Source organism: Acanthaster planci, linkage group LG21 (genome assembly GCF_054643075.1).
Source record: "Acanthaster planci isolate LZ-2023a linkage group LG21, COTS_SCS, whole genome shotgun sequence".
Classification (NCBI taxonomy): Eukaryota; Metazoa; Echinodermata; class Asteroidea; order Valvatida; family Acanthasteridae; genus Acanthaster; species Acanthaster planci.
In genome coordinates, this window is record NC_141797.1 from 5,111,734 (window position 1) to 5,165,796 (window position 54,063).

Genomic DNA, 54,063 nt, shown 5'->3' on the forward strand with positions numbered 1-54,063 from the left:
GACTGGTTATGGGATGTGACGTGCATGTACAGGTGCAGTCACTGGGTTCTTGATTTTGCCGCTTGTCAATAGGCGTTGAAATTAGGGACCTGGCCACTGTGCCATCATGCAAATGAAGTACATTTGTAGATTTAGGACTAATGTTAGCAATTGGGTCTAAAAAAAAGCAAAGGAAAAATTGTGGAAATGGTTGGGGAATGTAATTTAGTTTTAGCATATTGTTCATAGCATGTTCATAGCCATGATTGCCACCCAAACATGCCCAACGTTTCTTGTTGCCACTTTTACGCAAACTCATTAATTGCTAGGCAATCATGACAATTGATTGACATGGTTTAGCTGTACTGTCGCTTTGCTTTTGTCCCCAACCATTTTTGTTTACCACTTGGCTTGCTGTATTTGACAATGAGATAGGCACTGCTGCAATTTCAGCACAATCCACTGTTGTTTCTAGCTACTTGTATCTTCACGACTAGGTCCTACAGTGTACGTGTTTGTAGTCTTTCATTTGTCAGTTTAATACTCATTTGTCAGTTTAATACGTTAATACTCATTTACTCCAAGAATAAACAACTGTCACTAAATTGCATTTTTTCTCCGAAGTCACTCTCAAAATAAACACTTTCTTGCTGCTATGTTTTTTGGCAAGCCAGACATTAGACTTGGCTTTCTGTGTCTGTTATGCAACAGAACATCTATAGCTTTACTACTTTTTTGGTAAAAATGATGTGGTCAAACTCTGGTCAAATAAGGTAATTTCTTTTTAGTTGTTGACCCTTTGAAATTCGGCCAGCTTGACTTGAAAAAGCCTAAAGGCACCCATGCATGCTCAGAGGAGCTGTTGTGGCCTAGCGGACAAGAACTCGGACTTCCATGCAGAGTTTGAATCCCAGCCCCAGTAGTAGCGCCCTTGGGCAAGGCGTTTATCCTCATTTGCTTAGTCTTTCGGAAGAGACTTTTAAGCCATCGGTCTCATGTGTGGGAGAGCCATTTGCCATGCATGTAAAAGAACCCACTTCACTTCTCGTAACGAGCAGGGAGAAATCCTGGTAAAGTAGTTATGCAGCCAAACCAATGAGGGGACCCCACTGGAAATAAGTCAAAAGACTTTCGTGGGCATTCCCGGCAAAAATGCCGAATAATAAAATAAATCAATCAGTCAACTGCCAACAAAATCAATATTTATGTATGTGTTGCCCTAAGCCTTAATCTTCCATTCCATGTATTTTCATTGCACGATTCCTCTGAAGTTTTAATCAAATACCTTTCTTTGCAATTCAGATCTTTGACCACCAACATGCTGATGATGATGGGGATGATGATAAGCTTGGAGAAGACGACATGAACAATGCAAGTCAACCCATACTCCCAGGATCTGAATTGTCAGTTGGCCAAGTCGTTACAATGATTTTTGCATATGCATTAAAGCATTCTTTGACAAAGCTGGCAATACAAGACCTGTTGAAATTAATTGATACTATTGTAGGCCCAAGTAATATTCCCGGAACACTGTTCATGTTGAACAAATACATACAAAGTGCACAAGAGAAAATCAAGGTCCATTTTTACTGTCCTGCTTGTCTGATTTACATTGGAGAATTTGCAAATGAAGGATTGATAACTTGCACTAATTGTAATGCACAACACTCGCGTTGTGATCTTGTCAAGGAAGGCACCTTTTTCCTTGTGAGCTCCTTAAAGTCACAGTTGACAGAAATTTTTGATGACAGTGTAATTTCCCAACACTTGTCATACAAGCAGACAAGACAAAAATTGAGCCCCAACAACATTGAGGACATTTTTGATGGAAGGGTCTATAAATCTGTGCCAAAACTTAGGAGCGTCAACAATATATCGATGATGTGGAATACCAATGGTGTTCCTGTATTCAAATCTTCAAAAGTGTCAATGTGGCCGATCCAGTGTATTATTAATGAGTTGCCCCCTACGTTAAGGAAAGAAAACTTACTGCTGTGCGGTCTGTGGTTTGGAGAAGGCAAGCCAGACCCGACCGCATTCCTCAAACCATTCACCGATGAGTGTAATGATTTGGCAGAAAATGGTTTCTCATGGAAAGACCAAGAATCTGGCGCTCAGAAGACATCTAAAGTGTTTACGCTTATTTGTACATGTGATTCTGTAGCAAGGTGTGCATTGCAAAACCTGAAACAGTTCAATGGAAAATTTGGTTGTTCGTGGTGCTTACAAGAAGGTGAACGTGTGGAAAAGGGTAGAGGTTTTGTTCAGGTGTATCCGTACTTAAGAGACCCTGCACAGGAGAGAAATGTAGTGAATACTGTGCAAAGTGCTGAAGATGCTGTCCGTGTCAAGGTGCCGGTAAATGGGGTAAAAGGACCATCAATTCTGATGTTGTTAACAGCATTTGATATAATCAATGGATTTCCCGTGGATTACCTCCACAATAGTCTTCTGGGGGTAACAAGGTATTTTGGAAGTTTGTGGCTTGATTCCAAAAATCATGATGCAGAATACTATGTAGGTAATGAAACATCTAAAATAGATGAGAAATTGACAAGCATCAAGCGGCCAAATAATTTGAGCCGAGCACCAAGATCCATAACCAGCCGACGCTTCTGGAAAGGATCAGAATGGAGATCCTGGTTGCTGTTTTACTCCATTCCATGTTTACTTGGGGTGATGAAAACCCCTTATCTTGAGCACTGGCTTTTATTAGTGCATGGTCTGTCCCTGCTTCTATCTGAATCAATATCACCTTCAGACTTGTATAATGCAGACATTATGTTGCACAAGTTTGTTTTGATGACAGAAGTGTTGTACGGGAAGAGTCACAATACATACAATGTTCACCAGCTCCTGCACCTTGTTCCAACTGTACGTAACATTGGACCTTTATGGGCATGCTCAACTTTTTTGTTTGAATCCTATAATGGGACCTTGCTGAAGTTGTTCCATGGTACGCAAGGAATTTCACAGCAGATTATTAACAATTTCACTTTGTGGCAACACATGCCAAAACTGATGTCTAAATATGTAAATAACAAATCACCACCAGTGCAAAGATATTGCAACTTGTTATTGAATGGATTACTGTCAACAAGGCATGCTATTAGTTTTGGCCATGAGGTAACATTACTTGGTTGCCCAAAATTGCGTGATGTTACTCTTGAAGAACGATTGATTTTGGAGACAATTCTGGATGGGCCAGTACCAAATTTGCTGCAATTTTACAGCCGTATGATTGTTGGAAAGAAATTGATCCATTCTAAGGGATATGATAGAGTTTCACGCAGAAATTCCTCCACGGTCTTACTGTGTAATGGGTCATTTGGTGTTGTTTATGATATATGTGTTGCAGAGAATAATTGCTATATATTATATTATCCCATCAATGTGAACAGGCAGAAGAAAATCTTGTATGATCGACAGACTGCTGCCTGTGCCCCTCACATTAGGGTTGTAACAAACATCAGCAATATAATTAACGTGTGCCAACCTGAGTTTGTGAGGAACAAATGTATTTTGATTGAGAAAAGGCATTTATTCCCTCATTCCATTATTATTACCTTTCCAAATACAATAGAAAGTGACTGAGTCAAGCTGTGTGCAAGTAAAGGTCAAGTTTTGTGCAAGTGAAAGTTGAAACTCATCTTGGAAAGTATATTCAAATTCCATGCCAGGAAAGGTGTCAAGTTGGAGGTTAATAATTCCGTCGGAGTGCAATAAGGAGAACTATTTGAATACATGGGTTCCTGCAATAAATTCAGTGTATTATTTTGTTATGATCTTATTTGGAAGATTATTAAACTTGTATATCTATATCCATGTCAATTTAGCATCAGCAACAGCGGCAGAATTTTTAGGGTTGAATAAAATTGATGTAACATACATGTAAGGTTTTCCCTGGATTGCTTTATTTCATGTAGGTGTACTGTACTTAACTTCAAACCTCACTCTTTAACTCCCTTAATGTTTTTCAATGGGAGACTTTTAGGCGCGTGGTGGCGGCAAAAACACCATTCTGTTTTGCTAGTTCAAGGATGCGCACGTAATTTTGAGTTTGCTGCCACCAGCGTCTCAAAGTTTTACATTGCTGCCTTCAAAACATAAGCTGGCTGACGGCCTAGCTATAGGCCTATACATGTACAACGGAAGGCTTTCAGTCAACATTTCTCATGCCGCAAAAATGGATGCATGCCGCCATGTTGGACTCACAGACCAATGTTTCGATAGCATAAATTTTAAAACTTCCACATTGAAATATCATCTTGGATGGCAGTCACGAAATTCTTCATAGGATTCCCATTGGGGTGCAGTGGTGTATCTTAAAACACCATGGTGAAAAAAGTTGCCACCATGGTGTTTGCAAATATTCCCATGGTATCCCCATGGTATTTTTATGGAGTGCGAATGTCACCATGGTGGTTGCAAAGATTTCCATGGTGTCCTCATGGTGTTTTTATGGTGCTTAAATGTCACCATGGTGCTTGAAAAGATTTCCATGGTGTCCCCATGGTGTTTTTATAGTGTTCAGAATGTCACCATGGTGGTTGGAACAATCCACATGGTACTCCCATGGTGTTTCCTCATAAATCATGGTGATCCCATGGTGGCAGAACAGTGACCCATGAAGGCACCATGACTGGTCATGGTGTTTTCAGATTTTTCCCATGGTGATACCATGGGGCATCATGGTGTGTATATAAACCACCATGACAGCCCCATTGTTTCCCATGAGAGCCCATGGGAGCCCCATGGGGATGCCATGGGATCGCCATGGGAGATTTTTGTAAGGGAAAGAACGAGGATACTGGGCTGCGGAGCGTTCTATTGTGTTGTTCAAACCTCTTTTATTTTCCATCAACTAACAAATAGCACCCTGAAGTAGTGCAGAAGTAAAAAATTCCAACCTTATTACATTGACCGAAAACGCACACGTTCGTCTGAAGTTGTTTTTTTCAAACTCCCTGCACAATTTTACAATTGATTAAACAACCTTACCATTTGAAATACGAAATTACACATTCTTGGACCAATTTCATCAAGTAAATCCCCCTCCAGTCAATTTCTTTGCACATCTTTGTAATCATTTATAAGCACCTAATGAGTTTTTCTGTATAATTTGTTTTACAACTAGAAAGCAAAACCCAAAAGTACGGTGCAGGGTCTTAATAAAACATTTATTCATATATGCAAATTTATGCTGATGTCACAGAACATTTTAATAAATGAATACGAATTTCAGTCTTGTGGAACTTACTGGGAATTGCTATTAAATCTTTGAGTACAGTTAGAAACTGAAGTTCAGCCTGGTTTGTATACTGGACACATGTATCATGTAAATGGGCCTACTTGTAAACATTTCATACACGTGAATTTTGCTGTGCTTGGAATTCCTTTTTCTTTACTTTGTTGACCAGGACTAATGTTTTCCAGCATTTTGTAAATATGGTAACACAGAGTTAATTTCAGTCCAAAAATATGTGATATTATAGATTTGTCTCAGTGAGAGAGTTTGAAGAAATCAGCCTCTAATTGAGAGCCATAAGTGCCAGTGTGGGAAAGCTGTGTCATTTCAAGAGAAAAAGGATGAGTGAATTTTTTCATGGATTCTTGTTGGGCTGAACTGTTGATTTGTTTACATGTGAGTTGCCATTACAAAGTATGTCACTTTGAATAAGTAAAAGCTAAACTCGTGTTTTCTGGTGTCTTCATGAGCTTTATACTGCTATTTCATTATTACTGTAGACAAACTTTCGATATACTTCGTTCGGGGAACACAAAGTAACTTGTCTTCCTTTACTTAGATAACATTTTAATTAAATTGATTCATGATTAGTTTTTTGGTATCGATCCAGGTTTACTTCTGAGTAATGTTTCCTGAAAAAATCCTTGCCACTCTGTGAGTCTTTTACCTACAAGTTAACTTGGGGGACTTCTTCCATCCCTGTGCCTTGAGAAATTGCATATTGTTTAAACAACAGTAGTACAAATGAAATCTCCTGAAACGTTATATCTTTTATTGTTTATACATCTTTTTAGGGTAACAGCTGGTCCAAGTATAAAATAGGTATTTTTTTTTAAAAATTTTGTCTCTATTTGCAATAAAGTTGCTAATAAAGTTGTTAAAAGTTTTTCTGATGTGTTAACCCTTCAATATATGTTTCTTTAGTATCCAGCGGTGCATTTTCGTTTGAAGAGTACATGAGTTACAAAATAAGGGGAGTGGCCATTTTCAAAATGGGGAAATTAAATCACATTAAAACAGAAAAAGCCAGTGCCACATAAGTAGAAATGATAAAATCGCACGTCCTGTACCCTGATCATGTTTGATATAAAGGTTAAAGTGAAAGGAACATTTACCCCCATCGAGAAAAAAATAAATAAAAGAAGAGATATTGTAGTGACACAAACCTTGGTAGGTTACTTGGAGAAACTGACATCTGAAAACCTGGGAAGATTGTTCAGTTATGCCGGTTAGCTTTTTATTAGCCTCGCCCACAAATAACATGTTTTAAACATTCCGAAAGGTGCATTCCACCAGATGGTATTTCTGCGCGTCAGCTCATTAAATTTTGTGATCCCACAGGGTTTTTACAATAAAACATGGCATAATGGGGAGGGATCGTAGAAATGTTTCTGTAAATCCCGAATTTGCGACTGTTAGTGTTTTAGTTCGGGGTATTTCTTTTACGAAAGTCCCAAATTGCGGGCCTTTCTTGGATAGAGGCGGATGGCTTCATTCAGAACTGAGCGCATAGTTTTACTACTTTTACTACTATTTTGGGGGCATGTCCAGAGAAAGCCGATTGAAAAAAACACGTGGCTAACCGCCATAAAATAGAAACGAAAAGGGATCCTTTGCCCATTATGTTGAAATTCCAGTGAAAAAAAAGGAGGCCAACCTCTTTCCGAACGTCGACAGGCGGCGCTATTTCAATCTGATTTTGCACTGTTTCCTATATGGGCGCGTGTTTGGTGTAGTGCAGCGGAATCAACGCAAAACAGCGCCATTTGGAGGCTCTCGTTGTTTTACTAATAGAGCCTGAAAGTCGACCCCTGGTGGCGCGCTTCCGCAACCCTTGGGTGGGAATAATAACGTGTAAAGATTTAAGAATTTGTAATATTTTTTTCGTTCAGTCACATCTTACAAAAACCATCTCGGAAAAGGGGCTTTGGAAAACATTTGCTAAGTACATCTATTTAAAGAAACTGAAAAATCATCTGACCTAAAAGAGTATATTCCTCCAAAAAATCACCTTCACTTCTGAAAGTCTAAAATATAAATACAGGATAAACAGTGCAATGCGACTGTCCCGTTCGCAGATGAATATTTACGGTTCGTATTTTTATGGTAGTCTGTGGGTAAAAGCCAAAATAAAAACAGATCAAAATGTCTTATTTTTTTATTTATAAGGTAATAAATACAAAGATGCAATATTCTACCTCAATTACGAAATATTCTATTTTATCTAACCTTTGCTGACAACAACTGCATGCGCGATGTTAACCCAACGGAATCCTGAACCCATTGACTGTAAGTAAGAAAATCTTTCCAACGTTGTAAAATCTCGTTTTCACGTTAGCACTGGCAGTGGAAACAAACGGTCCTTGAACAGGGAGACCTAGGTACGATATCGCCAGACGTGAAAGGTCTTTAAGAAAATTCGGGTTTTTTTACCCATCTCCATGTGACATTTGATAGATACTACTTGAGGAAGACGATGGTAACATTCCAGCATGAGTGTTTCATGGGGTCGTTTCAGTTAGGATGTATTCTACCAAAACTATCAAACGTGATACTGGACGGCCCAATGTAAAATCCCCACAGGAGGACCAGGTGAGGGTTCCGGAAGCTCACTGCGTGACCTTTTACTCTGAGGCTGTATTAGTAAATCGTTATTTCGGATTAGTAAATCGTTAAAATGAATAATTGTTTAATAATTGTTTTCCCCCAAATGGCGAGATTGTGTAAAATAGGGTCTCAATCAACTCTCTGATGTTGAGGGATAGCCATCTGAGGACAGTGAATAATTACAAAACTATTATTGGCTAATCCACCAAAGAAATTATAAAGAAATGGAAATATTATATGGAAACCCCAGCGACGTCGGCTTGCATGTTATAGCGGCTTATACTTTGTTACGGGCATACTGGCTTGAATTAGTGCTCTGCACTCAGTGACGTATCCAGTGGGCGGGGGAAAGGGGGCGATTGCCCCCCCCCCGAACGCTTCACAGGTGAGTAGAAAAGAGAAGTGATTGGTATGTTTATTTATCAAATATGAGCACCAAACCCTAAGAAACCAACACTTGGAAATAACAGCAAGGATTTTGGGACCGTGAGTAGGGTGTCCTTTTTTTTTTTTTTTACTCCCTACCATGTTTTGACTGAGCCCGAAGCCGCATTCGCTTTTGAATCCTCCCAACACACACGCACACCCACCCACACACCGCTGGCTGCACCGGGCCCGGTCTTGGCACACGGAAATCCCGAATTTAGGACTGACAGTTTCCAGTTCGGGGTATTTCTTTCACAAAAAGCCCCAAATTGCTGACCTATTTTGGATAGAGGCGGGCAGCTATATTCAGAAATGAGCGCTTAGTTTTACTGCTATTTGGGGGGTATCTTCGCTCAATGGCGTATAAAAAATTTTTCGGGGCTAACCCCCGTGAGATTGAAACGAAAAGTGATCTTCTGGCCATAATCTTGAATTTCTAGTGAGAAAAACGGAGGCCATCCTTTCCATGAGAGTCAACAGGCGGCGCTATTTCGGTCCGATTTTGCACTGTTTTTCTATGGGCATGTATTTAGTGTAGTGCAACCCATAAAGACAAGATGGCAGCGCCTATGGCAACAGACCAACTTAAAAGGGGCGCCCAGTTCTCTTTTTAGTGCTTTTTTATTTACCGGAGGAGAAGATGAGCAGTTTTGTCCTTGGAGGTTTTCAAAACAGTAACGATTATAGCTAAAGATCAGAGTAGTGTGTTTCTTTGGAGGGGCTTATTGACTAATCTGTCCTATAATAACTGGAAGAGGGCCGCAAATCCCCCCATTTTTTCTTCCAAAAAAGCTCCCCCTGGACGCTGGGGAAATGAAAATTAAGAAAGGCCCAATCAACAATTCCGTCTGCTCGTCCTCTTTCTTTTAGTTCTTCTCTGTGTCCCGCAGTTTTGCAGAAGATGTTTGATTTCTCCGTTTGTTTACTGAATAAGATTGTCATTGCGCACAAAACACTGCCGCGTCCAGTGGCAACGGACAAACTGTATTATCCTTCCTCAGAAAATCAAGACAGTTTATTCGATTTTTTGGAATTGGTTTTCCTATTTTGGATAGATTTTCTTCGCTTTGATCCATTTTTACTGCGAAACCGGCCCTCGAGGTGATATTAAAAAGACAAGATGGCGGCGCCTATAGCAACAGACCAAAAGGGGCACCCTGTTCTCTTTTTAGTGTTTTTGTATTAATTGGAGGAGAAAATGAACAGTTTTGTCTCTGGAAGTTGTCAAAACAATAACGATTATAGCCAAAGATCAGAGGAATGTACACCTCCATGGTACACCGTGTCTCTCGGAGGGGCTTTTTGACTATACTGTCCTTTAATAACTGGAAGAGGGCCTGAAATTCCCCCATTTTTTTTCATCCAAAAAAAATGACCCCAGACGCCGGGGAAACAGAAATTGGAAAGGTTCAATCAACAATCCCGTCTGCTCGTCCTCTTTCTGGTGGTTAGTTTTTCTTTTCTGTGTCCCGCAACCTTTTTCAGCAGATGTTTGATTTCTCCGTGGGCCTACCGTAAGTCATTGCGCAAAAAACACCGCCGCAGTCAGTGACAACAGGCTATCCTTCTTCAGAAAAAAAGAAAGCATATTAAATTTTTCGAATTGGTTTCTATATTTCGGATATATTTTCTTTGCTTTGATCCATCATTTAAACCGGCCTCCGAGGTGATATTAGAATTAAATAGTGTACATACTGTACATGTACATGTACGTACATACAGTATGCATATGCGTCTGTGACGTGCGGGTGTGCGACATGATCGATCCCATAGTGCATTTCGAATGCTTCCTTTCACTGGTACCCGTGTATACTCTAAATAGTGGACGGGCTGTTCGAAAAAGCAAAAGGAACCTGCGAAATTGATGAAGAAAGACCGCCAGCGCTCTGAGTACGCCCGTTGAAGTTTGGAGTTTTGCTTCAAAATTCTGCATAATAATAACCATTTTGGCAAACAGGCGTGCAGTTTCGCACCATCGTTGTGGCTAGATGTGAAAAGGTGGGATATACCGAACTAACTTTTTATGTTATCAGTTTCATATGAGAATAAGTGGATAAAACAGCGTTAAAAATGCCCAATTCACGGACAGCGGCAAACTTACCATGGCCCATGCAGTGCATTGCAACGCTAGTCATGCTAGTGTAAAGTATAAGTACATCCTACATGTATGCTAGGCATCGCATGCTAATTATGCTACTTCTTGCTACATGTAGGTTAGGCATATAAGGGTTCAAAGAAATTCTTTTGTTTTATTTTTGAAGTGACCTTCGAGAGCATGTCATAGAAATATTTTTATATGGGGGGGGGCCTAAGCTAAGTGTGGATCCCATTGGACTGTGCAAAGCAAACTGATTTGAAGCGTGGATGTTTTGGGTTTTTTGCAGCCTAATATTAGGCCTATTTCAGTAGTTGTACACGTGTAGTGCTGATAATGGCTGAGCCACCATGGCTGAGCAAACTGAATATTTTGTACCCGAAAATGAGCGTGGATTTTGACTGAAAACCTCAATTCATATTTATGTAAAATCTTTCTTCTTATTTGCGCTTTATTTCAAATAATTTAATGCTGGCTTCACTTGAAATTAAAAAAAAACCGAAATTGGAAATTAAAGAGAGGAACTACAGCATGCAGAAAAAAACATTTTTATCACGAATTCCTATTAAGAAAATTAGTTTCCAAATGAAGAGCACCTCACTCATGATTTTTTTTTATGCATGTCTCTATCTATGCTTAATTGGGCCTATGGTCGTGCTTATAAAAAATACAAGGGAAGGGGTCTTTCTCTTAATACCATGAAAACTAATCACTGTCAGGCTGTTAACATGGTCAAAACATGAAAGTAACGTCAACACACTGTCAGCACAACCAAAATACATTTCAAATCAGTTAAAGACTAATGTTAAAGAGGAATAGGAATAAGGACTGTAATATTTGAGCTAAACAAGAATTTCCATTGGTTTGAGTCTTGCACGCATGTACATAGCTATAAGATGGCAGGGCCGACTTCCTATTTACATGTACTTCTCCCTAATTCTTCTGAGTTGGAGGGACTTTTTCCATCTTCCCAAGATTCATGTAGACGTACAGTACGAAACAAATGGGGAACACCTTGTGTTAATGAAAGAAGAACAAAATTCAACTACATTTTACTGTTGGCAGTCATTGTTAGTAACAATGTTACCAGTCTTTTAACCCTTCTTGTTCACATAAATGTGAAATGGAATAAGGACCCAATTTCATAGTGTTGCTAAGCACACAACTTCACACTAGAGGCTCTGTGTACTTTGTGGAGACCTCAAGCAGTAAACACAGCAAAATGCATGCTAACCTTGGAGGAAACATTTGCTGAACTTAGTGATGTAACAGTAGAAATTTCTGTGTGCTTGAGCGCTCATGCATGTTTGTGCCAAGCACTGCAACCTTGAAATATTTGACTTGAAATGCACTTACACGTACTATTGAGCAAATTTTGCTATGGTTGGCAAAGAAATTTGGTTAATGGTAAGCAGCAGCACAAAATTGGACCCAGGTCCGCACTGAACACAGCTGTCCAAGTCCAACATGTACGCATAGTACATTATGGCTGTAAATTTTGTTTGTTAGCAGTTTAACCTTTTATTCCAAAATGTTTTTGTTACAGAGTTTTTGATACTGGGCCAAGTGGAAACATGGAGGAAGGAACAAGTCAGACAATTGTTGTCAGTGCCCAAGACTGTACGAACAATACGCACTCTGGGGCAGACACAGGGATTGAGATCTCCATTGTCAAGCATGGAAATGTGACAAACATTGTGGATAGTAGCGGGAACACCCTGACCAGCCGCGAGGATGACGTCATCGCTGTCCTGGGCCAATTGTTTGAGAGCGCTGAGGACACTATACAGCACATGGCAGAGCAGATTGCTACCAAGCCACAGGTGCCTGAACCGGCTGTGATCAGCACTGACCGTCTGAGGCCCTTTGTCTGTGAGTGTGGCAAGACCTACACCTGCATGAGCCACCTCAAGTATCATCAGAAGGTGCACAGCAACATCCGGCCGTACACCTGTGAGATCTGCAATCAGAGCTTCCTGCAACTGGGCCACCTCAAGCGACATGTGCGGATCCACACGCAGGACAAGCCCTTTGCCTGTGACATGTGCAACAAGAGCTTCCGGCAGAGCAGCCACCTGACCTGTCACAAGCGCATTCATACAAATGAAAAGCCCTATTGCTGTGAGGTCTGTGGCATGGGCTTCCGGCAGAAGAGTGCCGTCTTCCGACATATAAGTCGGAAGCATGTCAAGGAACGTCACTATGTGTGTACCATCTGCAACCGGGGCTACAGTGGGGAGGCTGACCTGCGTCGGCATGAGAAGACTCATGTCAACATCACTTACTTTGCTGTTCTGAACCTTCAGACAAATACATCCAAAATCTGTGGTCACATCCAGGAGGACGAAAACTTTGCTACCAGTGATGCACCGTTGACATCACTGGAGAACAAGGAAAATAAAGAGGTGGACAAGGCCATTGTGCACACTGATACAAACAGAAGCCTTCCTGTTGAATTCAACAAACCCAAACCAGCCTCGACAGAGCCCAGACCTTTTAGCTGTAGCACCTGTGGCAAAACATACAAGAATAAAGGCCACCTGATGTTTCACTCTAAGGTCCATCTTGCTGACCGACCCTTCAAGTGTCCATACTGCAACAAGGGCTTTATCCAGAAGGGCCACCTGCAGCGGCATGTCATGGTCCACACTGAAGAAAAGCCTTACGTCTGTACAGTTTGCAACAAAGTCTTCCGGCAGGTCAGCCACCTGAATGACCACAAGAAGATCCATGATGACCTTCGACCCAATGTTTGTGATGTCTGCAACAAGGGCTTCCGGCAGACGAGTGCGCTCAAAAGGCACATGATTCGAATGCATGCGACTCACAAGGCCTATGCTTGCCCAAACTGTCCTAAGAACTATCGACTGGAGTCAGATTTGAAGAGGCATCAGATGACCTCGTGTAACAGAGACAATTCCAAAACCAAGAAAAAGCCAAGCAGAAGTAACTCGGGAGAAACGGGTGCTGAAGGAGGAAACAGTAAAAGTACCGGGTAAGAGTAAGTTTTTGAGATTGAGCAGTGATAGCCTCCAAGCTGTGGTGACAAGAAATCAAGATTGCCAAAAATCCTTGGAAAGTAAATAATCACCGCCAAATGTCAAGAAGTAAAAACCAAACATGGTTTCTTCTTGTGTGTGGTGTGGTTTCATTTTTATTTTTTTGACACCCCTTTTTTAATGATTACTATTAGGTACTTACCACTAAAAATGGTCTTCAGATCAATTCAGGAGAACAAACAGCAGTTTTTTTCTTTAATCTGGCTTGATGGTTGCACTATTTGGTGGTTTATTCACATGTACATGTACCTACATTGTATTTCTACACGTAGAGCTAGAATAATACATTCAGATACATGCACTTGTTGTAATCTTTTTTGAGTAACAAATTTAGATGAAACTCTAAAATGAAACTTCTATTATTGTAATAGTCCTAATTTTACTGTCATAAAATTTGAAGTTTAACCATGTGTTCATGTTATCCATCTTGTTATCCATGTTGTCCATCTATTGGTGTGTGAGTTTGACTCCAGAGGTTTGAAAACAGAGAAATAGTTGCAGTTTCATTTTAAAAAGTTCTTAAGTGGAGAGTTATTTCAATTTGGATAAATCCAATTGCAACAGTCATTCATTCATGTAGCATCAATTCACGGTTTAATTTTCTTACTGGTATCTGCAGAACCAAAAAGCGGCGTCCCTGCAAGTACAAGTGTGACATCTGTAGCAAGCCTTTCCGCAGCCGCAGCGAGATCAAAGTTCACATGCGCACCCACACCAACGAACGGCCATTCCAGTGTGGCATCTGCCACAAAGTCTTCAAACTCCTCACCCACCTCAAGGACCACATGCTCATCCACACTGGTGAGCGACCCTTCACCTGTAATGTCTGCAATAGTGCTTTCCGTCGGGACAGTGCCCTGCGCCGCCACCTCCTCCGCATGCACTCTAAGGACAAGAGGCATGTCTGCAAGGTCTGCTCCAAGGCTTATGCCTCGCCAGTGGACATGCGACGACACCAGAAGTCACACCTGAAAGACCATTCAGGTCTACAGAAGAAACAAGGAGGCAGGAAAAAGCTGAAGAAACTGAAGAAGCAGAAAAAGGACAAGAAATTGGAAAGTCACCCACAGGAGGATGGGAGCAAGGAAAAGGGAATGGTGCAAAAGTCAAATGAAGAAGGTATGGAGCAGGAGGACACTTCAGTTGAAGTTGGGGGACTACAGGAGTTGGGTAATTTCTCACAGTTGGAAGACCACATCACAAATTCAGCAGATGGAGAGATTCAGCAGACCTATGTTGGTAGTGAAGGGTTGGCTGACTTGGAGGAAGAGAAGTTGACAGCTGCTCTTGACATCAACCCAAACGAGGACCAAACTGCCGTTGATGATGTGTCAGCAAATACATGCATAGCAGAATCTGACATTATGCTAACATAACACTCTGCCAATCAGTAGGCATGTACATGTATAACGTAGCCTATTAGAGTGCAGAAAGTGCCATAGCCTTACCATGCTTTAGGAATATCTGAGCAGCATTTTAGATACTGATGCTCAGATGTGCCTAGTTGAGGACGTTACAGGTTTTGTGCACATTCAGTTACAAATTGATCACACCCCACACCATTTATGCACACAGATAAGTAAATGTACATGTACTTCAGCGTCCTTCTTCAGCTGCCTCACAGCATGCCAACATGATTTCAGGACATGCTGCTCTACATTGTAAATTAACACTTGATGAAGAATGCACAGTGGGGATACCATAACTGAACTTTAAAATTCCAATTGCACATTTTTGAATGAAAACAGGCCGAAAATAACACGCATGTACATAAAAGGCTTTTAGAGGATGAGGCAGTAAAAAGAATTTTTCCATAAAAAAGCTCTTTTTATTGTAACCAACAAAAAAGATGTAAAGCACCAAGTTAGGCTCCAAGGCTGAAACATTCACGGTAGTTTCAGTCTAATTTGTTTTCAGGTGTGGCACCCAAGAATAGCATATTGCGTATACCTTGCTTAATGAATATAATAATAGACTTGTACCCATGGGTGCTGTTACATTAAAAATTTGTCAATTATGTAAATTGTACAATTTTATTTTTAGGGTTGATGTACATAATTCAACTGTGTAATTAATGTTAAATCATTAGGTTGATGTTTTATTTTCTACTCGGTTGTGGATTTTGCTTTTTTTCTGCGGCTCTGCTTTTGAGGAGCAGCAAAAAAATTTGCTTTCCAAGTATTTTTAGGGAGAAATTTAAAAAAAAATTTTTTTATTAATGAAACCTGCCCACATAGGTTGACAGGTAGGAAAAGAGGGGTTTGATTACAGGTACATGTATGGACGTGTGTGGACTTTTGTCAATACCCACAAATTCAGGTCAGTGATAAACAATAATCACAGATGGAACAAATAATTATGCAGCATTCTGCAAATTTGCTCACAAGTCTAGGGAAATTCACAGAATATTGGTTGAGTACTCCTTATTTACATGTAGTTAAAAGAAATGAAAATAATTTAAAGCCTTGAAAGCATTAATGTACAATGTACTAAATGTACATGTAATTTACTTGCAGTTGTCTGAATTTTGCTTAATTCCGGTGACAGACAAGTACCTACATGTATTAATTTGTTTTTGCATTTTTCCTGTCTTTTTAATTAAGTTTATCCTGATTCAGCCTGCGTGCTCATTTGACCATGGCTTTCTGTTTCAATAGTTTTTACAACCATTTAACATTTGTTTTATTCGTTTTGCACATTTTCATTTTGTTAAAGCTACATTGAAAAATGTACCGTTACGTGTGACTTTCAAAGAATCATTTTGTATTTTCACCAGCAGTGTGAGATCATCAAGAACCTGTACTTTAAGAATTCTTAAGTGCACTTTACATGTATATAAACTGTCCTTGTTTAACAGCCTTTCCTGCGGGAAGGTTTGGTTGTATATGAACATGGGTCACGAGTGTGCCTTCTGACTGCACAATTAGACAATGCCCTGCAGTGCATAACAGCTGAAAATCGGTTTATAAGAAGTGCAAACTTGTAATTGTTGAATATTCCCAGAGTTTTAAGTCTGAAGCAGAAAAATATTGTCACTATAACAGTGTTTCCAGGTTGTCCATCCGTCAAACTCTTGCTGTCTTCATGAGGACAAAGAACTTACCATTGAACTTGGTCATTACTAAATCTAACTATACACGGCACCGTTTTCATCACAAACTGATTAAGTCATGTCAGTCTTCTTCCGAATTTGTTTTTCATGATTTAGGATAATTTGTGTGCTTTGAGGGATAGAATTTGCGAAATGTGAATACCAGTTGTACAAAGCTGTGTATAATTTAATGGAATTTTAACAGACCGGAAATTGTCTCTGAGTTTAAACTGGTACAGATGTAAGGTTTATAATGAATTACATGGTAGAGCTACTCAATTTGATGTTGTGATTTAATTTCTGGCCTTTTGTTTCAAAACCCTTTCATTAACTAGCATCATTACAGAAACAAAGGGTTTGACTTTTCTAAGAAGTCTCTTGTTTGAATAAATCAAATTGATCTATTGATTTAAAGCTAAATTGAACAGAGTATGTCACAACTTGCGTTCACATTGCTTTGTCACATTTCAGTCATATTTTCAAAACTGGAAAAAGGCACAAAATCTCTATTCTGCTGTCAATGAAGAGGGCCCAATGGTCAATAAATCCTTGAACATTGAATTATTACGTGCAGTGATATGAATTAAAGAAAGCCAATGATTTGTCAAAATATTTACATCTCCCTAGTAAAATACATGTAGCTGGCACTAGGTCGGGACATGCATGTACATGGACATATGTACAATGTATGTAGCAGAGATAGTGTAGCGCTGCGTAGTTTGCCTTAGGCCACTGTTAGTAATGACATTGTCGTTGAGAGAGTCTTGTTTTTTTTATATCCATCCGTGAATCTACACATGGTGTTCATTGAATTAAACCATGCAATTATGTGGCGGATCTATATCCACAGTAATATCGAGGAATTGTCTGACCATGACGTTAAAGCCTCACGGGGCTGAGTTTGAGCTTGGAAATTATGCAAATTCCCCCTGCACAAAGAAAAGCGCGATTGGCGGCTAGTCGATGTCGCGCAAATATGGAAGCCGGGTAGTACGGAAGCCGGATAGTGCCAGGGTTAATATTTTTTGCGTAGGGGGTGTATTATTTTTTTTGACAAATTATCTGGCGGCCGCCACGTAATTTGTCAAAAAAGTATTAAACTCCCTACGCAAAAATATTAACCTTGGCACTATCCGGCTTCCATAGGCAAACGGCCTTGAACTAACTTGTATCATGTGCATGCTGTTTTTTACACGTATTGGTATGTGTATGCGCGCTCGTACATGTGGGCGCCATATCATTGCCTGATTGCGCTTCGTCAGCTGAGCGCTGATACTATGTGCATATACATGTAATAACAGTTATTGTCTGGCTTTGCGCTCATATATTGACCATATATTGAACGTGAAAACCATGTCATTTATTGTCTATGGCATAAAGTCGTTGACTTCCTGTTAATATCACCGTATACTGTACATAGGGCCGATCACAATGTATTGATACACGTGTACACTACCCCGCCGGACCACGTCCATCATCTTGGATCTGATCGTACACATAATTTGCATGATTTGTCTCTGGTTTTAGGCCTATATCGTTTTTAGCCATCACATCACCAATGGTGTTGAAGGTGAGTAGATTTCATGTTTCTGTTGGGTTTACAGTCATGATGATTGTTCGTGTTAGTGGGCCAGGATTCCGTCGTGTCATGTCTGTTGCTCAGGGTCTTGTTCGTGCATGTCATGTGTAGGCATATGGGGTTTGAGTCAACTCGGACCCAAACCAACTCGGTCCCATGCCAACTTGGACCCACAACCAACTCGGACCTGTGCCAACTCGGACCCAAAACTAACTCGGACCTACGACCAACTCAGACCCACCCTGAGCCAACTCGGCCCCAACCCCAGGAGCGTGATTAACTTGTTGAAAAATTGATTTTGTCCACTTTTACATTTTAGCATTTGGTAAATGACACTTTTGCGCTGCATGCTGCCGAGATGTGACGTCCTCTTGAATAAACGTAATGCGGGGAAACAGCGGCACAGGCTTTCCAGAATTTCTCAGTTTTAAAGTTTGAACAGGCATGGTGGCTGAAAAACTGTACAGGACTAGATTTGATATCAGTGATGTCTTGAAACGAGTGAAAAAGTAACCGACAAGCGGCGTATTTTTATGGAGGCACATTTCCTTTTTCATTTATTTGCCGTTTGTAATCTGGAATCTTAATCGGCTAGTAGCTTCCGAGGTAACGGCGTGATTGACCACAAAGACTGATTTTGTCACCTTCCATTCTTGAAACCCTATGATCGGGGAGTGGGAGCTTGGGACAACCAATGGGAGCAGCTTTTGGAGTGTGATTGACAGAACCAAATCATTGACGCCCTTTCTCCGAAGTTTTTTTGGCACTCCAGATCAATAGAAGAAATCGAATGAACCTTTACCAAACAGCCCCCAAAGTCTTTGTTGCAATAAAAAGCTACAGATAGGCCTTTTGATGTACATAAGAGATGCTGCATGCGTACAACACATACTGCAGATATACATCAATATCACGAACACTGACCTTTTATAGTGTCTCATGGTGTTATCCCCCACCTCACTTTTCAAATTTTTTTGGCCTGGCAAGTCTTACACCTCCACCTTGCCCCATTTCCCCCCCCCCCCCGAATACCTGCAAAATTTAGGCAGATAGAGGAATTCATCCATACAGGCCTAAACTGACTGTCCAAATAACGCAAATAGGTTGGTAATTTTGAACAACACAAATCAAATCATTTTAAAGTAAAAATGTGGAATATTTCCTATTGTCTTAAACTTGGAGACGGTTTTGAAGTGTCGTTTGTCTGCTTGCGAGCTCATTATTGATATTTTGTGATCCCACTTTTTTTTTACAATAAGACGTGCCATAATCACGAGGGATCATAAAATTGTTAATATAAAACCCGAATTTGGGATTGATAGTTTCCAGTTCAGAGTATTTCTTTCACAAAAAGCCCCACATTACGGGCCTATTTCGGATAGAGGTGGGCGGCTACATTCATATGAGCGCATAGTTTTACTACTATTAGGGGGGTATCTTCGGGAAAAGGCAAATTAAAAAGTTCATAAAATTTAAACAAAAAGTGATCAATTTGGCCATAATTTGAATTTCCAGCGAAAAAAAATAATCTTGAATTTCCAGTGAAAAAAAGAAGGCCAACCTCTTGGCGAGGTTCAAGAGTCGGCACTATTTTGGTTTACGGGCGCGTATTTGATGTAGTGCAACCATATGACTCAATGGGTCCGAGTTGGCGTGGGTCCGAGTTGGTCCTGGGTCCGAGTTGGCATGGGTCCGACTTGGAATGGATCCGAGTTGGTTTGGGTCCCAGTTGACCTGATCCCATATTATGTACGTTGTATACATGTAGGCCTATAACATACATGAAGGCCTGAGTGTGAGGCAGTGGTCACGTCTGCCTGGTTAGGTAATGTTCCTCAGTCCTTGCCATGGTTTAAATCTTTTCACCAAACCTTTTCACCATGTGATAAGGTTTTATATTAGTTTAGAACAGCAGGAACCTTGCCGAAGATGTTCCTTGCTTTTAATAGATACCGGTACACTGTACATGTTCACATTACGTGAAGCAGTTTTTTTGTGTGCATGTTGGTAAATTTCCAGTTCGTCATTGATGTTGTTACACCTTAATTATTGCCCCGTCTGTCATGTGCCTGACCGTATCCGTTCCGAGCAGGAACAAAAAAGGGCATTTTTTTAAAATGAAATTGACAGTCCTTTGGTACCGGTACAAACTTACCACATAGGTGCACAAGTTGTGTGCTCATTTGACTCAGGGTATGCTGAGTATGCACCGTAAATTTTTTCTGGAATGTGTGGTCTTCGCGTGCATGCGGGACGTATGCAGGAACCCAGTTGGAAAACTTCGTACTAGTCTGACTTTCTTTTGCTTTTAAGGGTGCACTTCAAAGGGCGGATAGTCACCAGGTCCCAGATTTCGCTACCTATTGTCAAGTCTAATTGGTTTTCACACTCACAGTAAGTGGCAAAATAAGGGGCCTGGCGACTATATGATCACTCACGTTAGTTTGTGGCTGGACTGGCCAAAAATTGGCTTAATATGCAATTACATGGCAAAACTGATCAAACATTTGCCTTTGGTCAGTGGCATAGCCACGGAGGCGGGTCTTGGGAGCATGTACCCCCACAAATTCCTGATGCCGCTCCCCCAGGTGCTTCCCCCCTCCACTGAAAAAAAACCAGATGAATGGATATGGAACAAGGCTAACAAAAACTTGCCCTAAAGACCACACCACTGAAAGCTGATGCCTCCCCCATAAGATGCTGCAGGGTGCCCCCTTTGTGCCCTCCCATTAGTAAAATCCTAGCTACGCCACTGCCTATGGTATACAGTAGTGTGTCAGTGTACATGAACATACATTACATACATGTACATGTATGTTTATTGGCATTTATACTATCGGTACATGTAATCGGCTATGATGCATCATCAACATTGACCATGGCGAAATGTTTTATTCAACCATGATATAGCACACATACCAGGGCTATCTACATGTAGTTTTTCTTTATATGATGGATGAAATGCCCGTTTGGCATATTTATGCTGTCTATCAGGTTTGAAAAAGCCAAAAACCTGGTAAAATTTGAGGAATTTTCTGAAGTAATTTGTAAACCAAGTAGGGCCAGCCAAACTACAACATTGTTAGAATTATACTTGAGACTGAAGCCGTAATTGGGACAAAGCATCATCAACAATAAAATGATTAATCTTTTTTTAAGCTGGTCATACATTGAAGTTTTGAAATGTTTGGATTTTGTATTAGAATATGGGATTATTAAAAGTTAGTTAACAGTTAGTAAGTTAGTGTGAGTTAACACAAGACTACATGTACATTTAAGTTAACCCAAGACTTTGTGATTAATTAAATGTAGGCACTCAGTAACCAGCTGACCTACATTAGCCAGTGTGAGACGTGGCAGACAGGTGCGCTATTTGAAGTGGGTAAATTCGGAGTAAATACGACAGATTTTTATCCAAGCCAAATACAAATGTCGTACCTCATGCTATTGTCTCTGCCACATCTCAAATATCCAAATGTACAATGTATCAAATACCCTTGCCCATCCCCAGCATTCATGTACCGGTATGTGGTCACTAGCTGTCTTCCATCTCTTGTGCCTGTGGGAATTATTGTCTGTAATGTTCGCTGACCCTATGAGCCTACGATATATTCTCCTCCTACTCGTACCCAGACCTAGCTATACATGGCTACTCATTGTCTAAATACATGTATTTGTTGTAACCTTGGTTGATTGTATTTCAGATAATTTCAGGATTAGTATCAAAGATTACTTGTGGGAATGCCCACTGTCTATCAAGATGAACAATTTATGTACATGTACATGTATGTACATGTCTGTGAAACTTAACATTGAATGGGAATAGTGTGTTCGTCATGTAAATTGTTCCCACAGCATCATTATCATAAATCATGAGTGTGGTATTTAGAAAAAAAATTCTTCTACTGAAGACTTGTGTCCTTTTTTGTGTCATGTTATCCAGGTTTCTGGCATTTTGTCTGCATTGATGAAAGCCATATGTGATGGGAATGATGACAGTTGAGAAGCTTGGCCATGTGATAACACTGCTTGCAGCCTGTGCGTGTAAGTCATCAGTAATTCAAATAATGTGTCACAACTATAGAGGTGTATTTGTAATAACATTTTGTCTACAGCTGTGTGTGGGTGTGCCTTTCCTGCTAAAAGTTTTAAGTCCACTGAAGCTCTATTTTGTGCATGTTGGCTAAGTTAGTTAAATCAACAACTTCCACTGCATAGGCCATCATATGCTATAATTAAAGATATCTCAGATATTGTTTGATTCCTCATGGTTAAGATTTGAAAGGCTTGAAAATCCTTGTCAAGAATGAACATATTGTAAAGAGCATGAATCCAGACATGTGTACGTGTATTGACATGTACAAAAATCGTCTTTTCTTTACTATCTGTAACTTTTTTTTCCTTCCTCAAACCCCTTACTTCCATCTCGTTACTCCTCAGACTAGAGCATTTAATGTACCTGTATTATTCCCTAAATCACCATTATTTTCCCATACATGTACAGGTATGTGTGCCGCATTGTCCAAAATGTACATTGTACCCGGTAGACTTGCATCAAAAATGCCAGGCTACACAACACCAGGGTACATCTATGTATGTCCAGTGGGTGTCTGGCTGACCATGCAAAAGTGGAAAGTTGGTCATGCTTTTACCCACCACATTAACAATTGTATTTCACAAACTGGAGCTTATCTGTCTATTTGTTTACAGAACAGAAGCCTTTTTTGCATTCTTTTGTAAATGTGAACAACTAATTCACTAAATAAACCTGATGGCGTAATTATTTCATCATGACCATTGGGGTCAAAGGTTTCAACCCAATCAGACATCTACACGTACATGTACTTGAAGAAATAAAGTGCTTTAAAGAGTGCACTCTGTACTAGACTTCTCACCTTATGAAATTCCTGACGTGAGGTCAATTTTAGTCTGCAACACTTCCCTTTCTACTCACATGTACATGTACAATGTACATGTATCTGCAAAGTTTCAACCCAATGGGATATATATACCGGTACTTCAGGAGATATTGGGATTTAAAGAGTGCACCTTTAATGTCATGTGACTTGTCACATGATGACATCATCATCACCCACCACAATCATAATTTATAAACAACCTGTAAAATGATTGCTGAATTAAAGGTACATCCTGTAAAGGTGCCTCAGGGATTGTAATACTTCTAATAGTGGTCTGAGTATCTCCGGGTGCTTAAATCCAGGAAAGTAGGGAATAAACTTGCTAAAACATGACCGTCTTCATGATATTATTGCTATTAAAACAAACTTTAACTTGCTGCAGGCGCATATCAAAATCAACCTGCTGGTTTTTTTTGCTCCCTCGGCAAAATTGGATGACAACCAGTCTGAGGGGGATGCAGCTGCGGGAGCGATGGGAGCCATGAACTCACCCTCTGACAAACAGAGCAGAACAGTTTTTCTTTTGGAAGACAATGAGGAAAGGGCAATTTGTTTGGGGGGAGCTACATGTATTTTGTTTCTAAAAATGTGTTTGAAAAGCCCGAAAATTGTGCCTAACCCGTACAAAGGTTATAAAAATTCACATGAAATAATTTCCTATCCCCCCCCTTAAAAAGTTTGGCCTCTCTCCAAAAAACCCTCCCTTGACCCACCCCCAAACAACTCAAAAGCTACGGTAGCTACATGTACATAAATGTGTGTGGTTCTTTATACATGTACATGTGTTACATACTGGTACATGTACATGTAGCACATGTGGTGAGTTGTAAAGATAAATGATTTTTTAAAGAATACATTTGATACCAATGGCAGCCCAACAAAACTAGACAGAGATTAAACTTATTTCTGCAGAATCTATGCTTACAACGCTCAATTGGAACAGGGCTACCATTTAACCCTGATAACTTCATTCAGATCAAACAGGAATTTTGGGATTATTGATAGGTCAATGAAAGGTCTTAATCTTCTCTGGTAAACCAAGTCATGTAACAAAGCTGTCACAGTTGTGTGGCAGTTTCCAGTTGTCTGACATGGCAGCTGCACTGCCCAATTACTCCCTATACTGTACATATACAGTACACCTGTAGGTAGACAGTGGAGTGCAGTCGCATGTCTGTGGGGCAGTGGTATTCTTGGCTCATACATGTACATGTACATCATAAGTCTGTTCCACATTTAGATCACTGACCTGTTAGAGTTACATATCTGAGATGGATGACTGAATTTGCTCCTTGATGAGTTGACCTTTAATCATTTGGTGTTACTTTATTCACTGGATTCTGACATTATGTACACTGTAGATACACGTACATGTCCATTCCTGCTCTATATTTGTGAGGACATACATATGATATTTCAGCTACATGTATTTTTGGGAACCGAAAACATTATGGGGACAGAGCAATGTCCCAACAACTCAGTCCTAATTTGCCTAATAAAAGAAATTGCCCCCTTAACCCAGTGAAGGCCTACCCTATACTTTTGAAAGATGTTGCTCAGAAGCTTTGGGGTTGTTGTGCACTCGTGAAGTTTCGGGGTCGTTGCGTGTACTCACTGACTCATGAAGTTTCGGGGTTTTTGCGTGCACTCATGAAGCTTTGGGGGTTGTTGCCCACTCATGAAGCTTTGGGGGTTGTTGAGTGCACTCATGAAGCTTTTGGGGTTGTTGCGTGCACTCATGAAGCTTTGGGGGTTGTTGCGTGCACTCATGAAGCTTTTGGGGTTGTTGCGCACTCATGAAGCTTTTGGGGTTGTTGCGTGCACTCATGAAGCTTTGGGGGTTGTTGTGTGCACTCATGAAGTTTCGGGGTTGTTGCACACTCATGAAGCTTTGGGGGGTTGTTGTGTGCACTCATGAAGCTTTTGGAGTTGTTGCGCACTCATGAAGCTTGGGGGGTTGTTGCATACACTCATGAAGCTTGGGGGGTTGTTGCGTGCACTCATGAAGCTTGGGGGGTTGTTTGCATGCACTCATGAAGCTTGGGGGGTTGTTGCATACACTCATGAAGCTTGGGGGGTTGTTGCGCACTCATGAAGCTTTTGGGGTTGTTGCGTGCACTCATGAAGCTTGGGGAGTTGTTTGCGTGCACTCATGAAGCTTGGGGGGTTGTTGCATACACTCATGAAGCTTGGGGGGTTGTTGCATACACTCATGAAGCTTGGGGGTTGTTGCATGCACTCATGAAGCTTGGGGGGTTGTTTGCGTGCACTCATGAAGCTTGGGGGGTTGTTGCATGCACTCATGAAGCTTTGGGGGTTGTTGCATACACTCATGAAGCTTGGGGGGTTGTTGCATACACTCATGAAGCTTGGGGGGTTGTTGCATACACTCATGAAGCTTGGGGGGTTGTTGCATACACTCATGAAGCTTGGGGGGTTGTTGCGCACTCATGAAGCTTGGGGGGTTGTCGCATACACTCATGAAGCTTGGGGGGTTGTTGCGCACTCATGAAGCTTTAGGGGTTGTTGCGTGCACTCATGAAGCTTGGGGGGTTGTTGCATACACTCATTAAGCTTGGGGGCTTGTTGCATACACTCATGAAGCTTTTGGGGTTGTTGCGCACTCCTGAAGCTTTTGGGGTTGTTGCGTGCACTCATGAAGCTTGGGGGGTTGTTGTGTGCACTCATGAAGCTTTTGGGGTTGTTGCGCACTCCTGAAGCTTTTGGGGTTGTTGCGTGCACTCATGAAGCTTGGGGGGTTGTTGCGTGCACTCATGAAGCTTGGGCATGTTGGGGGGTTGTTTGCGTGCACTCATGAAGTTTCGGGGTTGTTGCGTGCACTCATGAAGCTTTGGGGGTTGTTGCGTGCACTCATGAAGCTTTGGGGGTTGTTGCGTGCACTCATGAAGCTTTTGGGGTTGTTGCGCACTCATGAAGCTTTTGGGGTTGTTGCGTGCACTCATGAAGCTTGGGGAGTTGTTTGCGTGCACTCATGAAGCTTGGGGGGTTGTTGCATACACTCATGAAGCTTGGGGGGTTGTTGCATACACTCATGAAGCTTGGGGGGTTGTTGCATACACTCATGAAGCTTGGGGTGTTGTTGCACACACTCATGAAGCTTTGGGGGTTGTTTGCGTGCACTCATGAAGCTTGGGGGGTTGTTGCATACACTCATGAAGCTTGGGGGGTTGTTGCGTGCACTCATGAAGCTTTAGGGGTTGTTGCATGCACTCATGAAGCTTGGGGGGTTGATGCATACACTCATGAAGCTTAGGGGGTTGTTGCATACACTCATGAAGCTTGGGGGGTTGTTGCATACACTCATGAAGCTTGGGGGGTTGTTGCGCACTCATGAAGCTTGGGGGGTTGTTTGCGTGCACTCATGAAGCTTGGGGGGTTGTTGCGCACTCATGAAGCTTGGGGGGTTGATGCATACACTCATGAAGCTTGGGGGGTTGTTGCGCACTCATGAAGCTTCAGGGGTTGTTGCGTACATGTACATGTAATCACTGAGTTTTGATGTTACTGTTTCAGGGAGTAGAAACATACATGCACCAATCTGAAACTTTCAAACACATTAATGTACAATGTACAAGCTGGGGCCAAAGCAGAGGCTGGAGCTTGCTGAGGTTTGAGAGATAAACAGTACAGATTTCAGATGATGAATTGTTCATGATTTTAATTTTCTCAAACTCGGCTGGCATCTCAAGAGAGATTAAATTGAGCCTGGCTGTGCCATTGAGGAAAGCAAGGAGCGTTGGATCCATTGAAATTAGTTTTAACAAAACAAGAAAGTACATGTAGCATGCGATTCTGATTTTTAACCCTGAGACAAAATGAATAATTCTAATTTTGAATTGTTTCCATCAATGGTGACATACCGGTACATGTAGGGTCAATACGTAGCCATTCAAACACCCAAAGGGTCAAAGAGTGGCCTGAATTCTGGGTCATTTTTGAGTTATTATTGCCCCACTACTATGTTAAGGCCCCCCCTACCCCTACTTGAGGGAAAATAGTTTGATGCGTACATGTACATGTAATCGAGTTTCTAGATATTTAGGGAAACATCTTTAGTACCACTTCGCAGTCTTTTTGTCAATTTTACAAGTTTTCCAAAATCTGAAGAAGAAAAATTCAACAGGTTTAGAATTTCGGGCCAAGGGTCCGTAACTTCTAGGGTGCATAATTTAAAAAATACAGGCAAAAGTAACCACCACACCTATTTTCCACTTTCATCTAGAAAAGAGTTTGTGGGCCTTTGAAAATGCCACCAAAAAGATGAACTATTGATGTTGCAAACTTTTTAGCTTGGTCTCCTGCTGGTCAAACTTTTTTAGAGGCTATAACAAGCAGGATATCAAGCTGGAACATCATTTGTGATGTTGTGGTATTTTAAGGTTTTCTTCAGGCAAATATGGGTCGTCGCATTGGAAGTACCCTAGTTTGGTATAATTTGGCATGGCTTGACCCCACTGGCTTTCCACCTTGTGTATGATGCTTAATCCTTTTATGTTTGTTGCAGGTTTGGTGGGCGCTGATACCGGTATAACTTGTTACAACTCAACCATCCAGGCCACTTTCAAATCTCATGACATCACTGTTTTTCAGGGTGCAGAAACAATCGGCTGTGAAGACGGTTTTGGCTGTTCGGTACGTTTATTAAGCTGACCCTTTTGGCCCAGATGATACTGCCTGTTGCAGTATGTCAAGGCTTGGGCTGGTATAGGTGTGGTAACTGTGGAATACACATGTACATGTACCATGTGTATGCACACTGTATGCACAGGGCCAAACAATGTTTCTTGCATGACCATGTGACCTTACCAATAACATTCACATCAGCAACTACAGTCGACTCTCGTTATTACAAAATCGGTTTTAACAAAATTCCGGTTATAACAAGCACAAGTCTGTGGTCTCAGCAAAAATGTGCACATTTCTATGGGGAAAAATCTGTTACAGCGAAATCGCATTGTGCAAAATTCCTGTTACAACGAATGGTTTCTGGAAAAATCATTGTTGACGACCCATTACTGTATAATGAACGTTTGTGAATCACAGTGGTGAAAACACATGCGCAGTGCATCACACTGGTTCCCACCGGGCCGAATTGTTGCTAAAGAAGGCATGAGGGAAATGCGGCAACCAGTCAATGTACATGTACAGTTCTTGCCAAAAAGGGTCGCAAACGTTCCACTAAATGTACATGTACATCATTTACGAATGCAGCAGTTGCAAGCCAAAAAAACACTGCTGTCACGAATTTTTTTGTAGGTTCTTTCACAAAAATTGATCTCATGTCTATGTGTTGTCTGTGTTCATGTATTTCATTTCAAGATGTACTGCTCATACTTGAAGCGTGTTTCCACAAAATTTCCAGCCGCAGCACGAGGCTTATCCCCTGCCCCTCCAGATGTGTCACACAGTCTAACAACGCGATGCACAGACATCGTTTGCCAGTTTCCTGTAGTCATGACAAGCATAAAGCACGATTCAAAAATCAATGATTTTTTTACATTGATTACACAAACATCTGAACAAAAATTCCCTTCCCAATTCTGGTAAAAATACGGCCAAATAAGTTCGCTTGGCTACTCTCACATCTCAAGAGCCCAACGAATCGCCTGACACTGCATTATTCATATTGCTGCAAAAAGATCTAGCGTGCCCGCCAATGAGACTGCGCTTTCGTGACGTACGTTTGGCTATACACAGCTATCCAATTGCAATATTCCTTCATGACATCATGCTCCATTAGCGACCATCTCGTGCACAGGCGGCCGCGCCACAGTGGGCGAGTAAACGTGGACTATTGATCAATCGTGCCATGCAACTACATGTACATGTAGTATCGAAAATCGTAAGACTGACGGAAAATTAAATAAACATGTCTTTCCATGACACAATTTGTGTTGGGAAGACTACTTACGTGAATGGGGGCTTCAGTTGATAAAATCTTCACATTCTTGCAGGTACACACAGGCCTACATGTGCTTGCTGTTTAGCTTTGTCGTCATCCATGGCCTTTTAAAAATCCCTGGATCGATGCGCTCACATGTACATGTATTTGATTTAATTAATCTCACATGCACATTAGACATGTTTTCACATGACAGTGAATTTTATTATTCTAAACCCATCACAATATATTTGATTAATTATAACCAAGAGATCTTTTTGATATAACATCAACCACGCGTTCACGTGTATGCCCATACATGCATACATGTGCATGCATGTACATGGCATTTTACAACAATGCACCAAAGCCATTGCACTGTGTTCTGCCTACAACGAACGTTCCTACGTTGTCCCGGGGATTTTGTAATAACGAGAGTCGACATTGTACATTGTAAAGCTCACAGGCTTATTGCGTGAAAATAAACATCGTCTATTTTCGTGGCCCATCTCGCTGCGCCTTTGCATTCATGTGCAGGGGGGGCATGATCCTCTATTTTACTGGATTTGGAATAAGCCATATTCTTTCCCATTGGTGCATGCTCACATCACACACCGCATACATAGCAGCAAGAAAACTCCACAGATCACAGTTACCCAAATTACAGTTATAAATGACCCAAACCCATCCTGACATTACTCATGAATCCCCCTACCGGTATTTGCACCTGAGTTACCCATAACTCCTTTGCTAAGTATGGTTTCAGGATACAGTTGGATTTAACAGACTTCCCTAGGTACATTGCAGCATGCTGTGTTTTAGTTTTCCCTATGAGTTCTCCTGAAGATATCCTAACCTGGCAGCAAACATACATGCACAGAGGAGACCAAATGAAAGTCAAAGTACTTCATGGATTTATTTTAATCCCATGCTGCACGTAAATCAAATCTCAATCACTTGAGCTTTATGCAACTCTAAGATCGCTTGCAGGCAGGTTTTTTCATTTGCTTTGATTTTACCACCATTCTCTTTAAACTACAGAAAACTGTGATCACTAAAGGAGGTCAAACTGTTGGAGTCACCCGAGGCTGTGGAATATATGGTTGCCTTGGTAAATCCTGCTTTCTCCTTCATGGTCATCGCCTGTGCCTTTATTGCTGCAAAAAGCCACAGTGTAACAGTGCTGTAGTTGTGACCTCTGAACTGACAATGCTTTCTTTGTCTGTGATTGCCAGTTGGACGCTAAGAAAACATTAAGAAAACCATTTGATAGTGTGTTAGGCCTGGAGATTTGATGGATCATTACCTTTGGGAGACACTTCAAATGTGGCCATGTCCGACAACCTCAAAGGATAAGTTGCATCACATTCACTGTTAAAAAAGGCGGACAACCAACGTGGCATCGGTGTCACAAACTCTTAACTTTTGAGCACCATGTTTATGATGAGTGATGCAGTGCAGCAGGCATGGCAGGTGGCCATAGAAGATGCAGTGAACTACTTTACCTGGCCAATGGATGCTTTGTCTTATGAAACAATAGATGAAGAGGCTGTGATTTTATTTCGCCACCTGATGCCATTTTTCAAGAGACAATGGTAACTGCTGTGATACTGAATTTTTCTGATGTTAAATATGGTGGTGGTAAAAACATTTTCCTACTGACTGTGAAAGACATGTCACCAAACATCGTTTGTCACACAATATAGGAGGCACTGGCTGAAGCAAATCCTATTCATATGCCCAAGTCACACTTGGGGCAATATTGTACTCAATTTTGTCTTTCAGAATGTCGGTGTGTTTGCAAAATCAAGATGTGCCTGTCCACTACCATAACTTGCCTCAATTTTACAAAAATGATATCTTTTAACAAACTTCTGAAAGGATGCATCTATGTACATGTATGTAATCTGTCCATTAATGCCAACTCCCTTGTGCTCCTTATGCATTGTGCATGTAGTTGTTATACATGGGGGCATTCTGTATATTTGGGGTCCGATTTTTTCCTGTCCGTTACATCTGACATGGGTTTGTAAGTTTAGAACATATCCATTAATTTCCAAGAGTATTTAAGTGATGTTAATCAAATAAGGAATAGTTTGAAATCGATTTCAGTGGTATCCCCTGTCAAATTTCACATATTACATGCAGGTGTAACACTGAAAAATATGTCAGACCCTAAATTTGCAGAATGCCGCATTTGTCCAGGGAAGCACACAAACCTTTCGTGGTCATCCACATCAATTATCAAAATAAGTCATTTTTTTCCGTCTAATGTTTGCCTCGGTTTGTGGTCCATGAAAGACAACTGCGCCCACATGTAAATCTATATGATATTATTTAACCTTAAAGAATGGCTTATCGTAAAGTTTACTCATATTAATGGGGAAAAAATGAATTTATTCAATGGTTTAAAGTCATTTCAGACTGACCTCTTTATTCAGTACTAACGTTGATGCTTAACGATGCAGTCATAACTCATTGTGCCTTTTCCTAAAAAAGGTTCGAATATATAATCTGTGAAGTTAATATTTCTGTCTTTAGTGTCCCTGTAATAAATTTGTACAATGATGGACTTCTTAGAAATGGTGGTGTTGATTATTTTTCCTAAAAATGTCACTGAATCTCAGTGAGCTTGGCTTGGCTCAGCGCGGCAAAATTATACCCACATCCTGTTTTTAATAACAGCCAAATAATCCCTTTTGTGTTTGAGTGGTTGCAATGTTTACTTAAAAGGTGTGCATCTTTTGTCTTAACTCTTAGATAAATGTGTCAAACCCTAAGATCCAAGGGGATGATTTCTAATCGATTCAGTTGATCTGAAGACTGAACTCGTGGACATCCATTCCAGTTCTATTGATTTTAGTCGTACAAGCTTTGGTATTCTGTTGAAATGTTTTTTGGGATCTACAGAATCGAAAAATACCCATTAGCTGCTCCATAGCGGTATGGCAAGAGATAGCCGCCACGTGTAGATGTCCCGTCCATGATGACCACTTTTGAGGGGAATTCTTTTCTTTTGCGGGGATTTCTCACTGGGCTGCGGCAGCTCGCGACAAGATGGAGACAAAATTGCGAGAAATTCCGCGAATCTAGCGACAAATTTTCACTTTGACTCGCATTTGGTACTTGGGACACGTTTGTGTAAGTGGCACGAGTTCACATACGTATCGTGCGACTGTAACACGACACTTGCGCGACATTTGCGCGACAAAGTTGTGAATATTTTACACTCACACCTGTCTAACGTCAGGAATGACAGATTCTCATGTTTTGTTTTAACCAGTCACAGATTCGTTTCATAGGTCGCCAACCCTCACAGAGTTTGTTCATATTTCTCGCACTTTCTGACTCATGGAAATTAAATTGAGAAGAATGCGAGACGAGTTCCAGACACCAGCGACGACTCAGTGACTATTTTGAGAGAAAATTTGCATAGATTTTTGAACATGTTCAAAAATCCCGCGACACCGAAAGCGAGACCTTGCGACTCAAGCGAGGAAATTGAGAATCCCCGCGAACGTTTTGAGACATTCTGGAAACTCTGCCCCGAAAGGGAATGCCGTTCGTAATTTGTCGCCAACAGACGCCGCCCAGTGAGATACGGGCTTTACGTTTCGGCATCGTCCGCGGATACTGAATTTAAATCGTAGCCTAGCCAAGATGGCTTCTGTATGTAAATAATCCGTAGACCATCGGTTTGAAGATCGCAGAAATACTGTGCCGAAAGCCCAAGAGCAGTACACTCGGCAGATTACAATGTAGCATGCATGGATTTTCCACAACCATTATGTTAGCTTGAAACAAAAGCTATAAGGTGCAGTGTTCTTCACGCACTTTTGTATAGCATTATTTCCAGACAAGCTAAATTCAACCCAAACCATTTTATTCAACTTGTCACGTTCGCGTATAGGTTTGCTTTTCCCTGGTAACCAAATGTATTTTCGATTCTGCCCTGTTTTTTCATGTGGCTTCGTATTTAGTCCTGTTTGAGTTATAGCTATGCTATTTACTATTCAAGACTTGTTCTACCATCCTTCAATTAAGTTCTACCATCCTTCAATTAAGTTCTACCATCCTTCAATTAAGTTCTACCCTCTTCAAGGTCGTCATCCGTGTATTCTTTTTTGTTTAATGTTCACTGCTCAAAATGTACTTGTCCTGTTTAGATGTGATGTGACTTCTCTGAGTAACATTTTCCATCTCTCTTAATTTGTAATGCTGTCCTGCGTGATACTCTAAATCATATACATAAAAGTACTCCCATAATTATGAATCATTTTCTTCTCAGCATTCTGATATTTTGTGTAAGGTCTCAAATGCAGTTCTGTGGAATTAAGGCAGAATTTTTTGTAAAGACTCTTCCATTTTATGCCTGTAACTATTAAACCATTCAAATTGAAAGGTATTAAAACGTTTGCGGCAATGGGCAGGGTTGTGGTGTCCCTCGAAAACAAATAGGTTTTGTTTCCCAGTGAAGTTTTCAAGTCCTTGTCATTTTATGTTTTCAAGGAAAATCACAGACGAAAGTTCATGCCACAGAAACAACTATTTTAACGAACATATTTCTGCCTTTCTACATTTAGAGCCTTTGGACAAATATGAACAAACGACGCTACCGGTACTGCTCAAATAATGAAGCTGAACGGCACGTTTCAATGTTCGAATACTTGCGTAGGGAAGCAATTCTTCGAAAAAGAATTTAAGTTGATTTTTTTTCATGAAATTGGGGAACATGTATGGAGGTTCTCCATGAATGATGATTGCTACGCGTTATACGTTGCCGTAGGCTGTTCTATATACACCATGGGCATACATGTCAAGGTTACTCTAACGGAGACCACATCTAGCCTTTGGTGAAGAGAGTACTGCAAATTTAAACGCCGTCTCTACGGACACTAGTAACCGAAGCAACAGCAGCGCGAGAGCAATATTATGATCCAATCAATCACAATGATGAGTTGCAGGTCTACGGTGCACTAGTTTCCTTGGCAACTTCGTGATCACGTCAAGCGTATAAGAGGCAATAATGAAACCTGCCATGTCAGATCTAAATAGCATACTGCAAACAACGACTGAAAGGGGAAGGCCCCTTGGACAACCTGGCGTGTACATGTAGCATGGAAACACCAGGGCGCAGCTGTTCGTTCAATCTTGTTTCATAATCGTTGGCCTCTTTGAAGCATGGTGGGCACAATACGAGGGAGCTATTTGAAGTGGGTATTTTGGGCTGAGCTCGGGCGACTTGTTCTTGTATGTTCACCAACAGCTCAATTTGTTGTTCGTGGGTCGGCCACTCAAACGCCGGGAACGTACAACCGGTTATTGCTCGGAGCTAATTAGTGGGGAAAAAATGGCGACGCCCATGTATGTTCTTCAAGGGTTAATATTTGAATGACTGGGCTGAATTCTTTTCCATTTAAAAAAAAAACGGTTAGATTGATTACCGTTTTGTGGAAAATTGTTAATGTTAACTTTGCAGGACTTCCCACTGTCTCCAGCTTTGTAAGCCAGCTCGCTATTTTTTGGATGTTTAAACCCAAAATCTCACGACTTTTTCCGTGCGTGCCTGTAAAATCCTGACGAGAAGGCGGTGTGATCCTATTCTGAAAGCGGTGTTTTGGGGTTGTGTTCCCGCTGTTTCGAGCGCGAGAACAAGAAGCCCGTGTCAAGAACAGGCCAACTGAACTTGACCTTGGAGTAAACAAAAGAGTTTACCCCAACCCAATAGTGCCCTCCTATTGTGTCCGCCACACTTTATGGTTATGCCTTGGGATAGGAGTAAAAACCTGCAAAAATCTATCTCGCTGAATACGCACACTGGTAGCGCGTGGGTATGGTGTACTATTTACGACACGCATTTCTCTCTCTCCCTAGCCTCCCTCCAGGCGACGCAACTACACGACGCGACAGCATGACGGCTCCCTTGCGTTGTGCCGTTGGGTCGCACCGTTGCGTTCTTGCTTTTACGTTTGTACACACACGACGCGTCCTGCCGTCGCTCGTCGCGTCGTGCTGTCTTGCTTCCTTGGCTTGTGGCATTTTTTCTGCCTAAATGTCGCCCCTTCCGTCGTCCGTCGTGTCGCACCGTCGTGCGTCGCGTTGTACGTCGTGTCGTGCATCGCATCGCCTATTACGTGGTCTGAAGCACGACACGACGCCCGCGACGCAACGCATCGTGTGCTGTCGCCCTTTGCTTCATGGTGTTTATAGAGGGCGCCTTTACTGTTCTCTTTCATTTCCGTTCCCCGTGCTTGCAAAGTACATGCTATTCGCTGTTTCTTGTTGGTTTTCCCCTGGTTTTATCTGAGCCATTCATCAATTATGCTTAATTTCATATTTCACAAAATGAGAAAGAGCAAAAGAAAATCTGAATATGTAGGAACTGCTCTCTCAAAATAAGTGGAAACCGGAAGTCCAGAATTATTCGTCACTCTTTAATTACCCAGCCAATGATTTCTTTTGTTTTCTTTCATTTCTGTCTATCGCGCTTGCAAAATACATGCCACGAGCACCAGGCGTTGATTGGGGGGAGAGGTGTTTTACCCATTCATCAAGTTGAATTAGTTTCTGTCATATTTTATTGGGGAAGAAAGGAAAAAAGAGCAAATGGAAAATCTGCTCTCACATAATAAGTGTAAGCCCAGAATTAGTCACTCTTTAATTTACCCGGCCAATCCTTGTTCGAGTGTCCGTCCAATTGCTTTTTAAGACCGTTGATGAAGTTCCCATTTGTGGTAGATTTGTAAACTTATAAATATTTCTCTGTGGTCCATTCCAAATAGTTCTCCGGGAACTTCTTCCACTCCTCCAGACAATTTGTCTACAATTGTACGACTGCAAGTTTGACCATAGGCTTAGGTAGTTTCCATTCCGCCTGCATTAACTTCATCACCATCACAATTTCAATGATATTAGTCCGTAATTCTTAATAAAACACTGTGGATCCTAATCATTATGATGGTGTCTTTTCTTCAACTCTGTTTGGCCACGCGCATAATTTTTTTATCAGATCTCCTTTTTGCATTGTTGCAAGCATGTAATAATGATTGATGTATTATATGTTGAAATGGATTTACAAATAATTATTAGAAAGATCAGAATTAGAGCAGGAGAAGCTAAAACGCTGTTGTGGCTGTCGTTAATGTTATTTATTTCCTGAAGACAATGCTGATTAGTCGTGGAAAAATGCTTTCTTCAACAACTCACTCTCAATGAAAGAGAAAGTTGCACGAAAGAAAACAAAAAAATCAAGGCCTGCTACGTACGGCATGTACTGTGCAAGCACGGGCTGGATGGAGGAAGGAAATGAAAGAAAACACTAAAGGCGACCTCTATAAACACTACGAAGCAAAGGGCGACAGCACACGACGTATCGCGTCGTGTCGTGCGTCGCATCGTGCTTCAGGCGACGTAATAGGGGACGCGATGCACGACGGTGCGACACGACGGGCGAAGGAAGGGGCGACGATTAGGCAGAGAAAAAATGCTACAAGGCAAGGAAGCAGGACGCGGCGGCGCGACGCGTCGTGTGTGTACAAACGTAATGGCAAGAAGGCGACGGTGCGACCCGACGGCACGACGCAAGGAAGCCGTCGTGCCGTCGCGTCATGTAGTTGCGTCGCCTGGAGGGAGGCTAGGGAGAGAGAAATGTGTGTCGTAAATAGTACACCATACATGTGCTACCTGGAAGCTGAATTACTTGCCGGTGCAAAGAATTTTCAAAGCACTCAGTCTCGAAACGTCGAGTGATAGTTCAGAGAGGAACTGGTGTTGTAAAGTCACCGGTTCTTCTCAGAGTCACCACTCTTAGAGAAGAGATTGATTATTCTTTTAATGTTTTCCATTAAAAACACGTTGGGTTCATAATTTGAAAAGAAGCTCCATTACAAAACATCGTCTTCTTCTAACAGACACCAACGGCGCCCTTATCATGAGCAAGAAAAGCATGGAAAATTCATACGGTGAAAAAGTGCATTATTTTATTGAGAGCAGCCAAAATAGAATTTTCTCATACATTGCATTAAAAAGAACAAAGTTTTACAGAACAGAATATTATTGTAACAAGTCATTAATATTTGTGAATCGAGTAAAATCGAGTCTTTGTTACGTATTGACTCGAATAAAATAACTGCAACGCGGTGACTTGAGTCAAGTCATGAGGCAAAAATGTCAAGTCAATTTGCACAGCAAAATTTAAGCACAACACGATAAATTAAAACAAGAATGTCATTTAGAGGCATTTTTTAGATTTAACCTCTGGGTTGCTACAATGTTAAGTCACACCACATCTTTCTCATGATGATATGAACACATGACATGAACATTATAAACCGGCACTGTAAGTCACTGCGAATATTTTTATCGCAGAGTGGTTTACTTTTTTTGGGGCGGGGGGGGGCTTGACTCACAAATGTTCACTCGAGTAAGGTCTTCTGATTGGGGACTCAGTCGAGTCGTTAGTTCGTAGTGACTCGAGACGAGTCTAGTTATTTACCCATTGAGAGTCGAGTTGCTAAAAATGTAACTAGAGTCGGACTCGAGTCAAGTCATATTGACGCGAGTCACTACAGCTCTGCACAAAAATGTTCCGAAAGTAACACTCATACCACTGACCCTTTAATTAGGAACATATGCAGGTTCTTTTTTTGTCCATTTGCCGATACAGTCAACTATAGGCTAAGTGTTAACAGCGGTATCCACTACCTACAGAAATAGTGGCTGCATAGTGACAAAAATGTTCCTTAAAGTACAGTACATCTTGGAAAGTGTAGAAAGCACTTCTGTGTCGTGTAGCAAATTACAATGCTGGACAAAGAGGAATTTAAATACTGTAACTCAGTCAAGAAAGCTTTGATTAAAATAACAAACAACTTACTTGAACTTCGTTATTTTTTGCTTTTACGTACCCATAACATGATCTTATCTGTTACACAAATGTGAATTACAAGAACGATTAGAAACTACGACAAATCATAATTAAAACACAAAAATCGTGGGGGCTTCAATAGCAGGTTTCAAAATACAATGAATTAACATTGTACCTGCTGCATTATGTATACTGAGAAGCAGGTAATAACAATTAATGAAAAATTCCGGATCCTGATTTTTAATTGTTAATCTAAATGAGAGAATATAATTCCTATGGCAAGTCAACATAAAAAACCAACATGAACCAACATTGCGCTTTTATACACCATTTGCATAATGTAATCTATAACACTTGTGTATACATTTACCTTTTTCAAGATGTACTTTGCGTCAGGGAGAGTTGATTTTAAGTTCGGGTTTTGTAAGGGCAAAACGCGAACTTAAAATCTATTGTTAATTCATTAGCGATTACGCATTGAACCGCAGTTTTTAAATATTATAGTTAGGTAGGTCAGTCTGGTATATAAGGCAAAACTGGACTAAAAGTCACAAATAAAACTTCTCAAAATTGTCAGTCTCTATATACTGTATTGTCTTCTTGAATAATTGTTATATTGTACGATGACACTAACTACGAACGATACAGTGATAAAATAGCATGCATACATGCACGTATCAAAAAAAATTTAAAATGTAGACAGAATGGCTGTTATATATATAGTTCATCTGTTCCCAAAAATGAGGAACATCAACGAAGTGTAGCAAGGGGTTGTTTTAGATAGATAGTACACAAGAACGGGGGAAACATTCTTTTTCCTAAGCAATAATGAACATTACTTTCAGAAGCGCATGTATACCGTAGGCTTACGTACTTTTCTTGACTAGGTCTTGAGCAACATTTTGTCGTAAGTAAATGTTTTCTAATGGTGCAAGAAACTTCAGTAAACTGCTGATGTTCATTTTTTGAAATCATGTTTTCTGTTATATGAGTCCTCCATGTAGCGCGTCATATTTTGTGTTATTGCTGAAGTTCGTTACCATGCCACTCCGGACGTCGTGAATGAGTTGGTCCTTTGCTAGCGCTGATACTGTGTCAGTTCAAGTTTGTGCTTAATTCTCTTTCTCATCTCATCAGATTGCGAACGCTAGTGTTAAAATCGTTGCGATAGACACAAGGGGAAGGTTAAAGGTCATCCCGCCTGCTCTGTTGCATCTGTCGTCGGTACAGCAGTAATTGCATGTCCCATCAGTACACGTTTCCGTCTTGCAGTCTTGATCCGTTTGGCACCCTCTCCTAATCGTGTTGATGTTGTCAACAGTACTAACGGATTTCTGGAGAGGAAAAAAATGCTGGTACATGTAATTAATGGAATGGGAGACTGCGACTATATAATTATATTCCATCAAATTTTGTGCACGCTGGGTTAGAGTAGGCCTATACTAAAACGTGGAATGTGACTTTGAATAAACAACACCAGGATAGTCTTCCATTATCCGAAGGGTGTATCTCTGGTCTACTGACATCGAATGATGCATTAGACAGTAAATTTACAAGTTCCATTTTATGGTAAATGGAAGTTCTATTCAGTGGTACAAAGTATCTCTGAACCCGTAGGTGATGCAAAGATTTACTATGACATGCAAAAAAACACTATTCGTGAAAGAACAATTTTATTCAGTAAAATTATTCTAATTGTTGGATTCATAAAAATGTCTCCCTGCAGCATGCAAACATGACTAGGTATGTTCCTGTCACACACTAGACGATACGGATTTGTGCACATTCAAGTGAAATACGATTGGTTTTGATTTTAATGACGGGTTTTTGCCCGCACTCATTATCGATAATATACCTCGGTGTAAGGGCAAATAAAAAAACGTAAATTAAATTTAATATCTGTCCGACGCAAAGTACATCGTGAAATGCTTTCGCGGTACACCCACTGCTATACATCTGACTCGACCGGCAAGCCGACCCCCGCATGCTTGGTCGAGTGGTCCAGACGTCTGCACTAGAAAGCAGGAGGTCGTGGGTCAGAGTCCCACCCGAGTAAGCTTGTGCATTTTTACAAGCTCTCGGACGAGCACTAGATATACAGTGTTAATAGATCGATTGCGCCCACCCAAAGCAAAGTGTTCCATAAGTATCACTTAGCAAAAATAAAGCCGACGGCAGGTCGGCCCTACCGAATTCAGGCTACTGATATGCTGGGTACTGTACCGGAATTTGGCTGTATTATTTTTTGAACAACGCTCAAAACACACGTTAAAATGGGGTTGAAACCCAGTATAAGTAACGTGATTTAGCGGGTGCAATCGTCTTATTATTATCCGTCGGTGTAAGGTCAAAAAACCCTGCAAATGCGCATTTCCCAGACACACAGTATATCTACCTTGAAATGGTTGGTTTTGCAGGCCCTGTTGCAGCTATACAGCCCCTTTTGTCTTGTGACTTAACCGCAGACAACTCCTCCCGCTTTAGTCACAAAATTTACTTTTCGTAGTTCCGCAAGTATTTTCGGGTATACTTTTTTCAAATTGCTGAAGTTCCTGAAATCGTGGCAAAATTTAGTTCCAAGCGCGATACCCAGTAATAAATTTAAGAACTTTCAAGTGCTGTAATTTAACTACGAGCTCAAGCTAGGATGGCTAATTGGCTGTTTCTTTGAGAGAAAGTCAGACTGATGCATGGCTTACAAAACATCCACTCGAACCAAAACAATTTTTTACTGACACCGCCGTAGGCCTGTCGAAGGGGTCATTGCAGGCCGCCATTTCACCAGTGTTAGAGGCCCAACTGCACTCGTAACATCCTATAGCCCCCACGCCACCTGTAGTGGAAATTAAGGAGTGAAATGAAAGCATTGTGCTCTCGAGGTTGAACAAGATATGAGCTTTTTGGACATAATTATGGTGGCCACGATTGGAAAAACTGTCTGGTCTGAGTAAATTTATTAGGCCTAAGTTTGTCAAGTTTGTCTATGTTTAGCAGCAGCACACGTGCCTATGGGCCAATATGAAAAAGAAAAAACAAAATATGTGACTTTTGACGCACGTGCTATTCCTCGATCTTACAAAAATACTTTTTTAAAGCAGCTATGGTGAATTCAAGATAGTTCACCCTGATGCTGTTGGGTACAGTCCTCTAATTCAAGCCCCATTGAAAACAGTGTAAAATCAGCACTGTTTAGGGCTCAGTAATATGCATACCAACATCCCTGAAGTGCCGTGAACACAAATTAAATTATTGCCTGGTGCCTAATCTTTCAATTTGTTTTCAATTTTTGGTGGGTTAACCAATGATATTTGTTATTATTTCCACAGAACGAAATCGCCCCCAAAGGTGATTTTTCCGAGGTCTACTTTCAGCCATTTTCCAGTGGCAGCCCTCAAGTTTCTCGGGCACTTGGGACCATATTTCAACCGTATTTATTTGCCCTTCTGCTCTAAGATAAAGCCCCAACACCCAGGGAAATGGTCCTGACAACGATTTACACAATGTCACCATTTTGGGAGCCAAAAAGTCTCCTTTTTCAAAAGATACTGTGAGGCCACTTTAATTCTAATGAGCTATATCCAGAAATTCTCACTTGAATTAGACTAGACCTCGCCCTGTTGTTTCAACAAGGGTTTGCTCTTTGACGTCAAAGTAGTGTTTTTTATGCAAGGGACTGCTGAAACTATGGTTAGCCGTCGGTACAAAATTAAAACAATAATTCACAGTGTTAGGAATCCCACACAGCTATTAGAACACCAGATACTAATACGGCCTCTACTAAATACGAGCAGAAAAAACACCCTTATTCAAAATTGATGAGACAAATGCCCATTTTGAACGAATTCGACTACACACGTATGATGTGAGAGTGGTCTATATTGCTCGGATAAAACTCCAAGGGTAGCATTATTTGTATTAGAGCCAGGATCATTGACTTAATTTCTAATTTTTTAGGGGAAAGGGAGACTCTGCAGTTGAAGGATTCTTTTGATTGGACTCAAGACTAACACAAGATCTCCATTTTGAAATAAAGTCACAAGCTCATGAACTGAAAAGGTCTTTGGACTGGCCTTACACCTGCTGGTCTTGTGATTGGTCTGGTGATGGTCTTGTGATTGGTCTGGTGATGGTCTCGTCTACAGTAACAGGTGTCCTCTTTTTTGCCAACAGATTGACAAAGCAATAAATAATTCCTGACTCTGGGAATTAAGTTTTTATTAGGACATAAATTTTTTTAGATAAGATATGTGACGTATTTTTCCATTACAACATGTCTGTATTCACACGATTTGGCGCGAAAATTTGGTTCAAATTCATTTTACAAACATTTTTATCCAGCAGATTCATCATTTTTTTAGTGTAATTGATTAAAACAGTCTTTTAATTTATAGAAATCTAGTTTTTATAACCAGGAAAACTGTTTTTTTAATAGATATTGATCCAATTTGGCAACACTCAATTTTTCAGGTGAAAAATAAAATAATTTGAGGGTTATTTAAAACCACATTTTTCATTTTCTTTTTAGAGGCAGGGCACAAAATCAATGCTACTGAAAAATGAAACAATTAATATAATTTGGATTTGTCATGAAAACTTTCATTATTTATAATCCGTTTCCTGGAAATCCATTAACAAAGATGATCCCTCGTTTTGCAATCAGATCACACGAAATCAGACATAGTCTGATGCTTTGCCGTTTTTAAGTGCAAATTTTGCGCGCGCGCACTTTGGTAATCAGCGCCATGAATGTATACGTGGCGACACAACCTCGTTCCCATGGGTACGATCCACAGACATATTCCCATTATGCATTGCGCGATCTAACTCACTGATTTCTTTATAATGAAGATCAATGATCTAACCCCTGGTACTGTATAATTAAACCCCATTCTTTTGGATATTTACGCTAGTGTGCAGCATTTTAAATGCTCCCACGATGAACTTTACGTTTATTTTTATTCATCCTGTATAGCCACTCGGCGTCATTTTCGTATTCTACACGACCAGGGGCTAGTGAAGGAATGCGCACGCAGCCTATGGAGTCCACGTATGTTTCACTCCAATCCTCGACTCCATGGGCAAGAACCAACCCTAACTTCCTAGGGTGTGTGCAAAAAATCACATTAGAATTTGAGGATTCAGGAATGTTAGGGTTATTGGGATTAAATGCATGCAAGTTTATTAGGGATGCTCAGTCTTTTCTGCTTTGTGACAGACTTGATAATAAGCGCATAGAGACTTTCCGTAAAATGCGCTAGAACTGACCATTGTAAGTATTATTACTATTATTATTACTTCTACAATAATATTACCAGTTGAGGTAAGAAATATCGCGAGTAGAAGTAACTTCATGCTGGCATCAAGATGTCAATGGTTTCTCTCACTCATTTACAGTGTAGCGGCGCTCTACAAAGGAGCCAGAGAAAGGTATAGAAATGGTCTTGTTAAAAGATAAATCTTGTTAAAGGAAAAGTTAAATGACTGACAAATGGCATCGAATCTTCAAGTTGAGAGGGGAAGCTCAGTATGTTACGTCTTCAGAAAATAGGTCCGAACACATAGATTAAGAATCCCAAAGTATTGTTTGTTTTTACATTCCAAATGTTTTTAAATATGACTCTACCGTTAGCAGAGGAATGAAATTGAGTGTGATTCATGTAACTACTCACTGAGAGGAATAGCCTGGAATTACGTACCCATAGACATTATGGGTTACGTAGTGTTAACCATGAAAGAAACGGAACGTAATCTGCCCAATCCACGTTTTCAAAAGGAATGCAAAGTTTCAGAAGGATAGGATCTGTTGTGGCCACGAAAGTTTAAGAAGCGAGGGGGGGGGGTTGACGCAATATAACACAAGGGTACCAGTTGTGTGCGTGTAATGCATTCCTGCAGAACATTACCAGTACTTCAAAACCGCACATTTACGGCTTTTTGAAAATTGTTAATTTCTCCTTTTTGAGTGCTATAAAATACATTTTTGGGTACCAATGCATTGGTATCCTTCGATTCCTGGAAATATTGTGAAAAAACCCCATTCTCGTTCAGGACACTAAAGGAAATTTTTTAAAGTGGAAAGTAAGGTCCAGTTTGGTTATGGCATTCGTGGCTAAACCCCGAACTTCACAGATATGGTTGCCGCTCCTGAAATGTACAAAAACTGTACTAATGTGTGTGCGGATCCGGATGGCAGCAACGGCCGGTACATTTGTGAACCGCCATTTTGAACAGTGACAACAGCATGAAGAAGGTGTGCATACGTCCTTGACTTGAACCACGCTATCCTTGGGGAAATCGCACATTTATCGGTAATAGATTGCGATATTTTACTAGTTGAGATTAGATGCGTGATAGGCCACAAATACACATGAACCAGGTCGCGAGAACATGAGCGATGTTTGCCGTGGTACCAATATCTCTATATACTTTGGGCCTGTTTGTTTCACTCGAATCTGGATCTCGATCATTGACGGCAAAGGTGATTTGCTCCATGCTGGTGTCAGTGAACCATCCGGTGGAATCACTATTCGAGATCCAGATCAGTACATGGTATATAATAAGCACGGACATTTTAGCATATCTGTGGACCCTCACACAGCTGGTAATGATATTGTACAATGAGTCACACTGTGGAAAGAGTTCTTAATCGTCAACATTATTGTCACTAAGAGTTGTACCGAGTGGGCAATAACATTATTAAGCCACATACTTTTCGAAATTTATGTCCGCTTTGTACACCCAGTATCCTTTCATTATCTACTCTACTTACCGTAACTGGGTATGAAGACTTTACGAAAAATGTGCAAAATTGCACGCGAGTTTCAAATCACGGGAGAAATACTTCCGGGTGGTGACGTATGACATACGCGTACGCAAACGTTCTGTGCGACACTACACTGCAATGTGTGTGCGTGTGGACGTACATTGTGCTACCAGAATGTGCAGACGACATTCATTCTGTTCTTCCATTGAACTCCCAATTATATAGTTCACTGATTGTACACAAAAGCAGAGTTGAGATTTTCTTTTCTGGGGTCCCCGGTTTGAGCAACGAAGTTGAAGCAGAGATTGAAAGTACAAACACCGGCTGATATTATCGTGTAATAAGTGACATGCAGAGCCTGTCTTTGCACCCTAATCATGCCCTGGGGCCTAATTCTGGCAAAATACAAGTTTGAAGGGGTGGTTTCTTACATTTTAGCACTGTGAAGCAACAGTCAAAATAGAGGCAGAATCTGTAACAGTAATATTTTCTTCGAGCTAGCACATGAAAATACTAACATGTATTATGTTTATATGTATTTAGAGTATAACTGTAACAAATGTGAGAGCTGTTTGAGATGTGATTGGGGGTACAGTCGGGAGTGCGAATCTTTCTACAACCCTTTCACAAGTTTCCTTTCCCAGAATGAAGAACTAGCAAGAGTTTTGTTCTGTTTGATTTATAAGCACCATCATGCTGGTTCTTTATCCTGTCTGGCTGAAACAAGTTTAAGTTCACGAGGTACAATAACAACATAGTTTATGGGGAAAATAGAGCCTGAAAATAAAAGGTCACGCAGCGAGTTTCCGGAACCCTCGCGCAGTCCGCACCTACGGGGATTTTTACTTGGGTCCGTCCTATAACGTTCGATAATTGTGGATCCTGCGTACAGGGGCTCCGGACCAACCTCGTCCCCATGGTGAGTGCAGCACGTCCTCACTCCCTTCCCAATTAGAACTTATGCGGGGGAAATACAGTAATCACTGGGGACGAGGCTTGCACTGCACTGGATGGACGACATCGTCAATCCAATCGAGCTCGAGAGTAAAAATTCCTCGCAAGCACCTTTGATTCCTTGCGCTTGGACTCAAGTCCCTATTTTCAAGGACTCGGACGGACGAGAGTCGGACTTGGAATCTTACTCGGACTCAGGCGGTGGGCCAAAAAGTTCAGTTTATTACGTTGTGGCAAGTGACCGATGCAGCCCAAAAAGTAATGGTACTTGGTCTCTAATAAGCAGTTCTGGCAAGGTTTCACACACACACAAAACTTATATTCCCTACTGGATTCTCCACCAACAATACAAAAAAATGTAACTTTGAAAAACAGCACACTATGGGGAACTCACATGTGAACAATTTTTACTTAGCAGAGTTATAAAAACTACAAAGCTAACCTACAAATTCTGTATCTTGATCGGCATTGTTATTTTTGCAATCTTGCTTTTCCCAGCAGAAGGAACTTCAACTGTATATGTACATGTATATGCACGACCACCGCACTGTTACAAATACAGGCTAACGCGCGCCTTACAGAGTTGGGCTCAAGCATTTTGTGAATAAGTGGCTTGAGAAAGTGCTGGTTAATTTTCAGTTAATTTCTTAAACAAAAATCGGATATTCTGTTTGTTAACGCATGAACGATGACTGAAAAATACTGTTAAATGTAATTTACCATTATGCTGTACAGTTGTCAGTAGTGCTGGAATAAAGTTACTGTTTTATCAATTGTATTTATAACCACACCTCCATTGTCATCCATTCGTCACATACTTTCAAAAATTCTCAGGAAATATCCAGTATACATGATTTTCGTTTCAAAATTTATGATGATGATAACCTCAGCTTCATATTTGTTAAAACTTGATCGATTACTTATTTTTAACGTTTAGAAAACAATTCTAAGGGATCTTTCAAATAAACTCGAGAAACTGTGTCAAATCAAGTTTATGCACATTTTATAAAGTCTTTAAACAACAGGGATGTGTGAAATTTATCATAATTCCACCTTTCATGCCGTTTGTCCCTAGATAATAACACCCTTTAGTGCGAGGGGGAAAAATGCGCCACGTAGATAATATCAAGAACTGTGCAAAAGGTTTGAAGACCAAGTTTACCCAACCTACCTTCTGTGTCGTCGAGCAGTGCGCCAAATAAAGTAACTCCTGGGAATGAGATAGCAGTTTGCCCGTGGTTTTTAAAAATTGCGCTTCTCCTGAAATTAACGTTCTCGCGCCTGCTGTTGTCTGGTCTGTAGGTATTAATTTTTATTGAGTTAGCGTCCGAACTTACCTGAAGATTTGCCTTCAGGTTGCAGTCCACTAATTCAAGTAATAATTTTTGGCCAGCTAATTAGCACGAAAAGTGCTAGCACAGTTTCCTTTGAAAATACAGAGAGATTGGCCCCCAAAAGGATGAGATTGTGTGAATATTTTCCACGATGAACTCCGTGAAGACTCTTTGGGCCTTCATGTGAGGGCAGAATGGCTTCAAAATGCGGTTGAAAAATGATCCTCAGTACCCACGAAAGTAGAGGGGTGTCATTTGAAGAATGACCATATGTAGACTTCATTTTGTTCTTGTTTCGACTTCAAGATGCAGTCCACTAATTCAAGTGATAATTTCTCCCCGTATCGTTAGCATGAAAAGTGCTGCTACAGTTTGTTTGTAACAAGAGATGGTTCCCCCCTCATGGTGGATGATTAAAAATGGTTTACCCACTACACAAAAATTAAAAGAAATGGAAAGATTAAGGACAAAACAATGATTTTGGGGGGTTTGAAAAACCCTGCAGGATACTGGCTTCAAGGCTTTTGAGCCCCGAACAACGCTGATTTAACATTGTTTTCAATGGGGTTTGAATTGGTGGCCTGTATCCTTCAGGCAGAGCTGCTTATAGAAAGAGTTGCGCCAACCTCAGACTGTCGAACCAAAATGGCTGTTCATTATGTGTGCAGTACAGCATGAAGCTATTTTGTGCTACTTGTCCATGTGCAAGGACACTTAGGCCTAAGCCACCATATTGGTTCCAACAACTGAGACACTCATGTCGCAACTCCCACGGCCATGCCTTCAGGTTTCAAAGTGCATCCTCAACTACAAAGAATTCCGGCGTTTCACAATAGTGCGCCTCCAAGAGTTTTAACGCGTTGGCCAATCATTTGGGGCCGAGTTCGGGCGGCTTGTTCTCGTTTGTTCACGAACAGCTCGATTTGTTGTTCGTTGGTCGGTCGCTCGAACGCCAGGAATGTACAACCGGTTCTTAGCGCTAGTTGTTATTTGTGGCAAGCAACATGCAACATGGCAGCGTCCTTGAGCATTCTTCGGCAGTTAATGTTGGATAACTGGGCTTACTTCTTTTCCATTTAAAAAATTCATTTCTGTCATGGAAAATTATAAATGTTAATTTTGCAAAACATTGTCTTCGGCTTTTTAAAGCCATATCGGTACTTTTTGCGGCTGTTCAAAAATCAAATCGCACGAATTTTTCCGTGTGTTCGTGTGAAATCCTGACGAGGAGGTGGTGTGATTCTGTTCTGAGAACAGTGTTCTTCGGTCGTGTTCCCGCCGTTCGAGCTCGAGAACACGAAACCCGTGTCAAGAACGGACCGCCCAAACTCGACCACAATGCGCAAAATATGTTGACCCCACTGCGCGTTCGCATATGGTCGAAAAATCGTAAGTTGTGATTGGCCCACGCATCGCAAAACTCATAGAGGCGCACTATTGTGAATCGCCCGTATTGTCGGTTACTCAAATACAACTCCGTTTCCTCGGGAAGGCGCAAGCGAATTATTAAAACATGAACTTGAATGCATAATTAAGCATGCAAGTTTACGTGTTGATAATTCGCTTGACTGTAATGGGGTATCGGTGCCTATGTGCCAGTGTCCACATTATAGAGGATGAAAAGGAGTTGAAGTGAAGGACAGATTTATTGAAGGCAGAGTGATAAAAGAGCGTATTTTGCTAGTAAATGAGTTTTCTCTTCCCATTTAATAAGATACAGCTCAGGAAAATAATGGAATGTCCCTATACATCAGATATGAAATGTGAACTTATGTGCCCAAATCAGATATGGATTTTGAACAACAGAGGTTATTAGGGTCTACGGTTGGTTAAGGGTCTATGGTTGCAAAGCCCTTCGCAAGAAAGAGGAAAATCAAAACTGGAGTCCGACGATTATGTCCACATTATGGCTTTGTAACACAAGTATTGATCTTAAATAAGGGTAAAAATAGCTACCTTTATTATAGCAACAAGCGCGTGTTTAAGAATATTTATAATATTTTAGACTAAACTATAAATACTTGAGATTAAATTTCAGAAACTGGTGTTGTTTTTATTATAATTATCAGTTTTATTGGTAATCGTTTCACCTCAAATGACTTTCAAAGTGAATCCATGAACGTTGAGCAGTGCGTGCCATAGGCATCAGACGGTTAAATTGTGACAAACACGTTTTAAAAGCAGAAATATACCATCAGGGGTCAAGGAGGCGATTTGTTAATTGCAGATAGTTTTCGTCTCTGTTTCCAACGACACCACTCCGTGTTACTGCAAAGACTTGTATAACATTATTGTCAGCATACTATGCACCGCCACCCAAAGGTTCAAGAAAAGATAGAATCGCAGCCTCGGATTGGCTAACTTGGCTTCGGCAGCTAGTTCCGTCTCCTCTTGCTAAAAAAAAAAGAAGATATTAAAAAATCAATCCAATCAGGACGTCACCAAGCTTCCGCTTATTTGCATCGCGTGCCTCGTGCCGGGTTGTTATTGGCTGTCATGGTCATATCAAGTGCGCAAGGTAGCTTACCCTAAACCAACACACCCAAAAAAACAAGTGGGGACATCGCTTTGTCAGTCGTTGCCTGTAGCCTCAGTCAACCAACACTGCGCAAGCAGCTCTACAGTTCAAGCAAGATCTACACACCAAAACCGGTACGTTCCAAAGATATTCCTGCAAAAAATATCCACAATAACGCAGTTGCAGTAAGCTGTAATATCTGCCTCTGTCATTTAGTTCCTGGAGAATTTTGAAAGACAGTCGAAAGTCAGAAGGAACTCGAAAAGGTTTATCTTTTCTAGAGGTGTTTCATGCGAGATATAGCTAGGTCTAATTCTTTGCACATAGGAAAATGCTATGCAAAGTTATTTCTCTGTTTTGGCATTGGTGATATGTGAGGTCGAAAAAATATGAGTTCGGGGGAGTTCGTAGTTCGTAGTCACCATGCTGAGTTTTAACCTTTAAAGAGTCCGCCATTTTCTGGCCGTAGTGCCAGCTAGAATCAAGATCTCGGTGGTCTCGGTGCATTTAATATCGTACATGTACTGGAAAACTCTTGAAAGTTTGGCGTGAAAAAAAAACGTTGTCGGCGATGATATCGGAGAAAATGTCGGCGGAGGGAGACGCCGCACAGGTTCTGTAGGGTTAAGGAGCTACAAGGGGATAATATCACGTCATTTGTCAGACATGTACTAACTAGTTTCCCTAAAAGAACAAGTCTGGAAACAAACCAAACTGTCAATTTCTGTGGAAGTCCGTTTTCTCAAAAAGAATCGCTTGACCGTACAATGCGGTGGACTTTCAGCTCAAAGTATTGTATATATATCACTTTGTTTACAACAATGAAAACAATACGGTGCTTCTTTTCATAAAAAGTAACCAAAAGGTGACAATTTTTCCATTCTGAGGAAATCCTTCCATCAAGACATTTCAGAGACAAAAAGAATAGAGTACAAAAATTCGTCCTTCACAATTACCCCCGACAAAGCTTTGAAGAAAACTGGCCGTCTGTATTGTTCAAAAAGCTGCTTAACACGATTTTCAAGTGAGGAAAAAACGAAACTTTCTCCAAGGAAATATAGAAAAATATGATAAACATTAAGAGCTAAGGAGCCACAGCTGTTCTGCCTTGGATAACACCATGTTTTAGCTCATGAGTATGCAAACTTATTTACATAAAACCAAACTATTGACGTTTCTCCCTTTTACTGCCACAAAGGTGGAAAGTCACAGTAATGTTGCTTTCCTACACGTATTCTAGTCATGAAAGCTTGTTTCATATCTCCTCACATCGTCGATTCTAGTGGTGGTAGAGTAGGCCTACCCCATATTGATGTCAATTTTGCATTACAGTTTGTACAGTGAAGCCAGATGTTTGCACTTCGTCAGTTATTTTGTTGTGTGTTTTTCACAAATGTTATGAACTAATGTAACTGAATGGAATAATCCCTTTATACTACTTATAGTCTGGTCTAGCGAGCCTCGCTGATAATGACACAGTGCCATGTAGTGTTGTATGACCGAGTCCAGGACTCGGAGTCGAGGTGGAATCGAGTCACATTTTTTCATGACTGGAACTCGAACTCGAGTCACATTGGATAAAGACTCGGACTCGACCATGATGACTCGGACTTGAGCTTGGTGACTCGTGACTCGAGTCATGTATTTTCATTAAACATATTTACCGTATATGCCGTCGAAAATTTATTTGTATGCACCCGTGCTAGCTTTTGCAATGTGTGTAATTAATCAGCATAAGCAAAACAGATAGCACACAACGAACTGACAATGGATGTTCCTCTATGGTTTGATACACTTAGAATAATTGGCTGAACAACTTGATTCATGACTTGTGACTCGTAACTCGGACTCGAGGTTTTTGACTCGAGACTTGGAGTTGAGGCTTTGGGACTCGGGACTCGGACCCGGACGCGACTTCGGTGACTCGACTACAACACTGGTGCCCTGAAACATCGTAAAATTAATTTGCATTTTTGTGCACGAAACGTGTCTGTCTATTTGAAGCATGTTCAGTCATCAAATAATTCCACCAAACGGGAAAAATCTAGTCAATCTATTTTTGAACAGAGAGGCCATGAGTGGATGTGAAATGATGTAGGGGTTTAACCCTGTGAAAGAAGATACCTAGTTTACTCGGACATATTATCATACATAATTGTCTAACCGAATCACGACCGAAGGAGCTCTTACCAGTCGGTGCTACCAGGAGCTGATACCAGTCACGTGAACTGAGCGCGGGAATAGACACTAATCGATAAGGGTATGTCCTTGGAGCATGCAAGGATAAAAAGGCGGGTTCAGCTTGTAATTTAGCCGGACGACCTTGGCAATGAACGCGGTGTGTGGGAAAGCGGAAGTAGCTACCAGCGCAAAGTTGAAAGCAGGTAGAATAACTGGTTGAATGCCAAATGTAACCCTGTCTGGCCAAGCTGTGCATAGCCGAGAAAAGAACGTGATCCCGATTCTCCAAAGGGACCGGTAACAATACGGTATACTTACTCAGTTCGTTGGTTAAATCCAATATGAACTTTTCTATATGAGATAATTTCAAGAAGGTGTGATTGCCTCTGTGTACATGTACGTATGAACCTCTTTAAAATGATCTTTTCCACGGAAGGACAAGGCTAGCTCCAGTGGCTAGCGAGGTCATGCCCTCGCCCTAAAAGGAGATCAAAATGTAGTCTCAGCCATCAGAGAGGCTATGAAGAATCAAAATATTTGCTGACCCCCTCCCCGAAAAGTTTGGTCTCTCCAAAAATTTGGTTCCGAGTCTGAAATCCGCTCTTGTGCGGTATGCAATTTGACCATGGTTTGAACTTTCGCTCCCTCAGGCCATTTAGACATGGAATGTAAGTTTAAGCAAACCCATTTTCAACTGTCACGGTAAAGTGACACCATTCCTGGAAATCGTTACTGGCGGTCACTTTAGGTCGTCAACTTTGACCTAGTAAGCCGAGGCGATGAATTCCTGTCTCTTAAGGGTGCACTGAACTAATTGAAGCCCCATCGAAGACAATGTAAAATCGACCACGTTTGCAGCCCCGGTGCGGGCAACCGAAGTCCCTCAGGCCTCTCAAACAAAAAACAAAGTGTTCTGGGGTCATTCAGCTCTCAATTGATTTTCAATTTTTAGTAGGTTAACCGATGAAATTTTTAATTATCCACCCAAAACAAACTCACCTTCCAAAAAGTGAACGTTCCCAAGTCTGTGAGCGGCCATTTTTCAAATGACATCCCTCCACCTTTTCAGGCTCTTGGGACAATTTTTCAGTGGCATTTTTCTATGCTTCGCCCTGGGATGGGAGCCCTTGAATCTAGGGAGTTCATTCTGGGCCATTCTTTTACAATCCCACAAATTCTTGAGCCACACAATCTCCTCTTTTCCAAATAAACTGTAGGGGTACTTTTTGAGCGCCTCGGCCTGCCCAAGAATTTCCCTTGAATTGGGCAGTGCACCCTTAAAACGTGACGATAATCAATGGCTTCGGCGTAATTTTAATCAAGTGAAATTCCAGTAATTAAGGCAGTTGTAGCATGTTCCCGAAAGCGATTTCAAAATGATGCTCTGAGAAATATCCTATACGTTCTTAGCCGCGCTGTTTGGTTTGCTTTAGAAAATTGTTGTTACTGCATGTATCTTATCCTTTTACTTTCAGTATTCCTTGAGAGTAAGGTCCAGTACCTGGTCTTAAGGTGCCGAAGACTGCGTTCTTCCATGACGTATATGTCATTTGATTGACAAGACCTTGTGCGAAATGTGCGCTGTTCCCAGGAGTGTTGTCTTTGGAAGAAATGATAAAAACTCAGTGGCAAGAGGCCCATTCAAGAAAATCAAAGCTTTCCTTTTTTGTGTTCAAACAAGAATAAAACAGTACCACGAACATTTAAATGGTCTGTATGGTCGAGTTAAAACGGAAAAGGGTTAAGTGAGGATTTTTTATCGTTTTACTTTAGAATTATGGAAAACAAGGGAAAATTTGCAAGAAAATCGAAAACGAACCTAAATTTTTTCGTGTCAGTGTAAAAATATTTCAATAACGAAACAACGATTGTAATTTGTCTGTGTTGTTATCAAGTTTATGCAAACAAGTTTAGAAGGAACACAGACCATCAATGTCATTGCCCTCTAATCGCATTGGTTGGCAAAGTTTTGCTGAAATGTCAAGCTTGGTTGCATCATTTGCCCCTTTTCACTTCTGAAGAGGCTTGTCTTTACATTTAGTATATGGAAGTATAGTTTATTTATTTGGTGTTTTATAGCGGAGTGAGATTTTCACAGTATTTTGCACGCGATGGTCATATAGTTTTACCAGTCACAGGTATACGCAAAAGACAGAAAGAGCAGACCCAATTGTGGGAAGCATTATTATTGTATTAAAAAATTGTAGCGTTTTGTTTTGACAGTGTCTCAAGGTTAATGCTGATGAGCGAGCACTGAATATGTTGGGGTGTATTTTTTTTTTCTTTGTGTATTTTTTACAACTGCTCGGGAGGTCAAAGATCGTATGCACGTCGGGAGGTTAATTTTTTTGTAGAAACTTAATTGTTGAAAGATGATAGTTGTGTCAAAATAGTCGTGTTGTAACAAAGTATCACGTGAAAACTTTTTGGTGCCTTGACGTTGGTCTTTCTATTATCCACTTTTCATGGTACAGGTGAAAATCATAACATAAGACTATTGATCATTGCGTGGGAGGATGGACGCAAGGAATCGTTGGGAAAT

The 54,063-nt window shown here is 40.9% G+C and overlaps 5 protein-coding genes across 5 annotated transcripts in view; 4 read left to right on the forward strand and 1 right to left on the reverse strand.

The window, feature by feature from the left end:
• The first annotated feature begins 732 nt into the window (after positions 1-732).
• Positions 733-6,113, forward strand: LOC110989402 (uncharacterized). The gene is made up of 2 exons (XM_087131164.1): positions 733-2,583; positions 4,572-6,113. The coding sequence occupies exons 1-2, from the start codon at positions 1,342-1,344 to the stop codon at positions 4,608-4,610; spliced, it is 1,281 nt and encodes a 426-aa protein (XP_086987290.1). The 5' UTR covers positions 733-1,341; the 3' UTR covers positions 4,611-6,113.
• A 3,981-nt stretch (positions 6,114-10,094) lies between these two features.
• LOC147795714 (uncharacterized) lies at positions 10,095-17,117 on the forward strand. The gene is made up of 3 exons (XM_087131165.1): positions 10,095-10,258; positions 11,902-13,350; positions 14,034-17,117. Exons 2-3 carry the CDS (start codon positions 11,930-11,932, stop codon positions 14,788-14,790), a joined length of 2,178 nt encoding a protein of 725 aa, XP_086987291.1. The 5' UTR covers positions 10,095-10,258; positions 11,902-11,929; the 3' UTR covers positions 14,791-17,117.
• A 569-nt stretch (positions 17,118-17,686) lies between these two features.
• On the forward strand, positions 17,687-31,488 carry LOC110989398 (uncharacterized). The gene is made up of 4 exons (XM_087131166.1): positions 17,687-18,075; positions 22,028-22,128; positions 27,529-27,656; positions 29,947-31,488. The coding sequence occupies exons 2-4, from the start codon at positions 22,068-22,070 to the stop codon at positions 30,160-30,162; spliced, it is 405 nt and encodes a 134-aa protein (XP_086987292.1). The 5' UTR covers positions 17,687-18,075; positions 22,028-22,067; the 3' UTR covers positions 30,163-31,488.
• A 5,374-nt stretch (positions 31,489-36,862) lies between these two features.
• LOC110989409 (uncharacterized) lies at positions 36,863-44,698 on the reverse strand. The gene is made up of 4 exons (XM_087131326.1): positions 44,541-44,698; positions 43,084-43,177; positions 40,471-40,604; positions 36,863-39,105 (listed from the first exon to the last, which is right to left on the reverse strand). The coding sequence occupies exons 2-4, from the start codon at positions 43,121-43,123 to the stop codon at positions 38,905-38,907; spliced, it is 375 nt and encodes a 124-aa protein (XP_086987452.1). The 5' UTR covers positions 43,124-43,177; positions 44,541-44,698; the 3' UTR covers positions 36,863-38,904.
• A 4,616-nt stretch (positions 44,699-49,314) lies between these two features.
• Positions 49,315-54,063, forward strand: part of LOC110989410 (uncharacterized) — an 8,526-nt gene continuing 3,777 nt past the window's right edge. Inside the window, exon 1 of the mRNA XM_022253782.2 lies at positions 49,315-49,474. The gene's annotated coding sequence lies outside the window, so the exon portion shown is untranslated. The remainder of the gene's footprint in view (positions 49,475-54,063) is intronic.

Coding starts and splice junctions, on each gene's coding strand:
- LOC110989398 (XM_087131166.1), top strand. CDS start 22,068: ATGGGAATGATGACAGTTGAGAAGCTTGGCCATGTGATAACACTGCTT. Junction 22,129..27,528: donor ACTGCTTGCAGCCTGTGCGT/GTAAGTCATCAG, acceptor TGTTTGTTGCAG/GTTTGGTGGGCGCTGATACC. Junction 27,657..29,946: donor AAGACGGTTTTGGCTGTTCG/GTACGTTTATTA, acceptor TTTAAACTACAG/AAAACTGTGATCACTAAAGG.
- LOC147795714 (XM_087131165.1), top strand. CDS start 11,930: ATGGAGGAAGGAACAAGTCAGACAATTGTTGTCAGTGCCCAAGACTGT. Junction 13,351..14,033: donor GGAAACAGTAAAAGTACCGG/GTAAGAGTAAGT, acceptor TGGTATCTGCAG/AACCAAAAAGCGGCGTCCCT.
- LOC110989409 (XM_087131326.1), bottom strand. CDS start 43,123: ATGAAGTTACTTCTACTCGCGATATTTCTTACCTCAACTG. Junction 40,605..43,083: donor GATATTTCTTACCTCAACTG/GTAATATTATTG, acceptor TTTCCACTACAG/GTGGCGTGGGGGCTATAGGA. Junction 39,106..40,470: donor TTGGTTCGAGTGGATGTTTT/GTAAGCCATGCA, acceptor TTTCCTCTCCAG/AAATCCGTTAGTACTGTTGA.
- LOC110989402 (XM_087131164.1), top strand. CDS start 1,342: ATGAACAATGCAAGTCAACCCATACTCCCAGGATCTGAATTGTCAGTT. Junction 2,584..4,571: donor GAGCACCAAGATCCATAACC/AGCCGACGCTTC, acceptor GTTTCCTCATAA/ATCATGGTGATCCCATGGTG.